This window comes from Camponotus floridanus, unplaced genomic scaffold (assembly GCF_003227725.1).
Source record: "Camponotus floridanus strain SB8 unplaced genomic scaffold, Cflo_v7.5 scaffold97, whole genome shotgun sequence".
In the NCBI taxonomy this organism is placed as follows: Eukaryota; Metazoa; Arthropoda; class Insecta; order Hymenoptera; family Formicidae; genus Camponotus; species Camponotus floridanus.
In genome coordinates, this window is record NW_020229868.1 from 783 (window position 1) to 61,730 (window position 60,948).

At 29.7% G+C, this 60,948-nt stretch overlaps 3 protein-coding genes and 1 non-coding gene across 11 annotated transcripts in view; 2 read left to right on the forward strand and 2 right to left on the reverse strand.

Moving 5' to 3' along the window:
• LOC105259161 overlaps positions 1-3,750 on the forward strand; it is a 4,531-nt gene extending 781 nt beyond the window's left edge. Inside the window, exons 1-3 of one of the 3 annotated variants that reach the window (XR_003123713.1) lie at positions 1,183-1,999; positions 2,785-2,871; positions 3,210-3,750. This is a non-coding gene — a transcript (uncharacterized LOC105259161). Of the gene's footprint in view, positions 1-1,182; positions 2,000-2,784; positions 2,872-3,209 lie in introns of those variants that run through there. The other 2 variants (XR_003123715.1, XR_003123714.1) reach the window with 2 other exon arrangements.
• A 4,978-nt stretch (positions 3,751-8,728) lies between these two features.
• On the forward strand, positions 8,729-16,521 carry LOC105259164 (RNA-binding protein 1). 3 transcript variants are annotated; one of them, XM_011270926.3, is made up of 5 exons: positions 8,733-8,870; positions 9,860-10,075; positions 10,386-10,478; positions 16,018-16,104; positions 16,501-16,521. In XM_011270926.3, exons 2-5 carry the CDS (start codon positions 9,867-9,869, stop codon positions 16,502-16,504), a joined length of 393 nt encoding a protein of 130 aa, XP_011269228.1. In that variant the 5' UTR covers positions 8,733-8,870; positions 9,860-9,866; the 3' UTR covers positions 16,505-16,521. The 3 variants fall into 3 exon arrangements, with proteins under 3 accessions (XP_011269229.1, XP_011269228.1, XP_025270864.1); XM_025415079.1 differs by lacking the exon at positions 8,733-8,870 and adding an exon at positions 9,269-9,288; XM_011270927.3 differs by lacking the exons at positions 16,018-16,104; positions 16,501-16,521 and adding an exon at positions 13,694-13,988 and having other exon boundaries at positions 8,729-8,870.
• Positions 16,522-17,868: 1,347 nt separating this feature from the next.
• Positions 17,869-21,546, reverse strand: LOC105259160 (SET and MYND domain-containing protein 4). 2 transcript variants are annotated; one of them, XM_011270913.3, is made up of 7 exons: positions 21,201-21,546; positions 20,408-20,963; positions 19,814-20,130; positions 19,333-19,541; positions 19,007-19,131; positions 18,519-18,728; positions 17,869-18,302 (listed from the first exon to the last, which is right to left on the reverse strand). In XM_011270913.3, the coding sequence occupies exons 1-7, from the start codon at positions 21,508-21,510 to the stop codon at positions 17,981-17,983; spliced, it is 2,049 nt and encodes a 682-aa protein (XP_011269215.2). In that variant the 5' UTR covers positions 21,511-21,546; the 3' UTR covers positions 17,869-17,980. The 2 variants fall into 2 exon arrangements, with proteins under 2 accessions (XP_011269215.2, XP_019885520.2); XM_020029961.2 differs by having other exon boundaries at positions 20,408-20,977; positions 21,201-21,309.
• A 1,434-nt stretch (positions 21,547-22,980) lies between these two features.
• On the reverse strand, positions 22,981-57,229 carry LOC105259159 (aquaporin AQPAn.G). Of its 3 annotated transcripts, none has more exons than XM_011270909.3 (5): positions 56,685-57,229; positions 54,570-54,696; positions 42,585-42,778; positions 25,090-25,233; positions 22,981-23,742 (listed from the first exon to the last, which is right to left on the reverse strand). In XM_011270909.3, the coding sequence occupies exons 1-5, from the start codon at positions 56,784-56,786 to the stop codon at positions 23,344-23,346; spliced, it is 966 nt and encodes a 321-aa protein (XP_011269211.1). In that variant the 5' UTR covers positions 56,787-57,229; the 3' UTR covers positions 22,981-23,343. The 3 variants fall into 3 exon arrangements, with proteins under 3 accessions (XP_011269211.1, XP_011269213.2, XP_011269214.1); XM_011270911.3 differs by lacking the exon at positions 56,685-57,229 and adding an exon at positions 54,925-55,041; XM_011270912.3 differs by lacking the exons at positions 54,570-54,696; positions 56,685-57,229 and adding an exon at positions 45,445-45,785.
• Between the last annotated feature and the right edge of the window lie 3,719 nt (positions 57,230-60,948).

The window sequence follows — 60,948 nt, forward strand, 5'->3', positions numbered from 1 at the left end:
AAATTTGTCACATCATCATTCGATTATCGATTTTATTCTTTATGTGCTTTAAGAGAAAAAGATCTTTTTGATATCTAAAGTCTAAAATAATAAGAAATATTTATGAAATTGGATTTTTTCGTGTTCAATGATATGATGAGGAAATTAAAATTGCGAAAAAACAAATTGTCGAGCAATAATAATAAATAATACTTTCTCATTGATAATAATACAAAATAATCTTCTACGTGAATTTTTTGAATTGATTTCTAATTTGTTACTTCGTGTTTGATATTTTCTACTAATTAATAATTTTTTATTCTGACTAATATAAAAAGAACTAATATATAATTATATTGAAATTTTTTCAATTATTTTGAGATTCTATTGAGTAATAAGTACCTTAAAGTATATATTTTGAATAGTAAATATCTAAAATATTCTTTTGTGTCATTACTATTTTTAGGACTTTGGATACAGAAAGATGTTAATCGAAAAGGACGAACACTCATGCTTTTATCACTTTTCATACATTGTAGTATGGATTATAATTAATCATAATCTATTAAAATTTTAATTTATTAATCTTAAAATTGCAGTTTTATTCAGTAAAAAAATCGACTTATGCTGAATGCATCGCGATAAGAAAATTGTATATATGGAAGCGATATATAGATACATCATATATAGATCCAAGCACGAAACATAGAGAGTTCCTCTTTTTTTCATATGCATTTGAGTGGGCAGTCTAGGATAAAGATAAATGCAAAAATTAAGTCATAACGGCGAAAAGCGAGAATATGTATGCAATTTTGTTTTCGATTTATAATTTTTTTTGTTCGAAAATAATGAAAGTAAGAGAAAATAAAAAAAAAGTGTTATAGTGGCCAGGAGTATGATAACGTTGATGATTATATTGCTAAAACGTTTGCAGATTCTACCAGCGTCAGCTCCTAGCTCTGCTCGTCTCCCCGCCACTACTACTGCTACTTCTACTACTACTACTACAACCGCCGTGAAAAAGCGTATTCGTACGCTAAAAAAAGCAAAATTATCAATCTCGCAATCGTCAATCGAACAAAACTGAACCAAAAAATACATAGATATGCCTGCCTGCCCACTAACTTCCCAACCAAGTCACCATCAGTCACCACCAAGTCACCAATAGGAAGCCGTCCATACCTACATGTCGTCCGTCGAGGTTCTGCGTTGTGGTGTTGCGACGTGCACACAGTACACACAGCGCAACAACCGAAACAACAGTTTGCGTGCTGCCGGAGTGCCGTCAATACCGAGAATGCCATCTTTTGTTGCTGTCTTCCGGTTCGACTGCATCGTTGCATCGCTAAAACAAACCGTCTTGAACCGAAACAAAACCGTTCGTCGCTCTACTACGAGACTCCCATTCGATAACCACTACTACTATTACTACTCTTCCACCACTACCACCAACCGGTCACCGGATGTTGTGATCCACCTTCTTCGACTCTTCGTCTCAACTTTAGCCCGGGGGGCGGTAATATGCATCGAATTAAACGTCAAAAAAATCCACCGTCGTGAGAAAAACGTCATCATCAGCCGTCATCATCTTAAACGAATTCATCGCGCTATGCCAAAAAAAGAATGGTCTTCCACAGTAGTTCTATTGGCACGTTTCTTTATTCGACTACAAACGACTGTCTTCTCGACTGTTCGTCGTTTCACTACCGACGTTTCGATTTCATCACTGCTACTACTAGTATTACTGCTACTGCTACTGCTACTACTACTACTACTGCTACTACTACTACTACTACTACTAGTACCTAGTACTACTACTACTACTACTACTGCTACTGCTACTACTCCTACTCGTCGACCATCATTTAGGGACATATGTTAGCGACGATGACAACTGAGCACGCGAAAATTCCTGCCGAGAGATCTTCTCGACCTTCGACTCTTTGAGAACAAATTCACTAAAAGCAAAATGATCACCTACACACCACCTACCAACCAACCACATGTTCACAGTTGTCTGGTATTTCACCGATTTTCAAAGATTTTTTATGTCTATCTTTCTATTTCTACTTTTTATTTTTGTTTGTTTTTCTTTTTTTTTTACAATTATATACAATTAGATTTATTCAGACATGGTGTTTTAGATTTATTGTTGTCTTTTCGGCGAAGAGTTCTGTTTGATTCGACAAAGAATTAATGCCGTTATTGAGGCTAGATAAATAAAGCCTTTCAATTGCTCTTAATAAAATTTTCAGAAATAAATATAATCAATATTTAGTTGAATCAGAGAACTTTTAGTCGACATATGTAATATAAGATGATATTAAGAGATATATATTAAGAGATGTCACATTACTGATAAAAGATTTATAACTTGATTATTAAAATTAATCCTTTATACTTTCTTTAATTGGTTTCGCATTCAATTTAGTGAGCTGCCATTTTGTATTAATTCATTATTAATCGTGTCTAATTATATAATTTTTATATATCATTCTCTTTAGGCAAAATAGAAATTAGATAATTCTAATTTTCTTGCAGTTGTCTTGCGATGATTTTTCATATCTGTGTTTTACGTTTCTGCGCCCCATTTCGAACAGAATATGATACTATAATTTTACAAATTCCAATCGCTTCTAAACTATAATGATAAGTAATTATTAATATTTTATAATAATATGTTATCTATATATTGTTTAAAGCGATACGCGAAGCTCGTAATGGGACGAAGAAACTTAACAGTTCTAACAATTTGTCTCCTACTTCAAGATGAAAGCGATATCTAAACTGTTTTTAATCTTTTAGATCGAGGTCTCGCAGTCCCCGCAGAAGATCATTGACCCGAAGCCGCAGTCGCGATCGCCGTTCACGTTCGGACTCTCGTGACAGACGGTATTAATATAAATTAATTCGAAAAAGAATGTTATTTCCCCAAAATAGGAAAGAAAACAAAAAATTGCATGCATCAGTAACAAAATGTATGAGGCATTTGAACGTTATAATTTCTTTTTACTGATATATTAATATTCTTATAATTTCTTTGATTGATGTAATATTATGACGTCATAAATAGATAAAAAAATCTTACCATTGTCCCAACAATGCGAAAATTCCGATTTAATCAAAGTTCATCGCGAAAGTAAAAAAATGTCTCTCTTGCGAAAAAAGAGAAAAAATACGATTTTAATAGGATTTTTTTTCTAAGCTTTGTACTTTTTATTCAATTACAGTTAGATGCTAAAAGTGCGAGAGGGAAAAAGGAATGGGCCAATTTTACATGCCGAAGAAAAGAAGATAAAAAGATAAAAGATAGAGCGAATTTTTGTATGTACATAATGAAAATTGTTAATTCATTATCTATACATCCATACACACACGTGCTCATGTTTGAAATTACTAAAAATAACTACGATAAACAAAAACAAAACCAAAAACATTCAACAAATTATGTGAATTATGTTTATTGTACAAAGTGTATTCTTCTCGTAAGTTCCATATATGATGCTATAATATGATTTCATATATATGCTATTATATATGAAGCTTATAAATACACGGATGAATTATACTATTGTTTCTGTGACATATTTACACATACATTTATATATTACATCATGAATTGCATACATCTGATTGATTGATTAATTGTATCAAAGTATGCTATTTACAAAATAAATCTAATCATTACTTTTGTGAATTTATGACCATTATTATTGATATTCTATATAACGGCTATATAACGAGAAGACGAGATGGGAATAAATATTTATTTTTGATATAATCCTTTAATCTTTTTGTATTTTATTTTTAGATCGTTTTTGTATTTTATTTAAGATACGACACATAAATAAACTTGCAAATAATAAAATGCAAAATTGTTTTTCTTTATATATTGTAAACATGACTTTTTTCCATTGACAATGAATGCAATACAAGTTGTATTTAATGAATAGTACAAATAGTATAACATGAATATAGTTAAATCTAAATATATATTTTATGTACCATTTCTTATGTAAAATATTTGAGAAATTGTCGATGTAAATTTAATCTTCTATAACAAAATCTAGGCAATAAAAAATGAATTATGTTCTGCAATACTTTTAGAATATTTTAGAAGAAAAATATAATTTTTTTTTGTCATTTATATAAAAAATAAAATATTTTTGTTTTATAATAAAATGAAGCTATAAATTGGATTTGTGGGAATAAATGTTTTTTTTTAAATATTAAGAAATCATTCTACTTTTTTTAAAGAAAATATTTTAGCTCAGGATTTTTTTACTTATAATCTTCTTTGAATCTGAATTTACAATGTAAAATATACATTTTCTAAAATTCTTGATTATTAATATAATAGATGTATTTCTAATTCTAAGAATGATTTATTTCTATTTCTAAAACTCTCTGTGTATTTTATAAACTAATATTAATATACATTAATTATAACGTTATTTTATAGCTAAAAAATAAAAGAATATAATAACAAATATTTATTTTTTATGCAAACGATTACTTTAAAATGTTAAGCATATCTTTAATAAACCAAGTTTAAAGAAAATTCTCTGAATTGCATCAATGTTATTATAAACGTTTGTGTAACACACAACTAAGATGAATGCAAAAAATTTGTGACAAATTAATTTGAGACATATAAATCACTTGTACACGATAAGAAAATCGATGGACAGATGGACATGTAAATAAACATGTTATTTCACTTTTTGTGTGAAATGTACAAAATAATTCATTTTGTAAAACTAACTATTCTGTGCGATAAATTTTATTATAAATTTTATTATTTATCTTTTGAACAGATATTTAATATTGCAAATTGCATAATTAAATTTTGAAAACATTTTTTAAAAATATAAAGAAAGATATAGTATAAAGACTATATAAAAAAAAATTCTTATAAATAGGAATAAAAAAAGAAATTCTTATATATAATTCTTACATATAAGATATCTAAATAATTATATTAAGAAATATTTTTTAAAATATTTAAAAAGAATCTATATAAAAATATTAATTGATACAAAAATATTTTATTATATAGATATTTTAAATAATTTAAAATAAAATTTGAATAAACTTTAAATCATTATTGAGGAAATAAAAAAGAATGAGTAACATGTCTATTTTAAAAATAATGAATAATGTATAAATTACTCACCGCATATATCTCTCTTGTTGCTCCGTATGTTGCCCGATGCTTTTTTAAATCTTTTCCTTTCTTCTTTATCTTTTGCTTCCTCGTGGCAATTCACTCGCGAAAACACGATTAATTATAATTAGAAGTAATAATTTCTTAAGACACTTTACACAGCACTGCTAATTACGAAACAATACGAGAGATACGTGCTTTATTATGTTATAAAAGCAACTCGGAAAACGATTCATTCGACGTTTACACAAGACCAAAATTATAAGCCACTCGCTATAATAATGCTATTATTGCTGTTATATAATATGTACACCAATATGAATACATTAATAAGATCGAAAGATTAAAATGTGATATACCATTTAATTAATAATTAATTTATACTTGCATTTTATAAAAATTTAAAGTATTAGACAAGATATGACTCTAAAAAATTATTAGAGAAATAATTTTTATTAGATATACGATAATCGAAGAAATTATATTTATGAAACGATATTTTATAATTTCTCTGATGTCTCGATTTTTAGTTGCAATAATCGCGGTTCGATGAAGACGTCACAATACATTTTATATCGTTTATCAAAAGTTTAATAATCATAAGAAAATTTTAGATTTTGATAATAATTCGATCACGTTTAGAAAAAGAATTCGACGAAGTATTTCGCACTATTACTTTATTGTTCAAATGTCACTGTGCGAATAATAAATTCATAATACGCATTATACGTGCGTAAATATAACGCGGTATTGTTTTTACGTCAAGATCAAACCTAATTTGATCGTTACCGAAATATTTTACGTTTTAAATATTATATGAGTAGAATATTAAATTATACAAGTATTTTGAAGTATATAGATTAATTATTTACTAAACGACTAATATATTTCGCAAAACGTTAACTATATGATTTTGTCATTTAATTGTTTTACTGCGCGTTCTCGAATTGGTTCAATTATAGCAAATTAGTTTTGTGATAATGTTTGGAAAAAGAATTCGATAATATGCGAGTCATTTCATACTACTACTTTATTGCTCGAGTGTCACCGCGCAAATGATCACAAGGCCGTGTTACATAAACAAAAACGTACTAGCGTTTGTTTACTCTATGAAGGCCGAATATGTTATTGAAAATTCATTCTATGTCGTCTCTCATTCTTTTCTTTACTGATACAATATGTATACACATAGAAATAGAAAATAATTATATGAATAATAATTATTCATAGAAAATAATTATTATTTATTTTATTTAACATATTATTTTATTATATTATTATATTATTATTTTATTTAATTATTATTTATAAATAATGATTATTATTAATTAATAAATACAGAAATAGAAAAAGTCACGCGCATGACATAAATCAATTCACATTAATTATATTTTATTACAAATATTCACATTTCTCAACTTCCTTATTTATTATCTATGCTATTTATAAATATATGATTAATCTACATGTCGTGTAAAAAGTTTATAAATTTTCAAATCACACTTCAAGTCTAATTTTTCCAGAACTATTTAATGCACTGAAAGATAATTTTTTATTGAAGAGACTTGTTCATAATTCATCAGGCTGTTAGTTAATTTCAATTTAAATGTCATTCATGTCAAATTACGTCACATGTGCGCGCATTTCAGATGCGTTCAAAAATCTATTTATCGGCGTAAACGTCAAAAAGCAAGTAAATTTTTGAACACAGCTGAAAATGGCGATCCATAGACATACAAAATGCAAGGAAGACAGAATTATTACAGTAGACAGAATTATTACAGTAAAGGAAGCATCAACGATTTCGATATGTGAGCAGTTCGACTCAAAAAGTAACCCAATATAAATTATAACCAATTATAAATATATAATCGAATAAAAAAATCATATTCTAAGATGAATCTCATCAATATTTATCTCTAAACTTAAGCGGCCTTTTCATTGACGCTACTTTTTAGCGTCAATGAAATTGCACCTTAACAGTTGGCAGCCCTACGAGATAGGCTGTGCAGCACTGCGCGTATATAAAATAAATTTGAAATCGCTTCTAGCCTAACCATCTTTACGCGATCGACTTTATTTGAATTGCACGGCATCGTATTGAATTATGATGCGGCGCCGATTTGTTCGAACGTAATTCGGGACATCGCGATGCTGTATAAGCGTCGAATGAGCACGAATTGTCACGCAAATATGATAAATCACATCTACTCACCGTTCACCGGCTGTTCCACAGGCCGCTCCACTCGCTCGCCTCGGGACGTCCCATTCCGATCTTGATGCACACGATATCATCAACGCGAACGCGCGACACTTTATTCGGCACTCCCGATATTCGCTCGCATCCGATAATCATCATCAAGGACGCAAATAACGCGACGCGACTTCGCTCCATCTTCGCGATCGCGCTATCACTGAACTGTAAAAAATAGCTGTCGCGCACTTTCACCGACATATTATGAAAGTCGCGCGATCATCCTTGGACACTTTCGACACTCTTTCACTCGCGATATTCGTTTAAAAACGGTTAAAAGACGCGAAAAATGCGGACGTACGACGATCCGTGTAACTGCGTATGACTCCGATTCACGTATGACGCGCTAACATGGCGGCCGAACCAGTGCGCGCGTTCGTTTCTGCGCACTGGTTCGGCCGCCATGTTAGCGCGTCACTGCTACGTCATACGCGTCATACGTGATCGGAGTCATACGCAGTTACACGGATCGTCGTACGTCCGCATTTTTCGCGTCTTTTAACCGTTTTTAAACGAATATCGCGAGTGAAAGAGCGTCGAAAGTGTCCAAGGATGATCGCGCGACTTTCATAATATGTCGGTGAAAGTGCGCGACAGCTATTTTTCACAGTTCAGTGATAGCGCGATCGCGAAGATGGAGCAAAGTCGCGTCGCGTTATTTGCGCCCTTGATGATGATTATCGGATGCGAGCGAATATCGGGAGTGCCGAATAAAGTGTCGCGCGTTCGCGTTGATCATATCGTGTGCATATCAAGATCGGAATGGGACGTCCCGAGGCGAGCGAGTGGAGCGGCCTGTGGAACAGCCGGTGAACAGTGAGTAGATGTGATTTATCATATTTGCATAACAATTCGTGCTCATTCGACGCTTATACAGCATCGCGATGTCCCGAATTACGTTCGAACAAATCGGCGCCGCATCATAATTCGATGCGATGCCGTGCAATTCAAATAAAGTCGATCGCGTAAAGATGGTTAGGCTAGAAGCGATTTCAAATTTATTTTATATACGCGCAGTGCTGCACAGCCTTATCTCGTAGGGCTGCCAACTGTTAAGGTGCAATTTCATTGACGCTAAAAAGTAGCGTCAATGAAAAGGCCGCTTTAAGGTGCGGCCTCATTGACGCTACTTTTTAGCGTCAATGAGGCCGCACCTTTAAGGTGGAATTTCATTGACGCTACTTTTTAGCGTCAATGAAATTGCACCTTTACTCTCTCTTACGTCGATGTATCACCAGCCAATGCCCGTCTATATATATATTTTATATGTCTATGACCGCGCCGAACTGGCTGTAAGGTAAGGTTGAGTTAAGGTTGAGTTAGGCGAGGTGGGGGTAAAGCTAGGTGGGTTAGGTGTTAGGTGACTCCTTTGAGAGACGCCATTTTGTGAAGTTCGTCGGATTCTACGTGTGGTGGCCGATCGTGTTGTTCCAGCAGATTCTGCTGATCTAATAGCGACTTCTTTCAAAGGTATGGATCATTTAACAAAACGCCATTTTCGAATCTATTTTTAGGTTATATATGGGATATTCGCCCATTGACGTCAAATGAAAGATTGCTGCGATTATTGGAAGACGCATTTTTCCATGGCGTCATTTCGGCAACGAAGAAAACGCCTTTTCGTTATCACGTTCGACAAACGAAAATAGCAAAAAAGGATCATTCAGAGACGAATATTAAATTTTATTTATTTATTTTAATTAAAATTGTTACTTGGAGCAACGCATGTACATCTGTGAAAAATTTAAAACCTGTCAAAGAAGGGGGGGAGGGAGCTAAAAACGAAGATTCGATAGCGACCGCGACATGGCGTCGTTACAATTATTAATCTCAATAATAATTAATGAATTTGGACACGATGCGCGGCTTTCGATTGATTGAAAGAATGGTAGAATACTTTTCTTTAGAATTTTTCCATTATCGCATTTGTAGGAAGAAGTATAGATCCAAGAATTCATTATTTATTAATAAAAATATTTTGATTATTCTGACATTATTCTTACATTTTAATGAGCATGTTAGAGACCATGAACTTTAGAATTATGTGCATATATATCAGTGAATGGACTTTGTTATGTTAATGTATTAATGGAAATGTCAATGAAAATAGAAAATATTCGTATCATCAATATTCGTATCATCATGAATTATGAATTATTGTTTTGATGATAAACTTTTTATATATGTGTGTGTTATCTTTATATGTTTTACATGTATAGTGTGATAAATATAAAATGTTAGATATTTTCAAGCAAGAAGTTAAAAGTTTTCAAACATTTGCCATATATATTACATATTTATCCAAGTTTATCAAAAGTTTGATTGTGACTTTTTGTTGAAGAAAATCATTTGATATTGAATATTGCAATTTTATATATAAATATATTTGTATATCATATGTTAATAGTATTATGAATATTTAGATTATATTTGTACTTACTTGATAATAAAATTTACAGGTAGAAAATGTCGCGCTATCGTGAATGGGATCTGTCCTGCAAGGTTTATGTTGGTAATCTGGGCAGTAGTGCTAGCAAACATGAAATAGAGGGTAAGTTCAGTAAGTATGGTCCACTGAGAAACGTGTGGGTAGCCAGAAATCCACCTGGTTTCGCATTTGTGGAATTTGAGGATCCACGAGATGCCGAAGATGCAGTGAGAGGATTAGATGGAATGTAAGTTTAATCATTTGTAATTTTTGTAATAATTCTGAACCCTTTATATATGATTATATATAAATTATTAAGTAATGATATAAAATAAGCAAAATTGTAAATAATAGGATAAATTGTATAAATTGCTAAAAAAGCTTTAATGAATGGATTGTAATTATTGAGTATTGATTAGATAATTATTATATATATCTGCCACAATTATCACTTATACAATCTCTTCATAATTATCGCTTCTTGTCAAAGGAATAAAAAAATAATTCAGGATGGTAAAATTGTTTTTCTTTGCAACTGAAAATATTTTTTCTTTCAGACACTTGTGTGGTACCAGAGTGCGAGTAGAAATGTCATCTGGGAGAAGTCGGCGAGGCGGTGGTGGACGCAGACCCGGTCCTAGATATTCGAGGTAAAGAAACTTGCGCCGTTTCACAAAAATCGCGAACTTTGCAGCAAGAAAAATGTTAGAGCTGTGACAGAAACTAACTAAAAGCCCCTTGCCAACATAGGTATTTATGAGATTATGGAGATGAGCATCTCTTTCTTATCTTAAAAATAGGAGCGCGCTCTTATCAGGGAAACAAACGAAGTACGGGTTTTTTTTCCTCAGTGAACATTTTTATGCACATCACTACCATGTAATTCGATATTTTTTTCTCTCTTATGTCTCTGTGTGTAGGGGAATGCCGATAAACGTATAGTTTAGTATTATATATTTATACATCGTATTCTTTTTTTTTTTTATATATATAAAACTTTTTCTCTCTTTCTGTCTCGAACGTCATGTGTCTGGCTAATCTTCCTCCTCGTTTACGATCATGAGTTCGCAGTTCGAAATGCCCAATTATTCAAATATGTCGTGTGATACGTTTTTGTACAAATTACACCAGGATTAGATGTTAAGTCTGCATGAGTATGGTGAAAGGTCAATATCAGGGATTAGTCAGAGCATGGCTAAATTTACACTGCATGTTTGTGTGGACAGAGAGATATTGAGACATTACAATTTAGTTTGATGTACTAAGATAAAAGCTATTGAAAGAAGATAAATCAAAATGAATTGAGAGGATAATATTAGATATCAATAAGTAGTTTTTGTTTACGCAGTGTAAAAAATTTAAATATTAATGAATTCTATATAATTTAAATATTTATGAATTCTAACTGCATAAATAATGTAACTCAATATATTCATAGAATAAAGTTCTGGCTTTAAATCTAATTTTAAAAAATATAGAGAAATATACATATATAATGGTAATAAATATTTTCACATCTTTTCTTACGAATTTAATTAAATAATTGTCGAATTGAATTATTTAATTTTTTTAACAACTTTTTTTTATCGCTACTAATAAATTATAATAAACTTTTTTGTTAATGTGTATATTAATGATACATATGTATAAAGCACGTATTTTTTACGTTACTTCATTACATTGTTAATTTTTAGAAAAATATTTTACAATCTTTTATCTTAGCACGACAAATGTCGAGATAACAATTTCTGTTTTTGATTATCAGTCAATATTTGTTTCTATCTCTTTCTTTCATTATTTCCCTCTCATCTATTTTAGTGTCTTTAGGTACACGCTTCAGCAAACAATTGGTTTCACATATGAAATATTTTTTCCCTTTCTTTCATACATTTTTAGGTCCAGGTCACGCAGTTCCTGTAGAAAATCCCTGGATCGTTATCCGAGGTAAGATTTTTCCGCTCCTCTTTTCTCATCATCTCAAAAAGATCCATTCTCTCTCTCCCTTTCTTTCTCTTTCTCTGTCTTTGTTTTCTTTGCTGTCAAAATTAGGTACAGTTTTCAGGTACTACTAAAAAAAAAAATATGTGAGCCCACCGCCGGCGATATATATTGGCAGACATACATTAGTTCTTTTTAATTTTTTTGTAGATCTTGGTCGAGAAGTCCACGAAGATCGTGTAGTCGCTATGCCAGGTAATTCATTCTTCTTCTCATGTCATTTAATTATTTTTCGTATCTCGCTTCGCGAAAGTTTTTCAGACTCTATCTGGCGAAAGAAACTAGATGATAATCAGTAGGTATACACATTTCGCGATTTTATATTTGTCATAACATACGCATGCTTGTAGAGAGAGAGAGAGAGAGTGTGTGTGTGTGTTGCACGCATTGTCTACATAAATCACTAAAAATAGTAGTCGCTCAAAACATTTAGAGACATTCGAAGAACGATGCTGGAAATAAATTAATAGTAAATAGATTAATCAATGGCCATGACAAAAATAGAGTTTACCTTTCACGTAACTTAACAAATTTTCTATGAAAATTCATTTCTGCTAATTAATTAATTTCATCATCGTTCTCTTTTTAAGTTTGAAATTTATAATTGGAGGATTAAAAGATATTTTAAGGGGGTAATTAATCGCGTGGCGAATCGTGAACACTCGAATTACGATAAAAAAGCGAATAATGCTTGATTAACAATCGAATTTTGGAAAGAACATATGACTGTGAACAAATGATACGATGGTAAATGAAAATGAGGAAGATTTAAAAATTATGTAATAGAATAAAGCAAAAGAAAGAGAGAGTCAAAATCGAGAAGAATGCATGATGTCAGCGCGATAATTTCGGGAGAAATAAAATGCACCTTGCACTTATAGAGTTTTGAGTTTCTTAAAATTACCGTATCATTATTGATCATTATTGATTTTGATCTTTAAGTGACTCGAAAGGAGGAATCTCTTCGGTATCTGAAGTCGAGAATGACAGCTTTATAATAAGGTTGCAACCAAAAAAAACAAAATTATTCTAGTAACAATAAATTATTTAATAACAATAACAAATAATGAATAATATTTTCTTAATAGTAATAATTTAAAATATATTCCAGATCTCTCAAAATTTTTTAGTTATAATTTTTTAATTAATTACAACTTTTAATTGCTTAATATTTCTAATACTTTTAATATTTCTAATACTTTTTTATTAATTAATAATGATATTTCTCTTCTTTGTAATTATAAGAAAGTAACATATAGTAAAAATTTCTTTTTATTTTCTTGAACAACAAATATTTTAAATTTTTATTTATATTTTTACGACTTTTGATTGTCACTTTCTTAAGACTTCGGATACCAGAAGATGTTTTAGTCGAATAAGGTAAACACTCGTGCTTTTTGTCACTTCTCATCGCACACGCACCGCAGTATGAACAAGGTGAAGAATTATAATTTGAGTATAATCCGAATTTAAAAAGCTTATTAATTTTTTTTTGTTATACTCGATAAAAAATCCACGTGTGCTCGATGCGTCGCGACGAGAATGTGATGTGTAACCGGAGCAATATAGATCCATCACATATAGATCCGAGTCGATGAGCACGAAGCACAGAGAGGTCCTCTCTTCTTTTTTTCGTATGCATTCGAGTGGGCAGTCTAGGATAAAGGAGAATGCAAAAATCAATCGGTAATAAACGGCGAAAGGCGAGCATGTGTATGCAATTTCGATTCGCAAAATCTTTTTTTTTTGTTTTTTTTTTTTTTTTTGGAAATTATAAAAGTTTGAAAACCAAAAAAAAAAATACTCGATATAGTGGCCAGGAGTATGATAACGTTGATGATTATATTGCTAAAACTGACGTTTGCAGATTCTACCAGCGTCAGCTCCTAGCTCTGCTCGTCTCCCCGCCACTACTACTGCTACTTCTACTACTACTACTACTACTACAGCCACCGTGAAAAAGCGTACTCGTACGCGAAAAAAAAATGCAAAATTGTCAATCTCGCAATCGTCGCCAATCGAACAAAACTGAACAAAAATATATATATGCCTGCCTGCCCACTAACTTCCCAATCAACCAAGTCACCATCAGTCACCACCAAGTCACCGAGTATATAGGAAGCCGTCCGTACGTCTGTCACGTCACGTCACGTCACGTCACGTCGTCCGTCGAAGTTGTGCGTTGTGGTGTTGCAACGCGCACACAGCACATATAATGGTGCAACAACCGACAAACAACAGTTCGCGTGCTGCCGGAGTACTGTCAGTGCCGAGAATGCCATCTTAAAAGAAAAAAGAAAAAAAACGTTGCCTCTTTTGTTGCTGTCCCCCCGTTCGCCATCGTTGCACTGCAAAACAAACCGTCCATCGTTCTACGAGATTGTCCCCTTCGATAACTACCACCACTACTACTACTACTATTATTATTACTACTACTACTACTCTTCCACCACTACCACCATCACCACCACCAACCACCAACCGACCGATCGACCGATCACCGGGTGTTGTTGTGATCCACGTTCTTCGACTCTTCGTCTCAGCTTTAGCCCGGGGGGGCAGTGGTACGCACTGAGTTAATCGCCAAAAAAAATTCGCCACCGTGAGAAAAAAACGTCACCCATCGACCGCCACCATCTTGAACGAATCAATCGCGCGATGCCAAAAAAAAAAAAGATTTTCCACACAATAATTTTATTCATCGGCGCGTCTCTCCATTCGACTGCGAACGACTGTCTTCTCGACCGTTCGTCGTTTCGATATCGACGTTTCTATTTCACCACTGCTACTACTAGCATTACCGCCACTGCTACTACCACTACTGCTACTGCTCCTACTCGTCGACCATCACTTAGGGACGTGTGTTTAGCCACGACGACAACTGAGCGCGCGAGAGTTGCCGCCGAAAGATCTTCTCGAGAGCGAACGCAAAAAAAGCGAAATGATCACCACCTACTACACACCATCCCACCACCACCCAACCAACTACCACCAACCACCACTACATGTTCACAGTTGTCTGGTATTTCACCGATTTTCAAAGATTTTTTATCTATCTCTATCTATTTCTATTTTTTTGTTTTTATTTTTTTTCTTATTTTCAGAATTATATGCAGTTATTATTTTGGATTTATTGCTGTCGTTTCGGCGAGGAATTCTGCCTGTTTCGGTGAAGACTTAATATCTTTATTAAAGGACCAAATAGAAAAAGCTTTCAAATTGTTCTTGAAATCGAATTTTTAGAAATGAGTATAATCAATGTTTAATTGAATTGTGGAGAATTCCAAGCCGATACACACATGTAACATAAATATAAAGTGATATATCTGTTACATCTATCATATATATTGAAAGATGTCGCATTTATTGATAAAAGATTTAATTTGATTACTAAAGTTAATCCTCTATCTTTTCTTTAATTAATTTTACATTCGATTGGTGAGTCATCATTTTGCATTGTTAATCCTGTCTAACTATATAATTTTTATATATCACCCTTTAGGTAAAATAGAAATTAGATAATCCTAATTCTCTTGCAGTTGCCTTGCGATGATTTTCCGTATCTGTGTTCTATTACGTCGCTCCGCTCCGTTTCGAACAAAGAAAAAAATTCAACATTATAATTCTTCAGATTTCAGTCGCTTATGAAATAATATAAGTAGATATAATTGAATTAATATTTTAAATTATTTTTAACAATTTAAAAGTTAAGTGATTAATAAATAATTCTTTCAAGAAAAACCAATACAAAAAATAATTATATATAAGCAATTACTCTAATAGTAATTTAATTATTTTGAAAATTTATATAAATATTAGTTTAACATGTAAAAATTAATTTGATACTCTATTATATTTTTAATAATTGCTTATTTGTCATATTACAATTATATAAATAATTATTTATATTAGTAAATTTTGATTAAATATTTTATTGAAATAATATCGTTATATATATGCACAATAAAAATTAAAAATTAATAAAATTTACGAATATTTATATTACATATTTATATATGAAGATTTTACGTATTAATATGCTACAGTAATATTAATATTACTTGTTGTTTATATTACGATGATTAAAATGGCGATTTGAAAAGCTCGTAATGGAGCGGAGAAGCGGTTTCTAATAATCCCATCGATCACTCCAAAATGAAAACGATATCTAAATTGTCTTTAATCTTTTAGGTCGAGGTCTCGCAGTCCCCGCAGGAGATCACTGACTCGGAGCCGTAGCCGCGATCGCCGTTCACGCTCGGATTCCCGCGACAGACGGTATTAATATATTAGTCCCGCTAATTAAAAAAAAATAAAAAATAATTAAAAAGTTAAAAAAAAAAGAAATTATTTTCCCAAATAAACAAAAAAAAAAGGAAACAAAACAAGAGAATCAGAAAAAATTAACGCAACAGTAAAGAAAAATTACAACGCTTGAATGCGCCTCCGAGGGGACGAGGGCTTTTGTGTGAAATTGATATGATTGGATAGAAAAAAATCCTATCATTGTACGACATGGCGAAAATTCTGCATTCGTGTGATCAAAATTCGCCGCAAAGACACAGCAACGTCCTTTCTCGCGATAAGAGTGAAAAGAAAGAAAAGAAAGACACGAAAAAGCAGTTCATTCTAAGATTCCTTTTTCTAAGCTTTGTATTTTTTATCTAATTACAGTTAGATGCTAAAAGTTCGAGAGAAAAAGAGAGAGAAATGGGATCGACTGGACGGAAGACAGAAATAAAGATGAGAAATAGAGGGAAAGACAAAGTCATAAAAATTGATTGTTAACTACACATACACACACATACATACACAGACGCTCGCGTTCGAATCTATGAATAATTATGATAAGATTACGCTAAGAAATAAAATGAGGAGTGGATTTTGTGAACTATACGTTTACGAATTTAGTATATAAGCTGTATTCTTCTCGTAAGTTTCACTATTATATGTAGCATAAACACAGACACATGTACACATAGACGAATTAATTATTGCACATTTACACTACATACATACATACATTTACGTACATTATATCACGAGTAATTTTGTGATGTCGAATTAATCGATTAATTATATCAATCTGTACTATTCATAAAATAAATTCGATCATACTTTTGTGAAATTCTTAATTATTATTAATGTTTATTGTGACTAAATGCTAGAAGAGAGTGAAACTTTAATTTTCTTTTGATTATTTTGTATTTTGGGTTTGGAATTTAATATATGACACAAATTAATTTGTAGATAATAATTCAAGTAAAAAATTGCAATACAGCTTTCTTTTGTATACTGCGAATGCGATTTATTTTTTTTCTTTATATCGAGACTAAATGTAATGAGCACTATATACACATATTTATCTATATACATATGTATATATAATATAATGAATAATCTACAGGTACTTTTTGAATACATTTTATATACCTTATCCTGTTAAACAATCTAAAAATTTAAAAATCAATAGAAATTTAATGAAACAGTCTAAATACAAAAACGAGCTATTTTATAGTCTTTGATAGAGTTAAGTTAAGTTTAAGGACCAAAAAAATTTTTATATTTATATATATATATATATATATATATATATATATATATACACACACACACATATAATAGGATATTATATAACTAAAACAAATTTTAGAAGGTTATGCAAATTGAAAGTGAAAACGAATGATCCTTAAACTAAAAAGAATAAATGAATTCTTTCTTATAAATAGTTTACTTTTCGGACAAGATTTTCTATAATTATACTTTACTATAATTTGAATTTAAATTTGATTAATTTTTATGATGAAAAATGTATTTTCGAAAAGTATTTGTTATTTATAGAAATTGAATATATTTTGGAAAGAATATATATATATGATTTCTGCTTTTTTAATTTGTTTTTTATTTAATTATTTAGATATAAAAGCAATCTCTCTTTTAATATAATCTACTTTTCGATAATTTATATGCGAACTTGAGTGTAATCAAATCTAATTTATTACATAAATGTGTATTTTTTAAATATATTCAAAATTACGTCAATTATATTTTTGTCCTGTAATTAATAAAAAATTAATATAAAATCATAAAACACATAATAAAGAAAATTTACGTTATGAATATTCTACGTAGATTTTTTAGGACTCTGTGATGATTAAATATAAGCTGTATTGCCTAAAGCAAGGGCACATAATCTGACTCCTTGCTGACAGATGTGATAATCTCTGATAGGCAATGCCAGGGTCTCATCTAACAGCTTCAAAATATCCAGATTAGCTTTTAATGCCAGCTCATTTTTGCCTTCTTCGAGATTCATCGATGCGACTTTGAAAAGTGCGTCCGTGTCTTGGAGGGCTCTTAAGCCTTTCAATATATTTGTGCTCTTGCCGCATTTCGCGCATCCGATCATAAACTCGTTTGTGTCGCTTCTGACCAACAGCACGTTACCACAGGACAACCCAGTTTCGCATTTAAATCTAAAAAAAATCGTACAATATAATGTTATGGCGTCAATTTTATGTTTCTGGATAGGGTATCTTGATAATTTATATTTTTATAATTAAACAAGTTGGCACTGGTATCTTCATTATAATTTTATTAGTAATAATAATTATAATGGATTATTATCCGATTAATTACAATTATTTTAGCATATAATTAACATCTGATCATGTTGATCTGATCATAAATACCTGAGTATTGTTGGATCTAACTCTTCCAGAAGCGGCCAGTGCCCCGAGCACGCTTCACAATTGCAATCAAACCAATATTGGACTCTCAATCTTCTCTTTCGTTCATTTTCGGGCGTGGTTGTGAAGATCGGACCGTAATTTTCAGAAATCTCTTCACCCGCTCTGATTGTCCGAGCGGCACGAACAACCATAGTCGTGCCGATAAAATACCTAATGATTAATGTATATTTCACATGTATAACATTCAAATTATTTTTTTTTTGTTAAACATTAGTAATGAAATAATTTTTAAATTAATGAAGAATTAATATAGATTTTCAATAATTAAAAAATTGGTTCAAATGAACGATAATTAAAAGAGTTATATAAATTAATTTAATAAATAATTTATTAATTTATATAAATTGTTGATATTTGAAAATTTTAGCTTTTGTTTTTTATAATAATAATATTTTAATAATGTACAAAATATGATGTTAATTATTTACCGTATTACACCAGGATTGCATGAATGATTTAACATCGCTACCGTAGGATAAACACCACCGCCTATGAATATACTTTTGGCCTTAGAGAGTGTCTTCTCCCCTTTTGGTTTTATCAGTTCCGAAATCTAGAAAAGAAATGATATGGTCAGTAATTGCGAGAGGAAAAACAATAATATAAATTTGATTGCGATTTTATAATAATCTATTTATTATGTAAAATTAATGTAAAAATCGTTTTAAATAAAAATAATTTTACGGCAATAATTAACTACAGTCGCACGAGAAAGCGTGGAAAATTATAACATTGTAATATTACAGCTTGTTACCTCGTGCGAATTGAATTGCAGCAACTGTAAATTGTGTAACAGTAACTCCGCGATGAACAACTCCTCGTTGGATAATTTGTTGTGCGCTGTATCAGCAGTTTTCATGCTTTCCGGCAAGTATTCGCTCGTTTTTAGCAATCTGAACAGCCAAGCTGCCATATAAGCTCTGTGAAAAAGATCCTCTGGCAATCTTTTGTCTTCATGGGTCACTATCAAGAATATAAAAAAAAATCTCAGTATAAGAAAAAAGATAATCTCCATATCGAAGAAAAGCTTGAGTACTTGTTTCATTAACAAATAATTTAATTTTATATATTATATTTTTATAATTTAAAATAATAAATTTAACAAAACAATTTTGCATAAATACATATCGGAATGTGCTGATTTAATTAAAAAGTTGCCTTATTTCTACTTTATAGTTTTGTTTAAGTTACTATATTTTTATATTTTATATATTTTTTTATTTCAATTAATCAACCTAAATTGTAGAAAGTCATGTAATCATTCCCTCGATACGGATTCTTCGCGGAGATGTTCAATGCGCTTCCGGAATCCACGAGCTGTTTCTTTAGCTTCATAATTTCTTCCAAGGATTTCTGTGTGATCGCCCTTAAAGCTAGAAAACACGTCACTGAAGCCTTCGAACGCCACAGGATCGGCAGCAACTTGCATTCCCGCAGATGCACTTGGGCGTCCGCGTCTCTGCAACGACGACTACAATATATGATGCAGCTGCAAGTGCGACAAGGAACTGGCACAAATATCCTCGCGAAGCATAAGTGACAATGTGTGAACCTGAAAATCATACGTCCCAGCATTCTTAATTGTTGATGATAAAATTCTACAATAATAATATATAATAAATATATAATAATTAATTATATAATTATATAATTAATTAATTATATAATTATTATATATAATTTATATATAATATTACATATTTTATATTTATTATTATATAATAAATATATAATAAGTATTTAATAATTAATTAATTAATAACAAATAGTTAAGGAAATAAAATGAAAGAAATATAGAACTAGATTATATGAAATACTTGAATTTTTACCTGTTCTCCGCCAACAGAAACGCGCAATGCGGTCGTTCCACGATTATGATCTCCCCAGGCACTATTTCCCTGGTTGCCACAGCATGTCTACCCACGTCACCTCCGTTGTCCTTGATCTCCACTGCGCTATTGCAAGCAGGATATCGAGGATTCCTTTGCTTCTCGAGAATAAACTTACCGCGATTCTCTTGGGAACGTTGACTGGACAGACTTGGCTTGTTATTAACTCGCGAGAGATTATTCGGGGCGATTTTGTTGAGCTGTTTGCCCTTATCCATCACCGCGAGCATCATCCTGATGTCCGCTTCAAATTTCTGTTTGCGCTCCAACGATATCCTGGCATCGTCCAGAGTCTGGAGAGCTCGTCTGAACGCCTCGATCGCCGCATCGTGTCTCTTCAAAGCCAACAGGCATCTGGCCCGTCGCTCCTCGAGTTTGTAAAAGAGATCCTTTGGGTAACCGAGTTGCAAGGCCTCCTCCATGTCCTCCAACGCATGCTCGTAATGTTCCAAGTGATACAGCGTGGCCGAGCGATTCGCCAGGATGACACTTAATTCTAAACATTTAGACCTGCGTTCACGATCCATATAATTAAGTGATGTGATTATTATTGATTGAATGACGTCGAATAATTAATCGGAGATTTTTCAAATAAATTAAATTATGGAGAAACAATGAAAAACTATTTAACAAACATTATGTTATTAGTGTGACAAATATATATTAATTTTAATACATATATAATTAAATAATACAGATATTATAATAAACATCGTACATTTGATATATTTACCTGTTGACGGTGCTAAAAGTACTGCGTTCGAATAAGCCTCCAAGGCCTTTGCAAATTCGCCGCGACCAAAAAGCTTGTTTCCAGTTTCTTTCAGTTGAATAGCACCACTGCTGTCCTTAACCATGGGCTTCTCCACATCCAGGGACAATTGGTGAGCCTCGGGATAGCTCAGGACGAAAGCTACTCTCTCGGCATTCGATTCGAGGGCGGCGAATTTCTTAAAGTCCTGTTGGCGAATCGCCTTTCGCACAGCCAACAAATTCAAGCGAAAAAATCCGCCGATTTCTGGTTCCAACTCTCTTTCCGACATAATTTTTATTATTTTTAATAATATATGTAATAATTAAAAATTAATAAAACATACAGCTGTAATTAACGTATTAGTGTTTGGATGTTTTTATAATAGCATTAATATATGTCTTGTATTTTTATTTTAAATATACAGAATTATGTAACACAGTTTTGATTATTAATTAAATTATTATATTATTCTATTATTATATAATTAAAATATATTCTTTGGTATTAATTATCGGTAAAATTCTCTTGATAATATTGATGTATATTTTTAGAATTAATTCCGTGTAATTAATTTTCACATTAATTTCTCAGCAAAATCGTTCATAAACATCGAATTGATTATCGTTATCTTTTTGAAAAACGTGAAATTAATTAATTAATTGGAGAACACGTTCGAGTGGCACGTCGCTGCTCCACAACTCGAAGATACTAGCTTCTCGTAGCGTGTCTAACTGCAACGAAGACTATACACGACTATTTTGGAGTGGGCTATTTTGAGATACTCGGTTTTAATGTAGAAGTGTGTCTGTAATGCCTTCCTAGTTAGCGACAATGTATGTAAGTTTACGTATGTCCGGATTAGAGTAACTAGATCATCTGTCACTTGCTTTTACATTCACAATCTTTGTAGATTTTCAAAGATGTACATGTTTTGGAAATTGAAATAATAATAATAATAATTATTATTATTATTATTAAGGGACCGAGAGAGGGAAAACATAAAAATTCATATGCGGATAATAATAAAAGATTATATGTGTTAATATTTTTATTCGTATCTGTGCGTTATGAGGTAATTAATTCCTAAACTTATTATAGATCGATAAAAGATAATTAGTTTTTTATTTCTCGATATAAGCTAACTTAAGTACAATATATATACAAAATTCAGAGTAGAAAGCGATGTACAAACTGGCCAATAGAATTTACGTGATTGATAATGACCTTTAATTATGATGGGATTATGCTGATAATTATAGATGAAAAGCTACATCTTGTTCTATGCACATTTTAGGAAAGAATATATTTATTTTCTTAAGGTAACTTTTTAAAGATAACTTTTTAAGGAAAGACATCGATTCAATGTCATACGCATTATTGCATAATAATCGTACATGTCATCTATTATCTACTATTGTATAATAATCACTTACTTTTTAATAATAATCATTTGTTTTTTTTTAGTCCGTAATACATGTATGTATATAATATCAATTATTAATAATATATTATGTACAAATTAATACAAAACTTTATTTTTCGTTCATATTGTACACAAAAATATTATACAATAATGTCGATATATTTTCGATGATGCTTTCCGATTAAATACTGTGTCAGCTAAAAAGATTCTAAAAATACTAAAGATAAAAAACTAGAAAATACAATTTAATAGATGATGAGAAGATTTTTATGTAAATATGTAAAGATTAATTCAATTTAAGAAAATAAAATCTTTAAAAGGAAATAAAAAAACATATAATATGTACTTGTATATATGTTATGGGTGTGTGCATGTTGAGTATACATTTACATATTATGGAGCAATTTTAATTCAAATAGTTCCCAGTTTTTGAACTCTCTGATCTACAGTGGGTCCAATACTTTCTTCAATTTTTTGAACTCTCTGATCTACAGTGGGTCCAATATTTTACAAATATATATATATATTCCCTGTAAAATCCTATTTTTTTACAAACAATTTTGTCATATGCCACGAACAAGGATAATAAAAAAATCTGCATTTTTATTTCCTTATTTACACCTGGGAAACTTCCGATCTAGTTCTTCGCGGAATTATTGTTAGGATCCGTCTCACATTTTAGGATCCCGAGGAGGCTTTTCAAAAGTCGTATGAACCCTCGTCGTCCTCCCTATTAGCCCTTAAGCCCATCCTGTAGATGCCCCCGGCCAAGCAACCTCCGATGAGCGGACCCACCCAGTAAATCCATACGTCCTGATACATATCCTCCACCACGGCTGGGCCCAGAGTCCTGGCAGGATTCATGCTGCTGCCGGTGATGGGGACCGCCGCCATATGAGATGCCACGATCGCCAGACCGATCGCCACCGGGGCCCAACCCCTCGTGTCGGACCTCTTAGCATCCGTCACCGCGTGTACCACCAGCACCAGCAGGAACGTGATGATGATCTCCATTAGGACACCCTGGCTTACCGACACGCCGTGACCCAGCATGGTAGCGCCGAGACCGCCAGCAGCTGGTGTCTTGGGTATTATCAGCTGGATGGAATGATTCGATTCGATGAGATTTTGCGAAGAAAAGAGGAATTTTTAATTCCTCGATATATAATAAATTTCTTAAAAAATAAATTGATCAACTTTATAAATTCCTTAAATTCAATATTATATAACTATAGTAATTAATATTCTGATTTTTAAATTAAGGTATTTACAGAAAATAGAATTGATCTGTTTGATTTCTGAGAGGCTCATACATAAAATTATAATGGATAAGATAATATTTTCTGTATAGCTTTAAATCATTTTACTGCTATCTTTAAATAATTAATAAAAAATGATTAATTTTTATATTTTTAATAATTAATTTATATTTAATTTATAATTAATTTGTAATTAATTATATTTATATTTTTATTTAATCATTTTATATTTATTGTAAGCCAATAATAATAATAAAGCTAATAATAATATTTGTTTACTAGTCATATTTTCCAAACAATTTTTTAATACTGTTTTTTAATTATTACCAAATTATTATGCTAACGCATAATTTAATTACTGTAGCGTATATAACGGATATAATAATTTCATAAATTTTTTTATATTTCCCTACATTAATCGCGTTGAAATGATGATAAAAAACTTAATAATTAAACTTGTTTGATCAAATTAATTCGGACCACACACAAAATATATAGAGTATCGCACACATGCACGCACGCACGTGCGTAGCTTGTTGCTCTCTCGCGCGTGACCCAGCCGCTGAACACTTGCGCGACTAGTTTTTGATGTAATGGATATGCGAACGGTTGATGGAGGAGGAGAGGAACGGACCTTGACCTTGTGCAACGATTTAATTGATACGGACAAGACGGAGCTCCGCGCCAAATCGAAATGACAGCCTATCAACGATCGATTTCACGCTTCAGTCGAATGATCATTACGATTGCGTGTGTGTAAGGAACGCACGTGTGTACGTAAGACGCGCCCAAATAAAAATGTCATGTACGCGACCCGGTGACCTCTTCGAGTACATTTTATTACTTATGCAATGTTGAGTGTCCAGCAATAAAGAGATAATTTCGATTAATTTTAAATTAAGAAAATCTTAATAAAATGATAATAAAAAAATTTGATACCTTGTTTGGCACTTGATTAAATAAAATTAGACTAATTTAAGCCGCGTATCAAATTCGACTTTCTTTCTTCTCTTTTTAAAAATCGATAAAAATTGATTTAACAATTAATAAATATAAATTTAAATTTATTTTCTCTCTTATCTTTAAAAAAGGAGAATTAAGCGTTATGATAAATTTTAATTAAATTAATGAATGAATTGTAATTAATTAGATTCTTAAAAATTAGTGAATTTTATTTTAATCTTACCTTGAGAACGGCAGAACCCGCGATAGCGCCGCAACATTGACAGATTATATAACTAACAGTTTTAAGAAAACTGCAATTTCCGCTGACCATTAGACCAAGTGACACAGCTGGATTCACGTGACATCCAGAAATTGGACCTAAAACCTGGAAATTAAAAAATTATAATATAAAACTGTTCAAAAATTTTTAAAATAACTATTATAATTAATTTAGTACAATAATTATAACAATTAATAACAATAAGTATGAACCATATATATATATATATATATATATATATATATATATATATATTACTATAATGTATTATAAAGTCACGATGCAAAAGATGTTTTTTTAGCTTTCAAAATTTTATTATAATTTTGCTATATTTCTACTGTATCATGTTATCATTATATTCCTGATTAGGAACGCATGATATCCTCATATGCTTTCGATCGGCGAACTTGTGACTAATAAAACTTTAGGCCGTGAGAAAATTTCTAAGATTTCTTTCGTAATCATCATGCGATCTCACGCCCACCGCAAGGAGAAAGAGAGAAAGACAAAATTTCTCGTATTTATCTCGAACGATTTCCCAACAATCAATGTCATCGTAGCGAGCGTTTTGACAATCTCGCAGTGTGTCACTGCGTGTAATGTCTGCTTGTAAATTCTTCTTATGTATCCGGCATATAATTATGTGGAGATCGTAAACGATTTGAAATGATCTCGCGAAATGTCCGACCTTCTCGTAGATAAAAATGCATGACAATCTCTCTTTCTCTCTTTATTATTTAGAAATATCTTCAAAAATATCTTACGAAAATATATTTTGCAAATATATAATACAATATATTTTATTTTTAAATTGACGAGGTAAAAAATAGTCGAACAATCAAACAATAGGTAAAAATAATTAGAGATTATTGAATTTCTAAAGATTGTGTAATTCTAAGAATTGAAATATTTATTATTAACCTATGTATTTTAAAGCAATGCAATTTATTAAAAAAATTTAATTATTTTGATAATGTGAAGAAAAGAAAATTTTAAATTAATATCAAATATTATTTTTAGATTATTTATGATTTTTAAATTATTTATTAAATATATGTAAATTATACGATTTATACAGATAGATACAGGTATGCATATACATACAATATAAATTATAAAGATAACATAAATCTAACACACATATTTATAATATATGTATATGAGAAAATACCTAGAAAATGTGCCTGTAAAATCAATTTTTAATTCTGTTTGTCATCACTTAAACACCATTTTTTCTAATATACGAGTATATGAAAGAGAAAGAGAGAAGTTTATATTATATATAATTTTATATAATTTGTGTGTGGGATTGATTGTATCATTCAGTAATATAATTTTGATTTATTATAGCGCTTCCGATTTTTACGTCATGTACGAAATAAGTATGTAAGCATTTAATTAAAATAAAATTTTTTTTTCTCATTGTAATGTCTACTTATATGAATATTATTGAATAAAAAATTAGGTACACGACGATCATTTTCTTTAATAAAGGAAAATTGGAATCTAATTCACAGAGATGTTAGAATAATAAATAACAATGAGAAAATTATATAATAATCATATTGTATATAATATTATATTGTATATATTATATATAATAATTATTATTACAATTGCTGCTCCTTAGATTTGCAACAGCATTCATATTAATACATAACTGCTTAACTTTTTTTCTTATTATTTATTTCCGTTCCTATATGCGAAATGTCGACCGAAAGATAAAAGCAATCAGGATAAGAAGCTGTCTAATTGTATATATAAAACATACTATCTTAAATTGAATCAATAAAAATTTTTATTGATTAAAAATGTAACACAACGTATCTCTCATTTAAGTAAGCATTATGTCTTTTTATAACATTTTTTGTGAATTATTTATATAGAACAATAAATGTGTTTTTAAAATCTGCAAATAATTTTTTAGAAGATATAGTTAAAATGTTTTAAATTTTAAGTTTTATATTTTTTTCTAAATGCAAATCGAAATTATCAATGAATTAATGTACATTAATTATAACAATATTTTATAGCTGAAAAACAAAAGAATAGATGTATATCTAAACATTTATACAAATGACATTGATTGCTTTAATTGTAATATATGAATAATATATAAAGTGCACCTTTAATAAATCGAGTTTAGAAGAGAAAATGCTCAAAACTATACTGTTACAAACGAGTGTGTAAGGAACTGAAATATATGAAGTAAATTTGTGTGAGTAACTAAATTAAGACATAAATCTTGTACGCGATAAGAAAGTGATGACAGGCGGACATGAAAATCGGTATTATTTTGGTTTAGTTTTTATCTGCATATCGAGTTACAATAGATAAAGCCGAGTCGAGGCTCGCTCGAGCTTGTCCTTTAAAAGCAATTAGAGAAAAGGATGCAACGAGGGTGCGACAAGGATGCGAGAAGAAACGCGAATAAGACGCGAGATACTTCGCGAGTGACAAAATCCGAGTTTTCTATTGGATTTAAGGATCGAGGATTTATGATTATTGGCTATCGATTGAGTCCACGTGGAGTATTTATGTAGCTCAGCAGTCCTCGTGGATTATTTAGGAAAAATTCGGGATGCTACCGATATATGGATCATCTGACGCGAATATTAATCGTTACGCAAAGGCCAAACACAAATTAAATAAATACATTCAATTTTATAAATATTTTTATAAATCTATTTTCTAATAGAATTAAATATCTAAATTAATTGATAAAATTAATTATTACGCGCAATCAATTTTTTTGCCTTTTAAACAGATATTTAATATTGTAAATTATAATTATTCAGCATTATTTTGAATATAAACTTTTAATAAAAATTCAGTTTATTTAAAAATATCTAATTCTTATATATAAAGTATATAATAATTACATTATTGTGAATATATTTTATAAAATATTGAGCTATTTTGAAATATCAATTAACACGAAAAATATTTTATTATATTATTTGGAATATTTTAAAATAAAAACTGAAATACTTTTTATATATGCATTATATATTAGATGATAATTAAGAATAAATTCGAAAGGGTGAAAAAGTAACAGGCAATTTGTCTAAAAATAACATGATTGATAAATAATTTATAAATGACTTACATTTTAGTCAAATCACCTTTTTTTTTTGAACACACCTCGTATTGCTTTTCAATTTCGTTTAACAATTTATCTTTTACAATTTTAATTAATATGGATTTAATTAATATATTTTCAATGATAATTAGCGAGTCGCGTTCTTATAAATATGTTAATGAATTTATGACATTTAATTTTGACGTTTGTTAGTATTCATATAAACTAAAACTAAAACAAATGTAATGTATCTAGAGCAGTCAATATTTGATTCATAGCTTTGCGTGTGGCTGCTAATCGATAGCAGATGTTAACCGCGATAGAAAATAAATTGATCTAATTCCATTGTACAGTTTGCAAATTGCTATAAACTCATTTTTCAAATTGTAATAGATATATATCCAGATATATATCTAGTGTTTATGGAAAAATTTTACATTACAATATCCGTCATATAGGGTAAAATATAATATTTTATTGCACATATGTATATAGTAAAATTAATTCGAAATGATTTTGTAAATAATAAATTTTATATTATATGGTATCTCAAATTTGTAAAATTCTCTGAAAATTCCCTGCCTTTTCAGGCATTTTTGTTCGAAATTACATCATTTATTATATACATTTATTAATCTAATATTTTTCATTTTTATGAAGAAAAACATAGAATTTTTCTAAGTTTCAAGTGCTAGATTTATAACTGTACTAAAAAAAAATTAAATAACTTTTGTAAAATAAACATTTTTCATTTGCGCAACATTCATTTTTTATAAATAAAAATTACAATAAAAATATCTATTACAAAAATATCTATTATACAAATATTTATTATTCAATTCTGATTTCAATTTTATTATTTTTGATATTGAAGACATTGACTAATGAAGATATTGATTAGTGAAATATATAAACAAAGATAGATACATACTTGCAAAATATTTTAAATACATAATTAAATTGCCGACTGTTCATATAAGAGCAACATTATTATTAAGAGAGAATTTTTCAAAAAATTATTCATTCGACAAAATATGAGAATTCCCTTTCTGATTTTCTGAGGAAGAATTTCAGGGAATTTTCGTATTTTTCCAAAAATTGTTTATATTTTTCCAGGGAGTAAACATTCTGTTTTCTATAATTATTAGATTATTAACATAAAAGTAGCTTAATTTATAAATAATATATATTACATATAATTATAGAGACCTTTTAATAAGAATTTTCGGATGTGTACGTGCCAATAATTATCTCGAAACAATCGATATGATGCATGAGAGAGTACCCCTTGTTCACATTTGCGCAAACACACGTATCTTATGATCTCAGACTCACTCGAATTAATCCGGCACGGTCCGCGCAGACTCCACGGCGTCGGCGGATTCATCTAGGTCCAGAGTCGGACCCGGGATACAACGAGGGGCCCGACGCACGCGGCCCAGTTCTCATGCACGCCGACAAGGTCTCGTCTCGCCGCGGGCGATCGGCACACATATGCGCCGACCAGGATTGCGTAATCGTTCTCTCTCTCTTTCCTTTTGTCCCTTTATCTTCTCGATTCTCGTCTCCATCAATTCGCGCTGATCGATTCGCTGATTTTCGTCGATATCGATCGTTAATCCCGAACGAGCAATTGCACGTCAAAAATTCACCCAAAAATTCGCCGAAGACTTCTAATACTAGAAAACCGATCTTATCACTGGGTGATGCAGAGTACGTCCTTCAAGCCACCTATTATAATTTTAATGAGGGCCTCTCTTTAATGAGGCCCCCGATTTTGGTCGAGAAACGATTCGCGATCGAAGCGGGCGAGATCGACAATCGAGAAAGACAGATTCTTTTGTGTCGGTCCTGGGGGGAGAGGAGAGAAAACCGAGCGACGTGGCCTTGCGGCTTGCCAGGTGAAATGAAAAATCCCCGGGCTGTTGCACGGGCTTTAATTGACACGTGTTCGCGCGACGTATGTCCGTCTCGGAGAAGAGATCATGGGATATAAAATATATTATAAAGCGCGTTTCAAAGGGGAAAGTTATGTCACTTTCCGCGACTCATCGGCCTTCGCTCCATAATATTGTTCCGAGAAAAGTAATAAACGTGCGAAATCCGCGAGTATCTTGGCAGGAGCCTCCTTTTCGGGGCCTCGATCCTATCTCGGGGCGATATTTTCGGGCCGAAATGTCATATTTTTTTCAGCGCGGACTTTGCGTGTTAATTTCTCGAAAAGATTTTTTTTAATCTTATAATCTCTCTTCACTTCATTGAAATTAAACTTAAAATGTGACGAGCTTGTTTCATTTTTTTGGCGTGGTTGTTTGCGAACCGCTCGATGCAGTTCCCCCGTGGATTTTACGACTTTGTTCGCGCTTTCAAATTACAAGTCCGAACAGAAAATAAAATTAATTTCCAACATCCGTTCCGGTTCGCTCACTATGTGTAGATCGTACGATCTCGAATTAGCCCGCCGTTTCGCGCCCTCGGGGCCTTACGACCCACAGCCCGCAGTCATAAGTCGCGTTTCCCCGTGCAGAACACGCAGAATCGGAGGGAACAATATACCGGCTGTCAAAGAATGCGTAATGAATATATAATAAATTATTATGATCAATATAAAATAAAAAAGAAAAAAATAATTAAATAAAGGACAAGGTAACTTTGTCCTTTATTTAATTTTTTTTTTTTTATTTTATATTGATCATAATAATGAGATAACCTTGTCACACATTGTTCTTTAATAAAAACATTACAATGTGTCTTTTTGTTTAATCACTGATGCATTACTTGAAAAAAGTCCTAGATACAAAAATATATTCTAGTCAAATTTATTATGTATATTATAAGTAATTGTCTTAATTGCATTAATTATATTTTGCATAATAATTATTTAATTTAATAGATAGAGTGTATATATTTATATTTTTGAATTAAATAATTATTTAATTTAAAATAGTACGTAACATATATAATGATTTATATTTTTAAATTAAGTAATTATTATGCAAAATGTAAATAATGCAATTAATATAATTATAACATACATAATAAATTCAAATATATTTTTAAAAATTTACTTATTACTAAAATATGATTTTTTAATATTTATATATGTATACATATGAATGTATAAATGTATAATTAATTATATAAATATATCACTATGTAAATATATTAATATCTAAATAAATAAGTATATATATGCATTTATTTATTATATATTTTATATTTATTATATATTATAGATAGAGAATTCGTCTTTTATCACTAATAAAACTTATGATGAAGAGAATAAGTCTGAATCTGAAGATGCATGTTCGTTGCACACGTGCCATGCTCTTTCTTCGTGCGAACGAACGTGCATGTGTCATACGCGTTGCTGAAACTTCATCGCGAATTAGCGGCGAGCAGGTGCAAGAAGGATCGCACGCGCGGCAAGCTGTTCTAGAATTCGCGCCCGATAGGCAAAGTTGATCGCCTTGAATCATTTTTCTATCTTTTTAGTAGACGGATCATCTTCGTTGTTATCCATACTACTGGGCCGAAGGTTGCCAAAGATTTCTTTTCTTGTCTCGGCAGTAAAAAAATCGCAGTAAAACCATGAACTTTCGAAATTACATGCGTGCGAAATGAGAAAAGTGTCTGATCCTACAAAAGCTGCCGACCTTTTCTTTTATTTGCTATTTAAAAAAAAACTTGGTAGCACAGTAAAATTATGATGCAATACTAACATTAACTAATAATAATAAATTATAATAATTATATAGTATTATATTTATATACGTGTGTAATAATTCTGAATAAATGATGGAATAATAAAATATTATATTTCGAGAAACTTCACGTGCGGGTATAAGATTTATTTCAAAGTAAAATCACTTTAATTAGCAGTGTTACGTACGTGCATAAAACAAATCAATATTCTAGCAAAATATTAATATTAAAAAAAATTAATGAGAGCGAGCAATTATAAAATTATATTCGATGCGATTGATGTAATTCAAATGTCGAAATTAATTCGGTCATCATTTAATAACTCGGATCAAAATCGTGACGAGTGATTCGTGGAACCTAAAGTAATAATGGTAAATGAATAATAGCGAAGAAATGGGATTGAGATGTTGAGAAAGTATTTCACGCTAATAAAACAAAAAGGATATCGAGATATCCAGCATTAACGAGACGCGGGCAGTTTGTGACGCAAATTACGCGTCTCTCCTCCTTTTTCGAGACGAGCCGTCATCGTACGTCGGCTCGTTCGAGCGTTAAATACGACTGCGAGCGAGCATTAAATAATGGGCTTCGCCGACGTATTGTCAGTAATTACCGTAAGGTGTCTGGGCTCGTCGTGCCGTTACAAATTCGTACACCTTGTCGGCGGCGCTCCTGCAGCGCGGAGACGCAGGATCGGATTCGCAAAATCCTCGGAGAGAAATTCTAATCTCGAGAGATTTTTACTCCAATATATTTTTTTTAATAACCGATTAAAAAATATAATAATTTCGCTATTTAATAAATAAGGACAGCAATTAAAAATACATCAAAAGTATGAATAATGATTATTAATTAAAAATAGAATCTAGAGAGATTTAATTTTTTATTATCAACATGAAATTTATTTTTAATTATTAATTGATTTATCTTTCAATTATTTAACTGATATACCTTGTTGCATTATAATTTATAATTAATATGTATACGTAATAATTTACATTTTTTAATTATATAATTATTATTCAGAGTAATATTAATTATTTATTGTTTATATTGAAGATTTAATTATGGAATGTATGTATATGTTTCATCTCCAAATCTCTTGAAATAAAATGCACGATAATAAATAATTTAAGAAGTCGTACACGGTTGGAGAATATCGAGTCCATCACATTGCCCATCGATCTGTCCTTATCCTTTCCAGTGCGGGCCTGTGTCTAGAGACATAATTGGGCTGCGTGACGCACACGAGCTGCAAGACGTAGGACAATGATCTTTCGCCTGTGGGCCTGCTTGCGTAACAGCGTGCACGAGGGAGCGGTACTTCTCGGGGCCCGAAAAGGCCCCCAGCAGGATGACTCTAATGTTTGCCAAGGAATACGCGTCGCTCTTACTGCATAAGCGATTTTGTCTTAGATAAATGTCATTTTAAATATTCCACGTGTGCTCAGATATTTAGAAATAGAGACGTATTCGATTTAATTTTTTTAAAATTTCTTCAACTTCTTCATCAACTTCTTGCTTCTTATTTTATATAAAATCTTAAATAATAAAGAAAGAAGAGGTAACAAAGCTCGTATATATTTTCGTAGGATTATATACTTATATAATTTCGAATGTTTATATTTTTTTATCGAGATAAGCTTTCTCTTATTTTATTTAATTTTATATTTTTAGATTTTTATATATTATTTTATATTATTTTACTTTATATTATTTTATATTATATTAATTTCATTTTTACATCTTTTTAATATTAAAATTATTTAATAAAATGTCTCTCTTTCTATATTTTCCACATCAATGTAAATCTATATTTCTTATATGTCAATCTTATATGTCAATCTATATTTTACAAAAATTTACCATTTCTCGAATTTTGATTCGTAACATTAATTTAAATGATGGCACATAAAATTTTGGGAAATATAGCAAGCTTCGAATTTTCTAAAAAAAGTCGTATAAAAATGATGTAAGTTTCTTAGGCTCGAGAGAAAAATAAAATATCGAAACGTAAAAGTGTCGAAAGCCTTGGCCCGGCTCTAAAATCAATATTGGCGGGCACACGAGTTTTATGCAAATTCTGCCGAAAGAAAACAATGCAGCACGTCAGGCAGTACATATTGCACAAAACTAGTGGGACGTAAGAACCGCGAGAAAAGATGAAGAACCGCGAAGCAGTGCTAGCCGAGAGAAATATCTCTCGGCAAAACAATTAGCATTCGTCATACAAGTTATACAGACGATTATTAATTCAACATCATAAACGTAGAACGAGTAAGAATGCGCTCCCGTCGTTTAATTATCTTGCGCTCGCGAATCGCGATCTAAGACGCGAGATAATACAAAGATACTTGTGGTGATTACGCGAGCAAACCCAGAGATGCCTATCTCACGTGCGCATGTAATTAATAAAGTACTCCCTTGCGGATGATATCTAAAAAAGGAGCCCCTTTACCTCACTTAATCACTTAATCGTTTTCCATGTCATATTTTTTTCGTTCATTAATTTAATTACGTTAGCTAAATTAAATTAAGATGAAATTTAATTAAATAAATTTAATGAAAGTGATAATCAATTTAACTAAGTAGAGAGTAATTAATTTAACATTAACTGCCAACGCCTCGAACAATAAACTCACCCCTAAGTTATAACGGAAAACATCTTCATCAATCATAATAAATTTCAATTAATATTTTTTCCACTCGTTATTATCCAAATTATTGAAATATCGGTGCAAAAATTGCATACACACGCGGTTCAGAAATAAATATTCCTTATATTTTAAAATTTTTTGTCAAAACACATGTGTATTAATTTAATAATGTCAATTATGTACGTGGGAATTAATATTTCAAGTGGATAGAATTTTAATTGAAATTTTAATGATCGAAATATACTTGATAAATAATTACATAAATAATATAGATAAATTAGATAAATAATATAAATAAATTAGATAAATAATAAAAAATTAATTAATAAAGTCAAATTAAAAATTGAGATCGCGAATGAGAATTTTCGGAGATGTGCACGCATGTACTTAAATTATGCTCCGAGATCTCGTTACGAATATCACGAATATCAATTTGTTGAAACGTTTCTAGGATCATTCATCTGTCATTTCGTTTAACGGTGCAACAACCGATGTTCTCCGACGATCAATCTCTGGATCTTGTTGCATCTCGCGTTGCATAAGCGTTGTGCTCTCGCCCCTCGTTCTCGCATATTAAAGAGCCGCGCATTTGCGTATAATGCAGGGCGAGATGCATGCGATTTGCATTCGGAACAGGATCGACTGTGACTTTGCACATCTACATCTCCCTTCTCTTCTCTCTCCTCTCTCTCTCTCTCTCTCTCTCTCTCTCTCTTCTTTTCTCTCTTATTTGCACCCTTCCCATTTCTCCTCACTATCTCGCTTCAATTCTTCATCCTCTTCCCTTATGAACTCTTTTTTCTCTCTTTTTATTTTTTAATACCGTCATCCTTAGCCGGCCCGCAAAAAAAATGGCAGAATGCGAGATGAGAAATGACCGAACTGCACAAAGTTGCAAGTGCACGGGAGGATTTTTTATAATAGCGCTTGCGCAAGCTCGACTCGCAAGTTGCTCTTCTTTATCTTTGAACTTGTTTTGTTTTTTACAAAGGTTCCGAATTGAATTTAAATAACCCCCTCAAATTAATGCGTTCTTAATTTTAGATTTTTTGGATTTATTAAAATCTTATCTAATCATACTTTTGTAACAAATTAATAAATGTTATATTCTGTTAAAATTATATGTACAAAATATTATTAAATAAATGAACTTTTCTATATCGATAATTTCTTTCAAACTCTAAAGAGTTTAGAAAACTTAGGAAATTTCCTTATTAAAATTTCTTATTAAAAGAAAGAAAGAGAAAAACACTCTCTAACAATTAAATTAAACAATAAAAGTGCTCCAATTATGAAAAGGAGATAAAAAAAATTGTAGTAAAAGTTCTAATTAAAATCAGATTTCAATTATCTCAAGATTAGATTAAAGAATTTTCAAGTTTTGAAAAGAATTAAGTTGATATTAATTAATTATATAAATAATTGGTATCAATTAATTTAATTCGATTTAACTTATAAGAATAGTTGAAAAATTTGGGAAGAGAATAAAAAAAGAATTGATGCAAAATGTCTGTTGAATAAAGAGACGATGAAGGAGAGACGAGAAAGACGATTGTCGCCGACGATGCAAGGTTGCACGATTTTAATCGTGGCGAATTGTGGGTTTCGCAAGCTAATGAAAAGTACGACATGCGCGCTCGGTGCTTTTCGCTGGGCCTATCTCAATATCTCAACATACTCGTGTCACGTCGAAAAAGAAATATTTTCAAGTATTTATTAACAAATGCTGAAACAATATTAGCACAATATGCACAAACAAACGTGATCTAATTGTAAGATAGATTTTAATATAAGAATTTTTACATCGACAAAACGTTTGAAATAAGTGGAAACTTATATTTTAGTTTAATTTTATTTAATTAAATGTGAATTATATATAAAGTGGCGTATTAAAAGTAAGAAATTTTCAACCTTTATAAGGTATTATTTATTTTTAAATTAAGGTATTATTTATTTTTAAATTAAAAACATCTCTTTATGTCATTTTATATTACAAATCAGTATTTAAGTAAACATTTCTATGAATCACAAATTACTTATGCTAATATTAAATTCGTATTTCTATTGAAATAATCGATATTAAAATCGCACATATGTTATATAAATTAAAAATAATTTATAAAATAATTTATTAATTAAATTAATATATAAATTAAAAAATTCTATAAAATGTATTACATTAAATTTATTTATTCTATAAAATGTATTACATTAAATTTATTTATTGTTTATATTAGATTAATTAAATTTTATTTGCTATAGAAGCTAAAATAAAAATTTAAAAAAATTTTAATTCTTAATAATGGATAATTTATCTAATAATCATAAGCGCACTAGAAAAGCACATATACAGTAAGACGTGCAACGTTGGCGCAACCGTTCCGCTTTGAGGACATCTCTTGTCGCGCACCAGATCCGCGCGATAATTATCTTAGACAATTATTTCATCTAGATAAACACGCGCGGAGTCTCTCGAATATTTTTCCATCGTGTTACTCGTATAATACTTCCTTTGTCCAAGTCTCCCTTTTTTATTTTTCTATCAACGAAAGAAAAGTCACTTGACATTTCCCTATCAATAGCGGCTTTATTGAGCGATGATCGGTCGTGTACAGCCCACTTGTATAAATTATGACTTTTATATCCCGGGACAAAAAGACAGAGTCGGATCTATAAATAATGCGGCTACAGATGTCATCCGGGAATATGTCCGTCCCTTTTGCACTGGCTGTGCAAAGCGGCTGGGACAATAAAACGCGATCGTCAACACCGAGACAATATCGCTATCGTTGCCCGTTAGACGATAAAGAGAGACTTAGCATTCAATTTTCGCTTGAATGGGACCGTCGAGTCGAGAACGTGTCTTAGATCTCGAGCGAAGAATTTTCGATTGAATCGCGTCTTTTAACGAGATGACGCGCTTGCGGACGATTATATCATGATTGAGATATAATTGCATATCAGAGTTGGAAAGAAACACGCACGTGATGTCATTTCAATTCTAACATCAAAACACCAATTGGTCGCAATCTTATGAATGTACAAAGCTGTTGCCACGATAAAAGAGATGTATCGAGCACGTACAAATATCTAAGAAAATGTAAACCATCTTGTTGAAAAATGCAATTAATTATTAACTCGTAAAAAGACAAATAATTGACAATAATTTTGATATTTTTTCCAGGAAAGATTTATTTAAACGCAGTGAAATATAAGATTAGCTTAGAAAGAGAATATTTGTGACGAGATTTAAAAATTTTTGAATCTGAAATAATTGAAAACAAATTAAACAGAGAAAGGAAACAATTATATAAAAACGCAATTTAATAATTTAATATCAATAATATATATTAATATATAATTAAAAAATTTAATACAATAACATTATTTAAATCTGAGAAAAGAAATTTAGAATAAAGATGTGATTTGAATTTAATAAGCTAGAATAAAAAATTTGAAGAAAATTAACATAATTATAAATATATGTAATATTTTATAATTTTATATATACAATTTTATCCACACTTTGAATTTATTAATTGCTTAAGATTGTAAAAAGGAATTAGAGAAATTACACTGTTATCTTTTTCAATTATTATTTTCGATCAAAAAAATTTGAGAACCGAAGACAATTAATCTCTTTGATTGTCACTATCCGTCCCCTTCTCTCTTGAGAAAAGAAAAGTAAAAATTACGCGACTTCTAAAGCATCGCATAGACGTTCACATCCGTGCCGCGGGCATCCGTGTCGGAAAGTGAAGTATCAAAAGGGCGATGTACGAGCGGAATAAGAGTGAACGCTAGTCTCTCAAGCCCCAGCTCCGTAGCTCTCGAGTAGGTTGTCAGAAGCCTCCGGGGCACAGTTGCACCATCTCCGGACGGAGTTAGACCCCCTTGGGCGAACCGGCGGCCTTATTTACCCTTCCACTACACTGGACCCGGGCGGCCCACACATCACGCGTATGCCCCGTGTATGCTTCAATTAAAACGTGTTTACCGCGACTAAACGCGAAGTTCACGATCCGATCCTTTCACGAAGAAAAAAGGTGAATATGCGAAAATTATCAGTTTAAGACGAATACCTAATTTAATTTTATTTTAAAATATATATTAATTTCTCAAAATATAGGATTAAATTTACACTTGACTGCTACTTAATCGCTGCGAATTTTATAATGAAATAAGATAGAAGTCATCAAAAATACGCATATATATTTTATTAATATTATTAATTATTTCATGTTACTCAATTATTTATTTTGCTCCATTTTATTTTACATATTAATTATTTTTCAATTCATTTTCAATTCATTTCATTTTTTTTGTTATTTCAAAAAAAATTTATATAAATTAGTAGACAATTAGACATCAGACAATTAGACTCCACGTATTTTTTTATTTTAAAAAATTTTTTAAATTTTATAGTATTTTTTTATTTCTTAAAATTTCTTTAAGTTCTTTTCAAAACAGAACCGAATTAAAAGTTAATATCATTTAAATAATAATGTTCATTAATATAATATTAATTATAAAAATTATTTATAATTAATTTTCCTTCTTTCTCCTTTCTTCCTGTGAAATTTAATAATTCGTCCCAAACTTTCAACGTAACTATTACAGTAGTCATCGAAAAAAATATTCATACCGGTCAACGGGCGGACCATTCATCTCTTCGTGATCGCGTCGCGCGAATTCTGATTGATACAAAGGAGGCCGCTCGAGTGCTCTTCGCAAATCGACCGGCCGTTCGCCGAAAGTTCGCGTGTCGACAGAGCACAGTGCGCTATAAATTGTTTCGAGGACGAGGTCAGTTCGCGAATTCGAAAGGACGAGCATGATTTAAGGATGAGATTCCCACCCTCCGTTCCCTTTCATCTATTTAACCATCTTAACAATTCTCTTCGCGGCGCAGTCGCTTATCAAGAAACTCATATTAGAAATTGCACGAATTTGCAAAATTCGAAAAATTTGAGCGTTTAATTTTAGGTGTTTCTTTTATTCACAAGTCGAAAAAAAGACCGAAAACAGCGAGTATTCCACAAATTCTGTTCAATTTATATTATTATTATATATAATAAATAATTAAGTATGTAATAGTCAATAATTTCCATAATTAATATTAGTGATCACTATTTAGATTATATTAATTTTTAATTTATCAGTTTTTTCGAAAAGCATCTAACATAAAGTCTATATTAATAGTTTACGCGTCAATCTTTTTTTATTATTATAAATCTATTTTTATTATACATATATTATTCTATATTTTCCATAATCTATTGTGTTTTATATTTTCACATATACAGGGTGATTCATTTTAATCTCAGGCAAATATTTTGAAAAATATACGAGATACGAAAAAGTGTTTTAGACAAAAGTTATATGGTTTTAAAGGAGACATAAGATGGTGTCATGAATTTGATCTTAAATAATTACTTGAAAGTCACCCTCAATTTTTTTAATGGAACCGCCTATTTTTTATTACATATTCTTGTAGCTTATTTCGAGAACTTTCCAAAACATTATAATTAAGTTAGTTTTCATTAAGTACTTTCCGAGTTATGAGGCTTGAAATCATTTCTTAATTTTACATAAACCGTAAAATATTCATTTTTCGATTATCTTACCTTAATACTTTGAAGTACTATTTAAGTAAGACTTTGAAATAACTATTTAAGGTCAAATTAATGAAAGCATCTTATGTCTCCTTAAAACCATATAACTTTTGTTTAAAACATTTTTTTATATCTCGCATGTTTTTCAAAATATTTGCCTGTTAAGATTAAAATTAATCACCCTGTATATTTTTTATAATACATGCAATATATTATTTTTGTTTCTCTGTTTTTCGTAATTGAAAGATGTAAGAATAAAAGAATCAAAATGATAGAGCGATCAACATGGTGCACAAAACGCTAAAACGTGAAATAGCACAAGATTATTGCGGAAAGAGGCTTTTACAATAACTACAAGATAGTGTAATTTCATAATGAAGCAATTTAGGCGATTGCTGCTGATAAGGATTAATCACGCGCGAAAATCGGGTCATATCGATACCATCTGACGAAGGATTATCCTGCGATATCCGATTTCGGTCTTTTATCTCGAAGAAATCGCGATTAAAGATCACTTTATTCTATCGACGATTATCTTATCTTCTTCTTCCTTTAATCTTCTTTTGAACGATGATTTCGCATTGATTGGAATGGCGTATCTGACATTTTACATAAATAGATTCGCTCAAGAAATTATTTGCGTTAAAATATTCCTCACTTTGTAGCATGAATGCTCGATCATACAAATCACGATTTATCGCCTCTCTTTTTTATTCAATACTATTTAGATATTAAATTAAAATATATTAATGAAAGAGTTACACGTCGTCACGTTACGCGGCGAGTCGAATCTTTTATTCTCCATAAGGAAAAAAGATCGATTCACGAAACGAGAGTGAGAGTGATTAGATGACTGAGTCGCAAAACTTCGAAGTGAATGGAGATCCCCACTCTCTTGTCAGTATTCTGTTTGAAATATAGGGTGTTCGAAAAAAAATGCGATTCTTTCGCGTATATACATATTTTAAATAATAATAATAAAATCTTTCCAGTCATAATTATAAAACTGCAACTTTAATTCTCACGCAAAGAATTAATAATTAAATTGTTAATCATTTTACAGTCTCAAATGACGATAAAAATGTAAGTTACTGTATTTATTATTCACTTCCATTGGAACGTAAAATGCAAGAGACGTTTAACAACTTTTATTAAATTTATACATATCCTTACGATCTTTTAAGAAGCGCGTGTCTCCGATCCATTCAACGAGTATCCGAAACATAATCATGATCGATGTGGCTCATTTAGCAGATGCGAAGAGCAGGTTTTACGCGCGAGAGATACAAAAAAACGGTCAATATGAGATATGTTAATTAATTATTAATCATGACGTAAGCGAGACGACAATACGCACTACTTTGTTGTATGTGTGTCTTCGTTAAATGCAAATATCACTAAAATATCCTCAAGAGATTAATATATGCTTTCCTTTTTTTAGAATCTCCCGCTATATATGCTACAAAGTTTTTTAATTCATGAACATTTTTGCGAAATTGCGAAATTGTCGTTTTATCTGATATTAATCCTCAATAAATGGAAATCTTTTCATACAAATCTTTACATTGTGGATTAATTAAATGTCAGATTGTTTTATTTTGCGTTGCTCAAAAGACTTGATGGCTGTTATTGTCCATAATTATCTTTTAAGTAGTAATTCTTTTTAATTTAAGTGTATAAGTTATATATTAGAAAGTTAAATTTTCTGCTATTAATTGTCATACGTGATACAAAAAATATCGTTGAAAGTATACAAAGTGAATAAATAATTATTACAAATTAATTAATTATTAATCGATACAAATTAAATATTATTTTACCTATCTTTGATACAAAATAATAAGATAAAACATCAAAAGTAGGAAATATAAAAAGTAGAGAAGGTAAAATGGAAAATTGCTTACATATATGAATGGGCTCTTTTTAACAAGAAGAATTTGTGCGTAGACGAAACACCCAATAGCAGGGTAGAAAGAGAAAAAAATTCATATTTTGATGAAACAAATTTAGCGTCCTTCCTAAACTTACACAAAAAATGTTTATCATATCAATTCTTTTCTTTCAATGCAAAATATACTTTCAAAAAGTTATCTGTTATAAATTATTTATTTCCTTATTCACATGTTATCGTGAGTAGGATTAAAATATAGATTTAATAAATTAAATCTGATTTATTTCATTTAAATTTACTATCTTATTTTAATTTCTGAAGCTAATTAATTAAATCGTTGATAAACAAATTCTATATTCATAAAATCTCTAAATTTAAATTTCTTTTTAATTTAGAAATTTTAAATAAATTTGGGAATATTAAATTTAAAATATGCTTTGAATTTTATTCAATTTTATTTTTTTTAATAATTTTATTTTTATGATTAGAATAATAGTAGCACGTACCTGAGCCAAACTTGCCACAGCGAGGCCAAAGGTGAATGCAATATGCACAACAGTCGGCGGCGTATTTTCTATCCACGTAACGCAAGAGGCACAGCCTATGAGGACCAACAGGAACGTGCCCAGAATCTCGGCGAACAGCATCACCAGGAAGTCGAGCTTGGTGACCTCTTCAAAGCCGACAAACTCCTTAATACCTGAAATAAAAAAAATCATAAAATTAAATTTAATATATTTTTCTAAAAATTTAAGCTTTTTTTTTTTGAAGAAAAAATTCCTCTAATTTTTATAACTTTAATTTTTGCAACCATAATTTAATCTACTTGATTTAAAAAATTTTTATGGATTCAATTTTACAATGATTCTTGTATATTTCTTATATTTAAAAATAATCAAAGTAAAAAAAATCAAGAAATTTTTGTAATTTGTAACAATTTTTTTAACTTAAAATTTATTTATCTATAATCTTTTTTATTAATTTAATCAATTTTTGTAATTATTATTTTTTTATTTAAACTTATTAATTAATTTATAGTTTCAGTTTATGTTAATTTGTAAAGTAGAAATGTTTAAATATTGAAATGTGTGAATGTAAATTAGAGACTTTAAGTAAAAAAGAATGAAAAGAGGGATAATAATGAAGGAAATTAAATTTTTATCACGATATCAAACGATATGTAAAAAAACATGTGTCCCATCCTATTGAAGTGCAGTGGAGTAGATTATATAGTTGTGATTAAAAGGCATGATTAAAAGACATCCACGTGATAACATATCCAAAATAAATGTTTGATACAAATTAAAGATGAAAGTTAAGTATCCGACACATTATTGTGGAGAATTTCCCGAATAGTTTTGAACATCAAAATACAAGGGGTGTCTCACTTACCAAAAATTTATACATGTATTACGAATTACCAGGAAATTTAAAGTAATTTTGCTTAATTCTAATTTAACTTTTCTTTTAAATTTAGCAAATAAAAATAGATTATTTTGATTTTTGTGAACTTAACTTATTTATTCATTAAAATAAAGCAAAATTACAGAATATAATAATACTATTAAACCCCATCATTATCAATAAATATAATTGTTTTGCTCTGTAATTAATATCAAACTTGTAAATAACATTTATTTCTAAAATTCTATTTGTCTAATTTAAAAAAAAATTTTAACTATAAAATTTATATTATAAAATGAAAGAATATTTTAAATTCAAAAATAATAAAATTAATTATATATATTAAGAAAGTTATAATCTTTTGTTGTACTTATTTGATACGATGATACGATATACAATATTACAAAATACGAACATATGCAACAAGTCTGTATCTATCTTTAGAGTCTATATAGTCTATATTTATCTTTATATAAGTTTGTGTATGTGTCTACTAATGTTTAATTTTAGAAAAAAATACTAATTATTATTTAATAACTGTTTTAAAAATCCTGTTAATATATTATAAACTATGATTATAGTTACTGGAAGGAATGACACAAGCACAAGAGAAAACGCGTATATTATCTTTATCAATTTATTTAGAACTATACGCCGAGCTAAAAAGATCGTGTTCTCATTATTTCCATAGATTAATAAAAACGGACAGGAGAAGTGTCGGTGTTGGGCTGAATAGCTCAGTGGTAAGAGCAGTCGCCCGGCAAGCTAAAGACTTGGGTTTGATTCCCGATTCAGCGACTTCGCCCCGATATTTTTCCTGTCTACATCTCTTCAGGGGAGTAAAGAGGGTGTTATAGAAGTCTCAAATCAAGAGAATCTATAACTTGGCATATACACCAAGTAAAATATATGTATAAATGTCTTGTGCACGTCTTAAAAAAAAAATTTTTTCGTGAACAATTAATGTTTGGAAAAAAAAAAAATTTACGCAATACCATCCGTGTTTTTAGGCTCTTATCGCTCGTTTCATAATTATCACATCATTTATTTTGTTGTATTAATTTTAATATATAATTAAAATGTTATGTTGTATAATGTAAATGTTCATAAAGCAATTTTTGTCATTTTATACGATTTATTTTAGCAGATTTGAACAAATAAGAGTATCTTTCTTTTTACGACACCTTATATACTGGTTATATTTTTGATCACAGCGCGCAGTTTGCCTATGTAATTTGCTATACAGTCAACAAACGACGCATATCTTCGTTTGCATGCATCGTCACGACAAATACTACCTTGAATCCCATTCTTCCACTCATAATTTTTATCGATTACTTCCTCTTTTTTTTCTACACGTGTGATCGGGATGAAAATTTTATGTTAATAAATCTTTCCGCATGCTTGAAACACTTTAAGACGTTTAAGAGACTCTCTCATTTCATTCTCGATTTATTCTCTCATTTATCGTTAGTACATTTTTGAGTGAAATGCAAATATTACTTATCTATAAATGTAATTTTACATTTATGTATATTTTATTTATAAGATAGAAATATACAGATTTTGTTAAAGTCTTCGAATCATTGACCTGCAAAAAATGACACGAAAAAATTTAACGTCTCTTAGAGAGATCTTATCTTTTTTTGATTAAGTTCTAAGAGGAGAATGATGGATAAAATACAGAATAAAAATAATATATTTAAAAGAGACAAGATAATTTATGATATAATAAATCTAAAAAATTAAATAACTATCTTAAGAAAATAAGATAATTTACGTGATACAATAAATCTACAAGAAATTTTAACAGACATATAAAGGTAGAGTTAATTAATTTTCTATCTGGTAAACATTTTTTTCTCTTTCACTCTTGATTCAGTTCTCGATTCACAAAAAGCATATTTAACGAGGATATTTAATTATCAATTACATACTGTTCCCCCAAGCTTCCTTCAATACCTTTATTCTGTTTGCTCATGATTGTTCCAAAACCAGTTCACTCTATCACCCCTTCGGATTTCCCTTAAGTTTTTTCGAGGAAGTTCCCCACGTTGGCGAAGACGAGCCGATTTCGATCGTACTCGACAACCTCCAAGGCAGAAATGCCCTTGACGTTTTCGGGCTTACTTGTCACTAACTTTCAACACTGTCGGAAATTTTCTCTTAGGAAATGTGGAAAATCGGAATATGTCTGTGCGTGGGAAAACGTGAAGAGAGCGGAGGACCGGCACTTCCTGCGCTATCGCGAGTACACACTACGTGAGAGAGTTTCTGGGCGACGTGCGCGCGAGTTTCGCCTTCATATATCGCTTGCGTTCGCCAACCACGGGGTCCTCCCTCTTTCCAAACAACGCGCGCGCGCGCGGATCTCCCTGCCGCCCTCCTGTCACCTCTTCAGCCTCCCACCGAATGCGGCGAAAGCTTCTTGAGGATGGAAGAAGTCGAGGATCGCTCACACCTGGGGAGATTCTGTCATTCTCGATCTGTCAGAATGCAAAATCCGACCTATCGCGCACTTATGATAAGCGACGCGTTCCCTTTAAACCTGCGATGGAGCTTATCGTTCCAGTATGTGTTATGATATCAAAGAAACTTTATTATTAATTCTATTCTAAAAATTTTATTATTAATTTATCATTAAGAAAAATTATCATTAAAATATTAAAAATACAAATAAATTAATATTATTTTAATAATATAAATAAATAATACAAATTAAAAATACAAATAAATTTAAGATAATTAATAATAATTTAATAATAAAAATTAAAAATACAAGTAAATTTAAAATAATTTGAAAGTATCTCATAAAAGTAAACAAAAATTTGCTTTTAAATTATAACCCGACACACAATTACAGAATGTAATTTAATTATAACATAATTTTGTAATTTTTTTTAAGATACCAAGAAAATTATTGCAAAATTTCAAACATATGTGTGAAATTTAAAAATTAGAACATTTTCGCGTCCAAGCCTACAAATTATTTACAAATCTGAAATATATTTCCGACACTTCTTCATATTTTTTTTAATGTCGGCCAAGTTTTTCGTTTGCAAAAATTCACTTTTCCGATTTATTGGATACAAATTTTGCATATATATCTCTTATAATCATTTATAATTATCATTAATTATCTAATTGGTCACTAATTAGTTAATTGTAAAAAACTACGTTATCGAAGAGTAGTTTGAAAACTGGGAATTTATAATGCATATCGTAATGAAACAACTATCCACATGAGTGCCATGCGGAAACATTTGACATGTGTAACGCACGTGCCTGGCCCTGCGCGCGCGCGTGGACAGTGTCATTCATGAATTTGCGAATCTTATTTAACAGATAGATGACCTTTAACGATCAATACTAATTTTCTGATTTGCATTCTTGTATAATTCATTGAAATTCTAATTGTAGGTATTTATAAAAAAACACGTTTAAGAACAGCAACTTTTAATTCGTCTCAGATTGTTCACCATCAATTTTCTATCATCGTTCATTTTTCATTTGTTTATTCTTTAGAGATTGATTCCCATTTTTTTAAATTTACAATTTAGAAATTTCTTTTTAGCTATTAGTTTTTTAGTACGTATGTAAAGAAAAGAATTAAGGCACGTTATTTGAAAAATAAAAGGTGAATGTGTAAACAAATAATAAAAAGAGAAGAAACATAACAATAAAAGAAAAAAATAATAAAAAATAGAGGAAAGACATACAAAAGTATCAAATATATACAAATATTTTTAAGAGAGATAATTAATCATTTAAGCCTTAAAATATATACGGCAAATAAGAAATGACAAAATAATTCAATGCAGTCCAATTATGGAAACTAAGCTACAGGTTTTATATAAAAATATTAAAATAGTTTTAATATACTTTAAATGTACGAGTACATTTAATATATAAAATATTTTAAATTAATTTTGCATATTGTAACTTAAAAAATAGATCAATCTGTGTTGATAAATTTATGGATGATATGATATATCGATAAAATCCAATTTGATTTCATATAATTCGATCTTTATCTCTTTTTCCGCCTGTCTCTCTCTCTCTCTCTCTCTCTCTCTCTCTTTCTTCACTTTCATTTTCGTCGCTGAATAAAAAGATACGCTTTTAACGCCCAAGCTGAAAAATCGCTCTCGCGTGGGTGTGACGAGAGGCGATCTCTTTCGTTATAAAAATTCAATTCAACGTGATGTACATTAAGGTGAGTTGCGGAGCGATATAAAAATGCTTGCAAACTCTATCAATACCACGTCCTTGGCGAGATACAGAAAAAATAAACGTACGAAGTAAGTCGAAAGTTGAGAGAATTTTTTTCATCCCACCTTGTTTTTATTATATTTATATAATATAAATAATATGAATAAGAATGTAATGTAAATAATATGAATAAGAATGTAATGTATCCATGGAGTAAACATTAAAATGATAAAAATTCTAAAAAAAAGCTTTACATTACACGAATTTATTTCTCCATAATTTATAATAAAAATAAAATAATTCGATTTTTTTACGCTGTCTAAAAATTTTCTCCAATTCTCCAATTTACTTCACGAAATAAAATCTTTTTTTCTCTCTTAATTTTTACGATATTTAATTTTTCTGTTGAAAATGGATCATACGCATATTTTTACATCATAACGCGTTATCAATGTTTATCAACGCTACCTGCGGAAGACAAATATTGCGCCGTCGAGAAGATTCTCTCTCTTTTCTCGATCCTCTCGGTAGAACATAGTAGCAACAGACACGGTAATTAAACGCTATTAATTGGGTCGTTACGCGGCGGCGAAGCGACTCGGTTATAAACAGCTTCCGCAATTAGCGTTGTGTATTCGTCGTTGCTGTTGCACTCGCATTACATTCTTGCGCGCCACACTTGCCACGAGAATAATTACATATGTGTTGCTTGTATACGTAATCCGCAAAGAGAATTCCTTACATGCGCGCGTCTTACACGCCATATGTAGTGTATATATTACATCTCGTTATTTACTATATTGATTGTGATAGAAATTTAATAATCAAAAATAAAAAAAATTAATAATAAAAAATATATTGTTGCATTAAATATCGATGGGGATGTATTTAATGTAATGTGTTACTGTAAATTTTATTTATTATTACACACAGCTAATACTCGCTACTAAAAATCGCATATTATATATATAATTGCGAAAATAACAAGAGAAATATGAAAATTCCTCTTTAATTTGCCTTCTTATTCATTATTCATTTTATGGTAATAAATTGTAAATGTAAGATAGAGTGTATTTATCTTTGTTATCGTGACAGCTTCTAACTGGACAGAATCACAGTAACATTAAAATGATAATAAAACTCAATGAAATATTGAGTCACACATTAGTCTGAAGATTGAAGATGTAACACGCGAATTTATTGTTTCGTTTGATATTCCGTGAAAATTACTGTGAAAGAATCTCTCAGTAAAGTGTGACTCGAAATTCGAAAAGCATTTATGTAAAAATATTAACAATTATTCGTTATCGAAGAATCCTCGTCGAATACTTTATTGCATTATTTAAGAAATTTTATTATTTAAAAACAAATCAATTTGTCTCGAAATAATTATTCTAAAAATAGGAAACATATTTATTCATGTATTGTAAATCCAGAAATGAAATAAATAAAATTAGATAATCCGAGAAAAGAGAGAGAGGAAGAAAGTGCGAAATAGTATAATAAAAATGTAACGGAAAATAATACAATATAAAATAGAAATATAATAGAAAATTAGATGAAAGTTCTATATTTTTATTTAATGTTAATATCATTCAAAAATTTTATTTTTTATTATGGCTTTAATATTAATATTATTTTTAAATACTCACAATTCAATATAAATAAATTTCATTTCATAGACAAACTGTTTATAGAAAAGAAAATAATTGCGACAAATATAAGATTAAATGAAAAAAATATATTCAAATAAAAGCAAAATATTTGATTAATTTAAGAAATGTAAAAATTTATTAATTGTAAACTAGATTTGTTGCACATTTTTGAATAATTAAAAGATACATCACTTGCGAATTATTATTTAATAATCATTAGCTATTTTAACGATTATTCATAATTAGTAATTATGAGATAAATGTAAGTTTATTAGATTTATTACACATGTATCGAACCGTTCAAGGCGACAATATTGAAGTAGCAACATTGTGATTGCATCTTCACAAAGAGCTCTCTTTAACGATCAAAGTGGAAAAATAGTAAGTAGTTTAATACTTAATAGTTCAATTTTGCTTAATCATCTATCATATATGCAAAATTAGGCATGCGATTAAGTAGATTCGTCGCGATAGCGCGAGTGAAGGACGATTATGCACTATTCTGAGAAAACGCGCAATTCGCGTTCGGAAATTTGCAAGGAGGGAGAAGGAATCACGGTGTTTCAATGCAAAACATACCGCGATGTTTTAATGACATGTCCGGTAAACAAGGCATCGCGATCGAAGAATGATTTAGCGTAATTCTGATGAGATCATTGATTTTTTTCCATTTAACTCCTTCAATTTCCGTAATGATTTCTAACAATAAGATTCCTAATAATGCGTCTGTATTTTACCGCGTAAGAAAAAATCCATTAAATTCGGGAGATATTATATATATTAAGTTATATAAGAGGATGCTTTGTTCACTTCAAGTTCCTTCAGTATATTTCCTAGGAGATATTTATTTATTATTTGAAAAAACATATTTTATTTTAACTTACTTAAGATTCTCGAATGAGAATATTAAACAATATATATTAACTATTTATAAATAAGCCAACACAGCATATTTTATTTTTACACAGCTTGCGTTTACGCAAATTTTACGCGATATATGCGAGCGAAAATAATTTGTTTCGCTTAAGGCAATAGATAATTTATATGTATTATTATTAATTATTGATATACTACATGGAAAAGTTTTATTACTTAAATCATATCGCATGTATTTTGCGCATGACATTTATAAATTGTACTTCATAGTCAGTTGTCTAGTCTGATCAATCACTCTCGCGATTTATTATTAGCAACGCAAAAATGTGGCGTGCAATTGATCTAATCTAAAGGAAAATCGTTCATAATCATTCGGATTAAATAGATCTTTCTAATTTACATTTAACGATCGATAAAATATCTTTTCTAATAATTGCTTTTTCGATTTATTTCTACATTTCATATGATATTGGATATTTATTCGATTTTTATATAATTTTCTGCATTTCATATGATATTGGATATTTATTCGATTTTTATATAATAATATTTAGTTACATTCAAATTTATCAATCAAGTCATATTAATTTTGAGATATGGATATGAATGCTGATATAATAAAAACTAGGAAAGATTGATTAATCCGGTAGCGGTTAAATTTAAGATTTGTAATAATTATCATTGTCATAACATATATATCGCGTTTTATTGTGCATAATAAATATTTAATATCGAAATCCGTATAATTTTGACATTGAAATTTTGGAGAGGATATCTCAATTCTATCAAATCGATCATGAATTAATCACAAACTCTTGTAGTAAAAAATATCAGAATAATAAAAGATAAAAGTTCGGTAAATAATAATGTTAAGAATATAAACAATACATTCGTACATGCTAATATACTCAAAATACATCTTGCATAGTGTTTATATTGATATTTGTAGTACAAGTTGATAACTAACTGAATAAATATCTTTGTATTTTCTAATGTTAAGCCTCATTTCAATCGACAATCCATCATTCTAAATAAATAATATTTCCTTCATTCTCTAATTATAAGGTCATAAGATAGTGATAATAGAAATTGTAAATGCTGAGCTATGCAAATAACACTTATTTAACGTAATTTTAAAAAGAATAATTTAATATAATAATTTAATATAAATTTGAAGATAAAATAAACTGATTTATTAATCAACAAATTGATTTATTAGTCAATTTAAATAAATTTATTATACAATTAATCAAACAAACTTGCTTATTATATATTTTAATTTTAAGCTATTATTTAATATACAAAACTTATGAAAAAGACTTTAAATCAAATTTTTACTAGAGAAATACTTGACAAATGTTCGAAAAATTTATCATTAAAACGCGTCGAATTAATATATTATGATTTAATATATTACGATACAACAAAAAAATATGTTATAAAACATAATAATATAACGATAAAAAAATGAATAATCACATGTCATGATATGTGAGTATGGTTGACTTATAATTCTTTTACGATTACTTGTTTCAATTAAATCTCTTTTTCTAAATCATAGGTCATACTTATTATTATGATTTTGAAACGTTATAAAAATTATTCACTTTACTTTATTTTATTTTATTTAAATTTACTTTTATGCCTGAAAGTTTTACACTTCATGGACGATAGTTAAATAACAACAAGTTATTTTTCGCAATTTTACAAACAAATTTTAAATTTTAATTCAAGGTGAGAATTGTTGTGAGACTCTTCGGCTTGTCATAAATTCATAAAATTTAATTACATCGCGTCTCCGGAAGACTCGTAAAATAAATTTTACACGACAATCATAGTTTCGCATCTAATTTAAGTATATGCGAGTGAGGGAAATATTAATAATAAAACAAGTATAGCAATAAATCGCGCGAGAAAAGAGTCTATTGAAGAAATGAACTTAAAGTTTAAGTAAACTTTAAGTTCAACTTTTCGACTTTTATTTACTTTTAAGAATTTAAATATTATTTATGTTAAGAAACCGAGACACGAACTTACGCAAAAAATTCAGAATTCATTAAAAAAAAATTCTGCCGGCGTACGTTCGAAGAATATTCCTGTTGCGATTATTCGGAGAGATAATTAATAGTATGTCGGCGAGAAGAATAGCGATAGAATGATGGGTTAGCGATACGCGATTAAAGAGCGCATTCTTTCTGAGCGTAATAATGAATTAACAACTCGTAAATACGCATCGCCGATCGTCGCAATAATGCGACGATCATCGAGGTACAATTTCTCGAACGCATAACATTAACGGCAGATGCTAATCGCGCGCACGGAAGCCGCCGTTGCAAATTATAGCCGAGAACATTATAATTGTCGACGCATAGAAAATGAGGCACGTCAACAAAGCCACGGAATGCAAAAATTTCCGTTCTGTTCAATTCGCTTATTTCCGTTTACACCTCAAGCCGAGGTTATTTCATTGACTAAATATAATCTTTCCATTTTTTAGAAACATTTCGAAATTTGGAGGTGAAAATAAAATAAAAAAAAAACACAAAATTTTAATTTAATGAACAAAAATATAAATAAAATGAGCAATTTGTAATTTTTTTAAAATAACAATTAGCATTATTTATATAAAATGTAATACTCAAAGAAAGAATAAAATTCTTCATTATATTTATCGCATTTTTAAAAGTCTGAATATAATAAAATAAAGAATATATATTTTAATATTTGCAAAATGTGAAATAAAATAATCAAGCCGTATTTTTTTGCGCAATAAATATTATAACTACCGATAATTAGAACGTAAAACGTAATACCATATCTTTCGTATTGTAACTCGCCAGTTTTGCTCGAAAATGACCGGTAATAATCTTATTTAAAAAGTTCAAAAATATAAGATACATAAAGACAATTAAAAAACACATCTGACTTCTCTATGAAAATTTTAAGAATATAATAATTACTTACGTATTCTAATGTGACTAATTTATGTATTGAAAATCTGTTATTTATTATTCAATTTATTATCAAGATTTCATTTTGAAAGACAAAGAACAAAATTATACTAACAATAAATTATATTAAACAATTTTCGAATATACAGTTTGGACATTTTCACTTTCTTTTCGTGAGTCGCAATCTATTGAGGGCGATTTAAAGCGATGTAAAATTAAAGGCGTATAGAACAGATACAGCTATACTTTTCTGTCGATAAAATAGGGAATTCATTGCAATATAATGTAATAAATAATTAAAATAGCAAAAGAATGTTGAAATTTCATTCTATTGATTTAGAAAAAGTGTAATTTATTTATAATATAAATAAAAATACGGAACATTTTATAATATTGCCATGTCTCGTAATGAATAATATGTAACTATAAAGAATTTTTATTAAAATTATAATAAAAAAAATTATAAAGAAAAATTATTGAGAAATTCAAATTACTTGAGAGAGAAAGAGAGAGAATATTGTATTTTGCGTAATATACATATTAATAGAAATATCTAGAAATTTCATTCAATGTGTCATAACAATTGCAAGAATTAAGGATTCTAGTAAAATTATAGTAAATTGCATTACAGTGACATTATCGTATATTAGGATTTCCCCACAGAAATTAATTAAACGAAGAATTATCTTGTGATCCCTTTCTCGGGACACGATGACACGCGATATGATATATTATTTATTTTTTTTAGGTTTCATAATTGTATAACGATATGCAGAGAAGCGATACGACGTTAAATAATTTTTGCAAGGTATTTCTGTAACAAAAATACGCCTTTTGTTTTGATATAGTTACGTATATAATCGATTTCCGTGGGAGTAATAAATAATACTTTTCTGCAGGAAAATCGAATAAAACGTATATTAAAGTTCTGTCAGCTGTTAGCTATAGATAAGTAAAATTCATATCTGTGAGTTCGTATTAATTTAAATATACAAATATATTTTATTTTATGTATTTTATTTTATTTTATATTTTAATACATATAAAAAGGTAATATTGAAAAGTTTTAATAGATTTTTTAAGTTCATAGATTAGATTAAAACTTAGTCATATGTGAAAGCGTAATACAAGATAATTTCAGAATTTAGATTTATGAATAATAACATTTTTTCATAATACATTATTTTGCAGAACGTGACTTACATAAAATAAAAATTGAAGGTAATAAAAAATAAAATAATTTATATAAAGAATTGTTAAATTTAAATTATAAAAAATTTTTTAATATATATTATTTATTTTCCCCCTTTTGATAATTATGTCTTCTTCTCTTTTTATGTTTAAAAATAGATAGATCTAAAATATATATAAAATTAAGCAAAATTGTACTTACGCTGATATCGTTCAAAATTAAATCCTTGCTCTCCTTCCTTAGGTACCGATGGTGCATGACGCTGTATTCGGTCATTTTCCACGTACCCTTCAGGAAACACCGTGGAGACATTCATCCCGCCAGGTTTCTGGAATTTAAGGATTTAATACAGATCATTAATAACACGTAATTCCCCTGAATCAGCAGTTCTTGAACAGTTCTCCTCATCTTTTTCCAATTTTTCCAAATAACAAACATTATTCGATTCTCAGGATAAGCATTTCTTATTTTCACAAAAATTGAAACAGACATTTTGGAATGTAAAAACTTGTAAATATTAGTTATTACTATCTTTTAATCTTGTATGGCATTATACCAATTGTCCAATCCTGCGATTCATGATATTCAGATTGCTGTTCATATTGCGATGCGAAACGTTGCACGGATATGAACAATACATTATTGATGCAAACAAAAGTATAAAAATGATACAAATAATTAACAAGATAATTTGTTTTTAGATTTATCACGTATAATTGAAATTTTGAAGTTTTTTATAGGTTTAATAAGGCGATAAAAATGACGATCTGAAGGCGATAAAAATGACGATCTATTTCGTTAAGTCTTTCACTACGCAACTGCATTCTTTATCGAGGTCTCGATCGCGTATTAGGATAGTTGCTAATTCCTCGTCAAATTCGACATATTAACACCTTTGTCAACCTTGAATCATGATTCATGCTAGTTCGATGAGAAGATCGAAGGATTTTTTATAATAAAGAGAAAAAAAAATAAATTATAATTAAAAGAAAAATAATTTTTTTTGATCTACCATATTAATTTAATGTCTGTCATCTTTTATTTTTAAAGAGATGTATTGCAATAAAATAAAATACTGTGAGTTATTTTATCCTCTCTTTTTCGCAATTAATAAATTATTGCAATCATTAAAACAATTTGCGAAATTAATTAATGTAAAAATTAAATATAAATTAATGTAAAGTATTGTATTTAATTAATAATAAAAATTGGAGAAATTTTTTGTGGAGTCTTTGCAATATATCTTTATTCCATTTTATTGTCATACAAAATAACTATTATCCGTATTCAACTGATTTTAGAGTTCATTAGTTACTTGATGAAAATCTAATTAACGTGTGTCTTCTAGTTCGAAAATTTTCGTGTCCATCATAAAATATACGAAAAATAGAGGATCAAATATTTGCATATATGTGTAAATCTTAAAAATTGCACAAATTGCAGTAAAAATTTGCATAAGCAGCTGTCAGGAGACTTTCTTCGCCTTATTTTATAGTGACTTCATGCGGTTAAAGATAATCGAGCGTATATATTCGCGACAAATTCTGGCTCATGATTCAAGTACGATGATAAGAGGCCTTCTGTATTGCTCTTATCTTTGCATCATAATTATCTCGGTAACGTCACAGCTTGCGAAAGCGGTGTTCGAACAAAAGAGCGTAACTTATCTTTCGTTTGCGAAAGTAATGAAAATCGCGCCCGACTGCGCAACAATAAAAACTGATAAAAGCAATATTTTATACGTCAAGATACGAGATAAGTCATATTTATAATTACACACACAGCGGTAAACATGTGTAATTATAAATATATGTGTAATTGCAAATTTTATATCTCTTTATTATCGAAATTATAATTGACGATACCGAATGGTGAGAATTCTGTTTCATTTAGTTTTTCAAACACGCTCATGTCAAAAAATATTTAAATATCATATTCTTTAAAACGAGAAAATAAAATTATTTTTATAAATTTGACTTATTTGAAAAATTAAATTCCTAAGATTTTATTCGTAATTATTTATAATATTTTAAAGTTACTTGTAAAATTAAAGGCTAAAATTTAAAAGAAAAACTCTGCTTGTTTTAGAAAATTTAGAATTGTTATTAAAAAAAGGCACAAATTTTCAGAAATAATTTTCAGAAATAATTTTTATATTTATACTCATAATATACGCTTAAAAATGACAGACTTGAATATTATAGATTTTTTTTTATTTGTCACACGCGACAATATCGATCGTCAATTTCAAGAATCGCATTTACAAATCATGATCACCAACTTTTGAAGAATTAATGAGAAAGAGAAGAGATTCACCCCCGGACGACGATTCAAACCGAGCTTCTTGGTGGCTGTGTTGAAGACGAGAAACTCGCGCCACAGGTTCAAGTAGGAGTTCCTCTCACCAGGACGTGGCATCCTCGTGATGGCCAGGCTCTGCAGTTTGCAAGCCACGACCTGCCACTCTCGGCCATCAACCCGCCACCAAGACTTTTTGGATCACCCTCGCATCCTGCAAGCGACAGGACTGACCTCGCGAAACGATGACCAGTGGACGGTCACTGGGAAGGTCCGCCACGATTTACCCCCATCGTTCCAACGAGGGTGATGGTGGTGGTAGCGATGCATATGACGACCTTGGCAGCAACCTCGTCGAGTTGCGTGACGTGATGCTTCTGCTCGCAATGTTCCGGTTGTATCGGTCTACTTACGTCGTCCTCGATACTGTTGTTGTTGTCACACAATCAATCCAATGAAATCAAGCCGAGCAAATAGCTGATAAAATCGAGAACCGAGGAAATCATCGTTGAATGTTTGAAGCGAAGTGACTATATTCTTGAGTTAATGTTGAGTGATGGATTCCTAGTTCAAATAAAGATTTCTGCGAAATTATTACAATCTTTTATAATTAAATAAATTATATAATTTCGTTTTTTTTCTTCTTACAATCTTTTCAATTCTATGTTTTTTCTCTACTTCTCTTCTATCCTCTCTTCTCTTGCTCTCTTGCTTTTTTTCCTTTATTTTGCCCTTTTTTTATGATTATTAAAAAAATCCAGATGAGATTTGATAAACTTAAATATATTTGCTCCTCTTTTTATCTCCTTTAACTTTCATATAATTCACCACTTCACATAAGACCTTTGGCCTTTGACATAAATCTTCGACCGTATTAAACACAGTGGGCACTGCCAAGGCCGTTGATAAGATTCCGTTAGTGAGATTTTACGCCGGGAATCTCTGACCGAGGACTTCCGGTCAACGTCTACAACGACCAATTATTCTCGCAGCTTACTTACAATTAGATCTCGCCTGCGATATTACTTACAATTGGGTCGAAAATTTTATGAGATTCTCGCGTTGTTAATAATACGGAAGCAACTTCTTCAAACAAAGCTAAAGATTATATTTACCTTGAATTTTATACACAAAATACTTTCTTGATATCATATATCACTATATCTTGATAATTATTATAGAAACATCTTAATTGATCTGCTTTAATCATTAATTATTATTATAACATAATTTAATTTAGCGCGTCATAAAATTGTAATTAAACTCAATTTAATTTGATCTAATTTCACATATGGGATTACATCATCTTTTTTCGAAACTATCAATTTAATCTGCTTCATATCTTTTAAGTGGCAAAAATAATTAATTGAATAATTTACAATATTACAAAGTACTAATGTCAAAATATTTAATTAGTTATTATCGTAATGTAATTTAATTGAGTGCTATTAAATTAATTTCATTCAATTTAATCTAATTTCACGCACATCTTCTTCCCAAATTACCGATTTTATCCACTTCATAGTATTTTTTAAATGATGGAAATTAATTAACTAAATAATTTTTTATCAAGCTACGTTAAAATTTTATTATTTCGTGGAATTCATGATTAAAAAGCCAACCGGATGATTTGCTGTTAAGTTATTTGTTATTTCAAATTCCTCGATCCTCCTCCATCTCGACACAATCCCTCCGAGCGTTCTATTTCGCAGTAGTTAACTGATATTACAACGATGGTGAGCTCGCGTGCAGATAAAACCGCGACAATTAGCATACGTGAGGTCAGCTGATAGACATTATGAACAAGGAGGAAACGTCATATCTGCAGTTTCTTGCACTCGCCCACCCGTAACGATCGACTTGCGACGTTTAACGCTGTAGGATATTATTCGCATAATCGCATATGTATCAATTTATTAAAAGTGAAATGTATTAGTCTCATCTCCAGAAAGAATTTTAGGTATTCGCTAAAATTCGCTAAAATTGATTTATTATATCGATTTTCAGAAACAATTTTGGAGATAGTTCCTATCTTTCGCAAAAGAATTTAAATCGAAGCGTAATTATATAAGAAAATATATTTAAAACATATAGAAAAAAAACAAAAAGAATCATAAGAAAGATAAATATAAAAGTTGTTAAAATTAAATTATAATATTAAAAAATTATTAAAAATATTAACAAAAAAATTTAATAACATAAAAATATTGATTTTTTTAATTAATAATGCAAATTAAATTCTTGCAAATTCTGAAACTATAACATTATTTAGAATTTTCGATATCATAAAGTATCTATGTGAAAATGTTTTAGTTACATATGTTTGTGGAATTATTCCTGTATATTTTAGAGTCTTTTAACAGTTATTAAATGCTTTTCTAAACATTTTAATAAAATTTAAACCCATCTATATCGCTTCTCTTAAAATATTATTTTAAAAAATATGTAAAATTATTGGAAAAACAAATCTCTCCCTGTATCGCTCTAATTGGACAAATTATTTTTAAAATTAATTATGACTTCTTATGATGTTGCAATTTAGAAAGAATAATTGCATATCGATCTATCGATTATGCGAGTTTATTAATTGAGAGAGAAAACGAAAATTGATATATGCTTGAATGTCTGGTTTTCTTCCGGCCGTCTCTCCTCTCGAAATTTGACATGAAGCAGTGCCTGAAACTGTTTCTCGTATTAATTTGCATCTGCATCAAATGAGTTTACGTATCTAAATTAGGAACACGATTTAATGAAATCATTGAATTTCAAAATAAAAAAGTTTCTAAATAAAAAGTTTCTAAATACAAATACGAAAAAAATAAGTGTTATACAAAATATATAATCTATAAATTTCCAGTTCACTAAATGTTTAATGGAAAAATAATATATATGTCATAAATTTATTTATAAATAAAAAAACAGCCATGAATATAAGAATATCGAAACTTTTTTAGATCATGTATAACACTTTGTCTTTTAAATATAAAATTTACCTTTAATCTATTAATCTATTTAAATGTAAAATTTAATTATTACAATAAAATATTATTATAATATAAATATTCCATAATTTTGAACATTTTATAAATGGCAAATTGCAATATGATCAAATCTCCATTAACGAAAAAATGTCAATCGTGCACATTAACGATATTACAATATTACGATATTACGATATTACGATATTACGTTATTACGATTAGGATAACTTCTTTTATCGAGCCGACCGAATCTAGAGACCAAAATAATGGGACGAGGTCAAATAAAAAAGGAAAAGAAAACTGTTCATTTATGTTATTGACACTAATAAAATTGTCAATAGTGCGTAACGATCTACGTTATGATAATCACGATTTTTTAATCGTCTTGTCCTCTATTCTTGTTAATTATTATATTTTATTAATATTCAATATTGTAAACCTGTTTTCTTAAATCATATTTACAAATATTAACATTATTTATTTATATTTATATTCATATTAATTCTTTCGTTATATTATTATTTATTTTATTATTTAAATATTTATATAGTTTTAATTTTTTTTTCACGTGTTAAAACTTAATACTTTTTTTCTTTTTAAATGTTTCATTATAATGGATATTTAAATAGATAATTTTAACTACTAAATAGATTATATAAAAAATACTAATATATATGAAAACGTTGATATGCGTCTCATGCATATTTTTAGACAAAAAGACAAAACGGTGAAGTAGTTGAAATAGCAAGTTGCGGTCACGTGAAAAGAGCAGTAATAACTTGGTGATGACAATCCTATTGTGTCGCTACGTGAAATAAATATGCTCAGACTCGGAGAATGCGAAATGATTCATTGGCTTTTGACGGGATAGATCAGAATTGTCTCTATGTCGTTGAACTCGCGTATTATTCAATATAATGTGTTAAAAAGAATTTTACAAAATTCGAGTATATTATATTTATTTTATTTTAATTTACTATATTACATTTATAATAAACGTTTATTTTTAGACAACTAATTTAGAACCTCATGATAAATGAACTTTTCATAGTTGTTTAGAAACATTTTTATAATTAATTAATTTAAGGAAATTATTATATAAATTTTTCTTTAAATTTTAATAAGTTTTTATGATATTTTTATATTTAATTCTTTCTCTTCCTTAAAAAATTCCTTAAAAAGTCTTGTCTATTCTAAATTATCTATTTTTATGTTTCTCTTATAATTATTTTCTTTATGAATATATATTGTTTATTATATTATATTCGTTCTTTTGTCTTTAATAAAATTTTTCAACATTT

Coding starts and splice junctions, on each gene's coding strand:
- LOC105259160 (XM_011270913.3), bottom strand. CDS start 21,510: ATGTCGGAAAGAGAGTTGGAACCAGAAATCGGCGGATTTTTTCGCTTG. Junction 19,542..19,813: donor CATGACTTTCTACAATTTAG/GTTGATTAATTG, acceptor TATTCTTGATAG/TGACCCATGAAGACAAAAGA. Junction 18,303..18,518: donor TTAGATCCAACAATACTCAG/GTATTTATGATC, acceptor GATTTTTTTTAG/ATTTAAATGCGAAACTGGGT.
- LOC105259159 (XM_011270909.3), bottom strand. CDS start 56,786: ATGCCACGTCCTGGTGAGAGGAACTCCTACTTGAACCTGTGGCGCGAG. Junction 54,697..56,684: donor GTTTGAATCGTCGTCCGGGG/GTGAATCTCTTC, acceptor CTTAAATTCCAG/AAACCTGGCGGGATGAATGT. Junction 23,743..25,089: donor CGGGTTCTGCCGTTCTCAAG/GTAAGATTAAAA, acceptor CATTCCATCCAG/CTGATAATACCCAAGACACC.
- LOC105259164 (XM_011270927.3), top strand. CDS start 9,867: ATGTCGCGCTATCGTGAATGGGATCTGTCCTGCAAGGTTTATGTTGGT. Junction 10,076..10,385: donor GTGAGAGGATTAGATGGAAT/GTAAGTTTAATC, acceptor TTTTTCTTTCAG/ACACTTGTGTGGTACCAGAG. Junction 10,479..13,693: donor CCCGGTCCTAGATATTCGAG/GTAAAGAAACTT, acceptor TGACGTTTGCAG/ATTCTACCAGCGTCAGCTCC.